The sequence below is a fragment of the Camellia sinensis genome, chromosome 3 (genome assembly GCF_055761805.1).
Source record: "Camellia sinensis isolate YWXY chromosome 3, ASM5576180v1, whole genome shotgun sequence".
NCBI lineage: Eukaryota > Viridiplantae > Streptophyta > Magnoliopsida > Ericales > Theaceae > Camellia > Camellia sinensis.
The window spans coordinates 18,746,163-18,818,251 of NC_138963.1; the positions used below are offsets into that span (position 1 = coordinate 18,746,163).

Below are 72,089 nucleotides of genomic sequence, written 5' to 3' on the forward strand. Positions count from 1 at the left end.
ATCCCTCAACCAAACACAGCGTTAGTGTAACACTCCAATTGTGACAACCCTCACCTCTGATTAGCGTTAACTCATGATTAAGTATGATAAGTAATTGATTAAGATGAAATCCTAAAGTGATTACATGAGTATGTTATTTTAATTGCATTCTTATCTGTTCGATATAGGAAAATCTGTTTGTGTTTTGAATTTAAATTGCGAATTGAACACCTTATCGGCAACCGATTCAGAAATTGACTTGTGTTATATGCTAGTTAGGATTTATAGAATTTTATGGTAAGTTTAATTGAAATTCGATTTGGAACAATTAAATTAGAATAAATAATGTTAAATTACTTGAGCCTAAGTTAATTACGCTCTTGCCATTGAGTGGGCTCCCTTAAGACCATGTCTTTTATACCTATTGCATGTTTGACACCATTTATCTTCCACCTCCTTGTGCTAAAACGTAAGAGAGGGAGAGACTTGAGGGAAATTGAATTCAACAAGAGTCTTTGCTTGAAATTTAGAAGAATTGAAGGAAATTTTGAAGACTTGTTTACATTGCTCAAGGATTTGGCTTAGGTGAAGTTTGATTGAGAAGCCTAAGTAAAAGCTCAACTTTTTAATATTGTTATTGAGCCATCTAGGACTTGTATATGAATTAAATAGGTGAATTAATGGGAGAATTTAGCTAGAATTTAAGGAAAATAAGTTAATTCATGCATGCATGCCCATACCATGGAGTTTGAAGTTTATTTTTATGAAATTCTCACATGCATGTTCTTATCATAGTTAAAATCCAAGAATTCACCATGTTTTGAGTTGAATGTTGCATATGATCATGGTTTGAGAAGCTCAAGATCAAGAAACTTCATGCATGTTATGTTCTTGCATTGTTTATAAAAGTTACATTGAAATTGTGTTCAATTGGCATACTTTTGGGCTTTGATTTTATAAAATGATCTTCAAAACATGTTGTATTATGAGTTTCTAAGTGTTTTCCAGAAATTTAGCCCAAAAGGATGAGTTTCGGCATGTTTGATTCTTGGTTTGAGATTTGGGAGCGAATCTAGAAAACCCAGAATTTGGCTTCCTCGCTCGAGCAAAGGATTCCACGCTCAAGCGACCACCTTTGTTTTCAGACTCTCGCTCGAGCGACAGAATGCTGGCTCGAGCGTAAATCGCAAGCTCTCAAGTTTTTGCGCGTATAGACGCACGCTCGAGCGACTAGACCTACGCTCGAGCGAGGAACTATGTCTCATGCTCGAGCGAGCATCGAGCGACGAATTTCAGCAACCAGTACTTTTTACATTTTTACAGATCGCTCGAGCGGGGGAATCTACGCTCGAGCGACCTCTCTCATTCGGTAAGCTCGCTCAAGCGAAGGAGTCTACGCTCGAGCGAGACCCCTATTTTCAGCAAGTTTTGAAAAAGATTTTTAAGTACCCTTTTTGCATCCTCATTTCATCCTAGGCATTCCTAGGCCATATTTAAGGCATCATAATGAGGATAATGTTCTAGAACCACACAAAATCAAGTTAGGGGCTAAGTTATTAATTCCGAGTGTATAATTCAGTGTGTGTTCATTCTGCAACTGTGTAAGTTTGGCACCCAAGGACGCTAAATAGCCTGCCTATAGCCCAGTAATCTGTGAGTAACAATGTTATAAAGATATGTTCAATCGTATTTATTTTCAGATTGATAAATTGTATTGCTTTCTTAAATGATACTTTTATCGATCGAATGATGATCTTATTTTGAACTGTATTCGTGGCATTCATAGCGTATTGTGATTGTTATTGTTATTGACATCGTTATTATTACAAAGATCTCTGTCAGTTCCAAATCTTGGAACTATTGTTATTGTATGATGGTCATCAATTGATTGTTCGGTCTTTTAAGACCTAGTGTATTGTTGCTATCAGATATACTACGTATGATTTAATGAATATGATGGATCGAATTGATCAAATTGAATGATTGATTGACAAACGATATTGATTGAAAATGTTCTAATGCTAATCGATTGTTTCAAGACTGTAAGGACATCATTCTTAACCTCTTTACTCATTTGTTATTCACTGGGCTTTAGCTCACAGTTTATATATATATATATATATATATGTAGGTGGCCAAGCACTGGACCAGAGCTAGAAGCGTCGAGTTAAGCTCATGTTTTGTCAAGCCAATCATTGTGCCTCACCTCAAGGTCCCGAACCTGCACGAGTTAAGGTTGTTTTGGGGTGTTTCAGATTCACCCTTTTTGTCTCTGTTATTGTATTGAATGTTTAAGACTTGGTTGTACAGTTATGGTGAAGGGATTAGTCCCTAACCTGTATGCTATGTATATATGTTTATGGTTATGAATGTGGTTATGTCCATAAAAGTCTTTTTCTATTCAAGTTTTCACAGCTCATTGGACATCTTTTTTTTTATTATTGATTGGCTTCCGCCAGCCCCTTTATATTGTATTATTGTCTTTACTGTTAAGCAGGCCTTTGGTAATCACGAATTACTGGCCGGTTACGATACTAAACCCTTAGGGGCGGGTTTGGGTCGTGACACCAATGTAACACAAAAAAAAAAAAAAAAAAAAAAAAAACTCATTTGTGTAACACTCCAATGTAAACCAAACCAAGCCTCAAGTCCCATCAAATAGGGTCTGTTACATGGTTCCTTCTACGCCATTCAACCCTATCCAATGCCATTTCATTAGACAAATTAAGGAGGTTCATATCTCTATTTACTATATTAGCTCACGTAAATATACGCCTTTTCCCCTAATACTTCTATCGAGTGTCACTGTATCTCATCTCTTCACTACTGTCTCTATTGGTCTCCGTTGTATATGACTAAACTATGTCAATCTATTCTCTCTCAACTTATCTTTTATCAATACTTCTCTTACCCATTCTCGAATATACTCATTCCTAACTCTATTTTTTCTAGTCTTGCCACACATCTACCTTAACATCCTCATCCCAGTAACACTTATCTTATCTATATGTTTCTTAGTTGTCCAATATTACAACTCATACAATATCGCTGGTCTAATAGTCATTCTATAAAACTTCATTTTTGGTCTAATGGGTACCCTTAAGCTTTGAGCAAATATATAATTTCAAATTGTGAAGTTTTGATTTGGAATGTTTGAAATGTGGGATTATTCAAACATTCTAAAGGAGTACAAAAACCCCCTTAGTAAACTTTGGACAAATGTGTAACTTTAAATCGTGAATATTTCAGTCATTTATGAGTATTAACTAGCATCCACAAGTGTAAACTATAGGGTTATATTGTTATTTCCACACAAATGGAATTGTTAGGTTCATTAAATTATTTGAAAGACTTATTGATAACTAAAATATGAAAATATGATTTATTGGTGCTTCTTCGCTATAAATTCAACTCTTTAAGTTATTCAACTCTTTAAGTTAGTATGAATGTCACAATTTTTAAATTCTTCTAAAACACGTCGAAGACATAAATAACTGTTTAAATCCAAAATGCTTCACAATAAATACTAAACCTTTTGTATCCTCTAGTATATATAAAATGAATTATGTTAGAGATTTCAAATATTCTATAAATATTTTACCAAACCTCTCACATGGGTGTAGGACCCACACACATGTGGATTTGTGTGAGTCTCGCCCATGCCTAGCATTTCTCATATAAAATTATAGGTGCATTTGAGATTGGATTAATGGTTTTAAAATGGCTTCTTATTTTTCTTTTGACACTAATCTGAACTTTCTAAAGTTAGACAAAATGTTACAATTGAGTAAAAAAATTAGCATAATTTGATATATGTTATGTTAATTCTTCCATCTTTATCAAATATATATATATATATAAATAGTTCTTCCATAAGCTATGAAAAATTAAATGGCACAAATGATCTTATAAAATTCTTACGTTTTGTTAACCATTCGTTTCAAAATAATAAAATTACAATGATTTTGTTGGCTTATTTTTTTTACGAAGGAAAATATCATAAATGCGAGCGTGCTAATAAGAATTGAAAAATCCTCACAGATTAAATTCAAGCCAATTATCAAGCGATTGTGTTGGCAGTTCTTTTGTCTCAATGAAGAGGACTTCAAAATTGCCAAGTGTGAAAGAAAATAAAAATTAAAAAAAGAGTGAGGAAAATGAAGAAAGATGATTGAATGAACAATCAAAGTAACAATTACGTACCTCTACTCTTATACTTTGAAAAGGAAGTGCATAAAATGCTTCGAAAATGAAATGCTGAAAATAAATGCTTTGAAAAGAAAGTGTGCAAGATAAAATGTAGGAAACATAAATGACAAGAAAAGTATAAATCAATTGTCTTTGATTTGAGTTCTCTCTCTTTACAATCTAGCCATGAATGGCTATTTATAGGCAAACATTTGTAGGAAAAAACTACCCACTCTTCCACCTCTTCCATTTCATATTACATGATCTTCCATAACTTCCTTCAACCTCCACTTCATGTTCTATGTTCTCCACTTTATTCTCCATCATCTTTTCACATTTCATAACTTCTCATAACCTCCAAACGAGTAGAAGGATGTCACATGTCCTGCAATTATATAAATAATAAATAATAATAAAATTACAAATTTATGGTGCCAACATTACCCCTCGCGGCCCTTAAAAAATGATGTTTACTTGAATTTTTGAAGGGCCGAACCAAGCACATGACTAATCTAAGCAATAAAGTACTTCGAATAATATCAACAAAGTGTTTCGAATGAGTATGAAATTATGACTAGATGTCTCAAATTATATATATATATATGTGTGTGTGTGTGTGTGTGTGTGTGTGTGTGTGTCTCTGTGTGTGCGCGCCTTGAAGGGATATTATATATGTACTTCGAATTGGCATCAATCCGTTAAAGGAAATTGAACAATTTTATTTTACTCGTACTTCAAACACTTAAAAAACTTGGAACCTTTTGAAGTAGGTTGATGTTGCTTGCATTTAGGCCTCGTTTGGGGACTTATCTTTTTAGCTAAAAAGTCAAAAAGTTACCTTTTTAGTCAAAAATCCAACAACTCATACAAAAAAGTTAAAGATTCTCTTTTCTCTCTACTTTTTGCACATCTTTTCGTAATTAGCCAAAAAGTCATCTCAAATATATAAGTTTATTTTATCTACTTTTTAAGCCAAATAGCCAAAAAGTTACTAAATTAGTTTGTTCCCAAACGAGGCCTTAGAATCATTCAGAATCTCATATTTTCAAGGCAAAGCCAATATTCAAACATGATTCACCTTAACAAGCTATTACACATGCTAGCTATTATGGACTAGTCACAAGCTTCGAAGGTGGTATAGAGGACCAAAATCATCCTTTGAAGGTCGAAAGTGCCGACAAATGACAAATTACATCCTTGGAATTACTCGGCAAAGCTTCGAAGGTTCACAACCACTATTATTGTTTCTTCGAAGCTGTTAATGCAAGATGGAGTGCTTCGAAGCTTACAAAATTATGGCAAAAGGACTTTCGAAGCAACTTTTGGCCAACATTGTGATTATTCAGATTTTGTATGTTCTGGATCACACATAATTAATGAAAATATTAATTTTGTGCTTCGAACCAATTATTAATTCTCCGAAGACACCAAAACCGTTGTTCTTCGAATAAAATTTTGTAGAATACTAGTTACATTTCCATGTAACAAATGGCTATAAAAATGGTTATCAGTAAGGCCACTAATTATCATGCCAAAAATAGGCATTATTCGACAATTAATTAATTGTCATTTTACATATATTTGAAGGGAGGTACACATTTCGAAAGTTTTCTCATCCCATGTTACATTTTGAAAGTGTTTATTAATAACAAAACCACCATTCGAAAGTCACATATGTTACTAAAACATCAAAGTCGTCCTTCGAAAATGCTCACGACATCTCTTCAAACCAAATCCAAAGAGTTGGATTACTATGAAATTAGCTTGGCATTTTAACTAGCCATTAATGCCTATAAAATGATATTTCAATCAATAACATGTTTCGAAGTGTCTTGGGACAGGTTTCGAAGGTAACCACAAAATCAAATGGTGATAGTTTAATGGATTAACTAATAACCATATTTTGGCCCAATATATTGCAATAACGAAATATTATTTGTTAGTCATTCCATCAAAGTCAACGTTTGATGTGATCTACAAATCCAAAATGGATTTCGAACAACAAAAGTCATAGTATAGTGTGACTATGAAAATTCATACTTTTTGACACTTTGAAAAATGTCAAAAATTTTGAATTCATGAAGAGTGGCTTGTTCATTATTTTTGACCATATTTTTTTTAAAAGAATGACTTTTGCTGAATTGATTTTCATAATTATTTGACAAAGTGAGTTTTTTTTTCCATGTTAGCCATTAATGGCTGATGAAAATCATTATTTTCATGACTTGACTCTTTAAAAATTGATTTTTTGACCCCTCAAGCCATGTACAGAACATCATTCTTAGCCAAATTTGCACTACAACAAATTTGGGATTTAAAGACGAAACAAATTTGTCCCAAAATGAATATATTTCGTCACCCAAACTAATTACGACGAACATTTTTCGTCACCCATTTTGTCTCCAAAGGGTCGTCGCTAAAGGGTCTTAGAGACAAAAAAAAAAAATTCGTCATTGAAAATGATAAATTTGTGACGAATTTTTTTTGTCTCCAATACACTTTGTTGGGAGCATACTTGTAAGTAATTAGTGACAAAATATTTTGTCATTAAAGGAGAAATTAGAGACAAAAGTATTTCGTCATAAATATAAGAAATAGAGACGAAATAATTTTGTCACGTTTAATATAAATAAAGACGAAAATTTTTTGTCAAAGAAGCTACCAATAGAGACAAAAACAAATTCATCATTAAAAACGATAAATTTGTGACGAATTTTTTTGTCTCCAATACACTCTGTTGGGAACATACTTGTAAGTAATTAGCAACAAAATATTTTGTCATTAAAGGAAAAATTAGAGACAAAAGTATTTTGTCATAAATATAAGAAATAGAGACGAAATAATTTTGTCACGTTTAATATAAACGAAGACAAAAAAAATTTGTCAAAGAAGCTACCAATAGAGACAAAAACAAATTCATCATTAAAAATGATAAATTTGTGACGAATTTTTTTGTCTCCAATACACTCTGTTAGGAACATACTTGGAAGTAATTAGCGACAAAATACTTTGTCATTAAAGGAGAAATTAGAGACAAAAGTATTTTGTCATAAATGTAAGAAATGGAGACAAAATAATTTTGTCACGTTTAATATAAACGAAGACGAAAATTTTTTGTCAAAGAAGCTACCAATAGAGACAAAAACAAATTCATCATTAAAAATAATGAAATAATGTCAAAAAAAATTCGTCACACATTGAGGGTAATAGTGACAAAATGTGACAATATTTTTTGTCATGACAAATTCATTTAGCTACGAAATAAAGAATTCATGACAAAATTAATCATCCACCTAAGCTAAATAAGAGACAAAAAAAACCTTCTTTAGGGATGAAAAATTTTGTCAATAATTCCATAATATTTTTTTCCACATTATATACCTATTTTATCAAAATCTAAATTTTAATTCAACAAATATGACCCTGTTCATGTTGAAACCTGTTGAATATAACAATTCCATCACAACTTAACCTAACTTGTTATCAACACATTTACGAATTAACAAAATGAAGATATCCATTCATCATTACAAATAATTTCATCCTAATATAATAAAATAGTGAAATATCCACAAAATATCCAAAAGTTATAACTTGTTCAATTCCACCAAAAATCCAACAATAATTAGTCCATCAAGTCTAACCATTCACAAGACAGATAAGCAGCATAGAAAAAATAGGTAAGGGATAGAACATCAATTTCGACATCTATATTTTCAACCATTGTCTCACCCCCAAGCCTTAAATTTAATGTTTGTTTTTCAATGCCCTTAACTATAAGCAATTGTCCAAAATAGTAGCCTAAAGTAAATTAGTCAATTGCAATAATAATGTGAAGATCACATAAATCTTCATAAAATATGCACCATGAAATTTTCTGAAGATTAGTCCCATATTAGTAGAATGTAATATGTATCCATCAAGAAATTAATATCAACGTGATCTCAGAGTAGGATTTTATCGAAGCATCAAAGTGCATCCACCATTAAAAAAAGAAAGCCGAAGAATGTTTGTGAGTGCATGTCGTACTTGCAATCCATTATTCTGACAACTGGTGGATCTGCATCTGGCGATAATATTACCTGCATTAGTAACAACAGAAATATAATCAAACAAACTCAAGCACAATGCCACATGAGAAGCTCAAAAGGCAAACACTTTCCACAACTGCACAAAATAAATATAAAAAAAAATACAGAATAGTTAAACGTTTGACAAAACCATTGATTGGGGAAAATGAGCTCCAAGACAACGGCTACTGATAGCGAAATTACTAGAGTCAAAGAAGAGTATCACCTTGGGTGGAGCACTAAGAAAATCAAAAAACGGTGAAGGAGATCCTCAGCCTGACCGGATGGAAGTAAAAAATGCTCAGCATCTTAACAGAGATGAAGTTAAGGAAGAACTAACGACCGCAGATGTCAGAAAAGGGGAAAACCTAACAAAAGAGGAACACCTAAAATTGAGAGGTAAGATAATGGTTAAAAATAAGGCAAAGACCAAAAACCAAACTTCCAAAGCAATACCTGTACAAGACCATGAAGGGTCAATTTTGCCTCGTTATCAACATAAATTTCCATTGGCTGAAAGGAAGAAATGTCACAGTAAAGCATATTAGGAGCCTTCCTGAAGGTAATGGAATCCAGCATGAAATGAATGATGTATGAACATCCCTTCAATTGAGATTCCGGTCCATTTGATGTCTCCTTGCAGATATTCTAACTCACAAGAAGCAAGTCCACTGTTGCTCAACATATATACTATTATGTAACCAAAAGGAGCCACAGGTAAGACATCCAGCATCAACCCCATTAAAAACCCACACTCAAGGCCTAAAGTAAACAAGAAAATAACTAGGGATGTGAACAAAATAAAAAATAAGGTACCGAAGAACGAAGAAACTATCCCCACACATTAGACCTAAAGACCGATCTTTCTTCTGCCACTACCCATCCCCTATCACATTACATACTTAGGTAGAATATTGAATAATGGGCATAAACAAAATGCTTTTGTAGATGTACTTACAATATGTATATATTTATTGCTTTACATTTGTCACTTTGTTCAAATTATGCTAAAGACTAAACTATTTTTCTATTTTTGATATGGATCAATTGATAGTTTTATGAAGAACTTAAGTTTAGGTCAAGTAGTTGAGATCCTTGGGTTTCATTTTTTTTTTTTTTCAAACATTCAGGTGATTATACTCCTTGATTTCTAAGAAATAAATTGGGGGAGATTCTGAGTTTGAATTTATGGTGAAGCATCGAATGTTTATAAGTAGTAATTTAACTTACTACTAACTAATTAACTAACCCACTAATTTTGACACCCGGAAAAAAAAAATGTAATTTGATATTTTTAATTTTTTATTTTTAATATTAGTTTGGTGGTGTGTGTGATTTTGCAGCGGTTCCATTGCCATCTTCATCGTCATCTCCTGGAATGGTAGCTGTAGGGCAGGTGGGAAGCTATGGTGGGTATGGATCTGTGACTATGGAGAAAAGTTTTAGGGTAAGTTACACTATACTATACTACTCTCTAATCTAATACTAGTTACTGACTCACTCACTGAATACAGGTTGCCGTCGTTATGTAGTTGGGCAGCCAGTGAGCACAAAATCATGGTCTACTTATTGTCTTCCTCTCTCAACCTTTACAATTTCCTGGTTTGGCAAAAAGCCAACATGAAATTTGTACATCTAGTGTAGTTTATATGCATCATTAAAATAAAACTTTGTCTCTCCAAACAATTATAAAAGGAGAGACAACCTAAACATTTTCTTCACTTCAATCCTTCAAAATAGCTATTAAAAAAAGCCCTTTAGTTTTGTTGTTTGTTGTTGCAGTAACACTAGAGGGTAAGGTTTAATCAACTTCATAAAGGGTAACTCTTTTCTCTTTGAGCCAAACAACAAGGGTTACAGTCTATGCAAAGAAAATTTGAAAATAGAAGAACATTGATAATTAGAACATTGATAATCATTAAGGTATATTTGTTTTCTCACGTGGCTTCACTTTTATGCTTGGATGCAACCACCCTATGTACAAGGACTAGAAACAGAATGCTTATGTTTGGGATTAGCTTTTTGGGTAGCTTTTTAAAATTCTGGTTTTTTTGTGAGGTGGAAAAAGATTAATGTGCTTTGGAATGGATTTTTATTTCAGTTGTATGGGAAAACATGGAAGGCTGATGTGATATTTTGGCTTTTTGCCTAAATTTTTCATTTTACCCTTGTTTTAGATCTATGGAAAAAATGCAAAGGTACATTTGTTTTTTTGATGCACCCCAAACGTTTTGGCTTTTGGGATTTTTTAGCCATTTTCATCCCCCAAACCACCCCAAAACACTTTAGCGTAAATAATGATAATGAAGAACAAAATACTCAAAGAATGATCATTCGCAATGAAAATTAAAAGAGAAAACAATTATTATTTGGTGGCAATTTCAATGCTGACTAATTGAAAATACATAAACTACCTATGTTTAGAACACATGCCTTGAGTTTTGACATTTTTTGTAAATATGACACAAAAATCATATGGTGATTGGTGAAGCCCAAAGCCTAGCGCATAAAAAGTCCTCATATGTAAAATTCTATAATTCATCCTGTTTTTCTACATTCTTTTAGTAACCAAATGAAGTATAACAGAAATGACCCAACCAAAGAATTACACACAGCAAGGCAAAACCATTTCATGCAAAATATATCGAGCTATCAGCAATCATAAGATAATAAAGCAACTGACTTGACAGTCAGCAATATGTCTCTCGCCATTTGGCCTTGTCCAATGACTTTTCTGACCGACAAATCACCATCATACACATTTTCCCTCTGGGATAATGAGTGATGTGGTTTGTATTGTGGTTGAGAGTTAGTTGCTGGTAGTTCTAATGTTGTATGAGCTGCCCTATGTCTATGAATAGGTAGGTGGGCTTCTAGTGAATAGTTTTTTATCATTACGGTTTTTAGTTTCAGAGCTCTAACTCTTATATTCCCTAGATTTAGGATTCCTCTCTCTCTAATACATCTTGGGGCCTGGGCACATTCAACTGTCCTAAAAATGTGAATTTTACCACTTCACAAGTTAGATAATTAAATGGGTTCCTAAATTCGATGATTTAAAATTTGTTCCACAACCAATTCAAATTAACTCATTCGTAAATTCCGAGATTTTGAATTAATCCATTCAAAATGAAATAGTTCAATTCGTGCAACCAAATAAAATAAAATAAAAAAACAACAATTAACTGTAATAGCTTGATTAAAAATGCAATCATAACAACAACCACCCAACAAAAAAATAAATAAAACCAATACTGACAATCTGAACATCCTGCTCATCAAGTGAAATTGGGGAAGAATCCGGAAGCCTGACTTCTCTGGACTGGACTTGAGCACGGTCTGACTATTTCGGAGGCTGCCAAAAAGAAAACAAATTGAGTATTTCAACTTCACAAAGATCATTCACAATAATCAAATAACAAAATTCAGGTGGGATTAAACATCATAATTTCACCAAAGCTTAGTGATACTTAGAGAGAGAGAGAGAGGTGTACAGGGTAAGAGATGAGGGATTGGAGAGAGGGGAGAGAGTGGCGAATAGCGTGCATGAGCTCGATCCTTTGAGAGGGAGAAGGAGAGGTTGGGCCGAGGAGGGAAGACTCGATGGTGGAAAGGAGTAGTTTAGGGGACACCATTGTTGAATTGAATGATGAAACCCTAGAACCAGAATCAGAGAATGCTCTCTCTCTCTCTCTCTCTCTTTCAGTAGAGACTGAAAAGGCGGGAAAAGCCCTAATTCGGGAGGAGAGGAGGGCTTTAGGGAGAGAGAGGGGAAAGGGTTTTAGGCTGTGGTCGTGATGGACAAGGATGGGTCGCTGTGTGCGTTGACGAGTCGAAGCTGGTTAAAAAAACTTGGGGAAATTTTTATACAGTGTATAATTTGAAAAATAATTATCAATGATAAATTTTATTATGATCATTTTTTTTTATAAATTTTATTTTATAGTGTTTTATTTCACCTAACCTTTTTTTTTAATAGTTCATTTAGTTTATAGTGTTTTATTTCACCTAATCTTTTTTTTTTTTTAATATTTCATTAAGTCAAGTTTAATATAATATGGTTAAATCACCTTTCTAATTTCTTGGATATTAGCATATCACCCGTGCTATGCACGGATTGTGTTTACAATTATCTATATATGTGAATTGTGATTTTTAAATATTTTTTTATTCTAAATGTCTTCTTTTTTTTCTTTTTTATATTATATTAAAGTTTAATATTTTGATAATAATCATATATGTTGGACTTTTCAAGGAATTAAATGCCTTTTTTATTTTATTTTATATTATATTATATTAAAGTTTAATATTTTGATAAAAATCATATGTGTTGGACTTTTCAAGAATTTTTTTTTATGCTTGTTCTTAATGTATTAAAGTATTATTATGAGGGATATTCATCATATGTGTTGGGACTTTTCAAGGAATTCATATGTGTTGGATTTAGCATATCACCCGTGCTATGCACGGATTGTATTTACAATTATCTATATATGTGAATTGTGATTTTTAAATTTTTTTTTTGTAAATGTCTTATTTTTTTCCTTTTTTATATTATATTAAAGTTTAATATTTTGATAATCATCATATGTGTTGGACTTTTTAAGAAATTTTTTTATACTTGTTCTTAATGCATTAAAGTGTTATTATGAAGGAAAATAATCGTACCTGTTAGGACTTTTCAAATAATTCATATGTGTTAGATTTCAAAGAATTCTTTTTAGGAATTTTTATTGATAAATCCCATTTAGAAGTGTTTTAACTCAAAAAGTCCATGAAAGAATTTTTTAACCCATTTAGTCTCATGTATGTATAGTTTTATTCCATAAAATCCTTTTTATTGATTTACACTATTTTCTTGGACACTTATGCCCTTATATTTAATTTTGATACCCTTACAAATATTTTTTGAACGATTAGCAATTTTATGATGTGAACATTCATATTTTAAAATTCACATTGGTAGGAATGTAAAATTGGCACGTGGGTGGCCCGAAACCCACGCCGCGAGCCGGGCGAGCCCGGGCGGGCCTAGTCCGGCCCGTTAACAATGTGAATATTCACATTGACATGTTAACATTCACATTAATAAGAGTACAAAATTGGCCCGCGGCCAGGGGCGGGCCCGGCCTGTTAACAATGTGAATATTCACATTGACATGTTAACATTCACATTGATATGAGTGTAAAATTAGCCCATGTCTCGTGGCTGCCCGAAACCCACCCACGGCCCATGGGTGGCGCGGGCGCAGGCCCGGGCCCGGCCCGGCCTGTTAACAATGTGAATATTCACATTGACATGTTAATATTCACATTGATAAGAGTATAAAATTGGTCGGCGACCCAGGACGGGCCCGACCCGGCCCGTTGACAATGTGAATATTCACATTGACATATTAATATTCACATTAATAAGAGTGTAAAATTGGCCCGCGTCCCGTGGCGGCGCAAAAACCCGCCTGTGGCCCATGGGCAGCCAGGGACAGGCCTGGTCCGGCCCATTGACAATGTGAATATTCACATTGACATGTTAGCATTCACATTGATAAGAGTATAAAATTGGCCTGCGGCCCATGGGCGGCCAAAAGCCCCCCACGGCCGGGAGCGGGTCCGGCCTGTTGACAATGTGAATATTCACATTGACATATTAACATTCACATTGATAGGAGTGTAAAATTAGCCCCTGTCTCGTGGCTGCCCGAAACTCGCCCACGGCCCATGGGCAGCACGGGCGCGGGCCCGGCCCAGCCTGTTGACAATATGAATATATTACATTGACATGTTAACATTCACATTGATAAGAGTATAAAATTGGTCGGCGACCCAGGATAGATAGATAGATAGATAGATATAGATCGATAGATAGATAGATAGATATAGATCGATAGATAGATAGATAGATATAGATATGGCACATACCATTTATATGACACAAAGACCAAAGTACCAGGACAACTGCTGCAATTTGCTCTCATCTAAATTAAAGGGATTTAAAAAGTTAAAAAAAAAAGAACAAAATATTATAATATTAAAAATGTTTACTAAAAAAATATAGATTAAAAATTAAAAATTAATTATTGAAAACTCCATACTAAACAAGGTAATGTTTTCTATTAATTTGAAAATTAAAAAATTATTATTAATTTTTCCTCTATTTTTTTTTGGGCAAATTACATATACACCCCTCCAGGTTTGACAAAATTACAGATACCCCCCTGAGATTTGAGAAATTACGAATTCCCCCCTGAATGCTATATTTGCATAAGAAATTAGGGGGTAATTTGTTATGAAATATAAACCTCAGGGGGTAAATAGTTATGAAAATACAAACCTCAGGGGGCGGGATGTAATTTCCGAAACCTCAGGGGGGTATCTGTAATTTAACCAAACCTGGAGGGGTGTATATGTAATTTGCCCTTTTTTTTTTCTCACAAAAAAAAAAATAGCTACATTAATTATCTTCTTCTTCTTCTTTTTCTTACAATTATCTATATATGTGAATTGTGATTTTTAAGTGTCTTTTTTTTAAATGTCTTCTTTTTTTTTTCTTTTTTATATTATATTAAAGTTTAATATTTTGATAATAATCATATGGGTTAGACTTTTTAAGGAATTAAATGTCTTTTTTTATTATTATATTATATTAAAGTTTAATATTTTGATAATAATCATATGTGTTGGACTTTTCAAGAAATCTTTTTTATACTTGTTTTTAATGCATTAAAGTGTTATTATGAGGGATAATAATCATATGTGTTGAGACTTTTCAAGGAATTCATGTGTTGGATTTCAAATAATTTTTTTTATGCTTATTCTTAATGCATTAAAGTGTTATTATGAGAGTAAGACTTGGGGGTTGGGAGAAATTAATAAATGTTAAGTTTTTTTTTTTTAAATCAAAAAATCAAGAAATTTAGATTGGGAGATTGGAGCTCTCACAAGACTTGGGGTTAAAAACCCCTTTTTGCTTAATATATAGTATAGATATAGATTTAATAAGAATTTATATTTGTTTTAGATATATTTTTTAATATACAAATTATTTTTTATAAAAATAATTTAACAATCACATCACTAGCTGAAAAGGGTGTAAGAGTAGGTATGAGAGAAGTCAAAAAGTGACTTGGGAGAAGTCAATAAATGCTGAATTCTTTTTTTTTAAATCAAAATTTTAAAAAATTAAGATTGGGATATTGGAGCTCCCACAATGCTTGTAAGTTAAAAACTCCATTTTCCTTATATAATACTAGCCCATCACCCGTGCTATGCACGGGATAATTATAGATATTTATATTTGTTTTAGATTTTTTTAATATATAAATTATGTTTTTTAATATTTTTTATAAAAATAATTTAACAATTTGATCACTAACCATAATATACATGAGAAGTTGAAAAGGGTACTGCAGTAACTATACACGAACTGTATCTATAATTATTTGTATGAGAGGATTTTAAATGCTGATCAGGAGATTTTGAGCAAATCAATAAATGCAGGCATGTGAAAAGACATGTGGATTGAAAAAAGTTAATAAATGCTGATCAGGGGATTTTGATCAAATCAATAAATGCTGAGTTTTTTTTTTAAAATAAAAAATAAAAAATTTAGAAAATTCAGATTGAAATATTGAAGCTCCCACAGACCTTGGGGGTTAAAAACCCTCTTTTGCTTAACACGAAATAATTATAAATATTTATATTTGTATTAGATTTTTTTTTAATATATAAATTATGTTTTTTAAGATTTTTTATAAAAATAATTTAACAATCTTATCACTAAGCATAGTGTATGAGAGAAGTTAAAAAGGGTACTGCAGTAACTATACACGGATTGTATCTATAATTATTTGTATGAGGGGATTTCAAATGCTGATCAGGGGATTGTATCAATAAATGCAGGCATGTGGAAAAACATGTGGATTGAAAAAAGTTAATAAATGTTGATCAGGGGATTTTGACCAAATCAATAAATGTTGAGTTTTTCTTTTTTTAATAAAAAATATAAAAAAATTCAGATATGGATATTGAAACTCCCACAGGCCTTGGGGGTTAAAAACCCCTTTTTCCTTAATATATAGTATAGATATAGATAGATAGATAGATAGATATAGATATAGATAATATAATATAGATAGATAGATGTGTTGAAATTTTCAAGAAATTTTGTTTATGCTAGTTTTTAATGCATTAAAGTTTAATTATGAGGGGGTTTTGAACAAATCTCCCAAAAGGTATGGGGATTGGAAGAAATTAATAAATGCTGAGGTTTTTTTTTTTAAAATCAAAAAATTAGAAAATTAGGATTGGGATATTGGAGCTCCCACAAGCCTTGGGGGTTAAAACCCCCCTTTTGCTTAATATATAGTATAGACTAGCATATCACCCGTGCTATGCACAGATTGTGTTTACAATTATCTATATATGTGAATTGCGATTTCTAAATGTCTTCTTTTTTTTTCTTTTTTTTAAATGTCTTCTTTGTTTCCTTTTTTATATTATATTAAAGTTTAATATTTTGATAATAATCATATGTGTTAGACTTTTCAACGAATTAAATGTCTTTTTTTTATTATTATATTATATTAAAGTTTAATATTTTGATAATAATCATATGTGTTGGACTTTTCAAGAAATTTTTTTTATGCTTGTTCTTATTGCATGAAAGTGCTATTATGATGGATAATAATCATATGTGTTGAGACTTTTCAAGGAATTCATGTGTTGGATTTCAATGAATTTTTTATGTTTGTTCTTAATGCATTAAAGAGTTATTATAAGAGTAAGACTTGGGGGTTGAGAGAAGTTAATAAATGCTAAGGTTTTTTTTTTAAATAAAAAAAATCAGGAAATTTAGATTGGGAGATTGGAGTTCCCACATGGCTTGGGGTTAAAAACCTCATTTTACTTAATAGATAGATAGATAGATAGATAGATAGATAGATATAGACATATAGATAGATAGATAGATAAATAGATAGATAGATAGATATGGCACATACCATTTATATGACACAAGGACCAAAGTACCGGGACAATTGCTGCAATTTGCCCTCATCTAAATTAAAGGGATTTAAAAAGTAAAAAAAAAAAAAATTATAATATTAAAAAATGTTCACTAAAAAAATATAGATTAAAAATTAAAAATTAATTATTGAAAACTCCATACTAAACAAGGTAATGTTTTCTATTAATTTTGAAAATTAAAAAATTATTATTAATTTTTCCTTTGTTTTTTTTCTCACAATTTTTTTTTTTTTTTTTTTTTTTTTTTTTTTTTTTTTTTTGTGGAGAGGGGTTTTGACCTGCGATTTTTCTAAAATGAGTCTTCTAGACGGAAAGGGTAGAATTGGTTCAGACAATGAGAAAAGTGCTTATGCAAGGGGCGCCTTCACTATGAGAAAGAATAGTCGGTTTTCATAGGGTGCCTTCTTGGATAATAGCTTCAATACTGGCATGCATGAAGGGCTTAAGTGTGAGACATATGAGAGGGGCTTTAGTGCAAAAATAAAAGAAATGGCTTACAGAGTGTCTTCTTGCTTCACGACTTCAATACTTGTGAGAGAGGAGTAGGCTCAAGTGTGAGAGAGAAATGAGGGTTTCTAGGAAGTGTCTTCTTGGGTCGCGACTTGAGTGTCCGTGCACATGAAAATGAGTGATAAAGGTCAGAGTGTGTCTCTTGGGGTGACGGTTTCAGTGCTCTGAAACACAAAACCATAGCATTTTAATAAAGAGAAATAATTAGTGATAAAATATTTTTGTCTCCTTAAATACAAGAACAAAGAATTTATTATTGGTGACGAAATATTTTTGTCTTCCACAATATAACCTTATGAGACGAAAAATATATTCATCGTGCAATCAATCAGAATTTATTAGTGACGAAATATTTTCATATCCCACAACTTATTCTTCCAAGACAAAAATATATTTGTCGCCCATTTAATAGAAAGATGAAACGGCATCGTTTGCATGATGGAGTGTTTATTGGTGATGAAATATTTTTGTCTTCCATAACTTATCATTCCTAGACAAAAATATATTTGTCGCCTAATAAATGGAAATATGCAACGACATTGTTTAATAGGTAGGGAATTTATTGGTGACGAATTACGTTCGTCGCAAAAAATATATATATTTTGTGACAAAAATGTTCGTCCCCAATGAGCTAAAATAATTTGCGCCAATGCAAATGAAATTGACGCCTGAATTTTGCAGACGAATTTTTTTTTTCATCTCCTATACGTTTGAGAAAAATTAAAACAAACGACAAAATTAATTTTTTGTCATCTTTGGGTTAAATTTTAAGTCACCAAATTTTGTCACAATAGCCTAGATTTCTTGTATTTTGTTTCCTTGTTTAATTATTATTATTATTTTTTTTCTTTTTGTGGAGAGGGGTTTAGTGTGAGAAAGAATAGTAGCTTTGCACAAAATGTCTTCTTGGATAATAATGTTTGCATGCACAAATGGCTTAAATGTGAGAGAGAATAGAGAACTTCAATGCGAAATAGAAGAGATGGTTTATAGAGATTGTTTTCTCGAGTCACAGTTTCAATACTTGTGAGAGAGGAGACTCAAGTGCGAAAGAGAAATGAGGATATTTGTAGAGGGTGTCTTTTCGGGTCACGACTTTAGTATTTGTGTGTGTGTGAAAGTAAGTGATTAAGGTAAGAGCGTCTCTTAGTTTCTGACGACATTTTAATAAAGAGAAATAATTAGTGAGAAAATATTTTCATCTCAAACTCATATGTTCGTTGCCTAATCAACAAAAATACAAAAACAATGTTGTGTGGAGATGGAGAATTTATTGGTGATGAAATATTTTCGTCTCCTTCAACTTAACCTTATGAGACGAAAATATATTTGTCGCACAATCAATCAAAATGCAACACGACACATGGAGAATTTATTAGTAACGAAATATTTTCGTCTCCCAAAACATATCCTTCTGAGACAAAAATATATTTGTCGCCTAATTAACAGAAAGATAAAACAAGCATGAAGGGTTTATTGGTGATAAAATATTTTCGTCTTCCATAACTTATCCTTCCCAGACAAAAAATATATTTGTCACCAAATAAATAAAAAAATGAAACGACATCGTCTAATAAGTTTGGAATTTATTGGTGACGAATTCCTTTTGTCGCAAAAAACTTTAAATTTTGTAACAAAAATGTTCGTATCCAATGAGCTAAAATAATTGACGCCAACAAGAAAAAAAATTGGTGCCTCTTTTTTTTTCTGACAAATTTATTTTTTCGTCTCCTATAGTTTTGAAAACAATTAAAAGAAACAACAAAAGTAATATTTGGTCATGTTTGGGTTACATTCTAAAACGAAAATAAATTTTATCACCAAATTTTAAAAATTAATTATTGAAAACTCCATACTAAACAAGGTAATGTTTTCTATTAATTTTGAAAATTACAAATTTTTTATTATTTGTTTCTCTGTATTTTTTCTCACAAAAAAAAATAGCTACATTAATTATCTTTTTTTTTTTTTGTTGGAGAGAGGTTTTAACCTTCGATTTTTCTGAAATGGGTGTTCTAGACGGAAAGGGTAGAGTTGGTTCAGACAATGAGAAAAAGTGCTTGCGTGCAGAAGGGGCCTTCATTGTGAGAAAGAATAGTGGGTTTGCATAGGGTGCCTTCTTGGATAATAGCTTCAATGTTGGCATACACGAAGGGCTTAAGTGTGAGACAGAAGAGATGGGCTTTAGCGCGAAATAGAAGAAATGGTTTACAGAGTGTCTTCTTGAGTCACGACTTTAGTAGACTCAAGTGCGAGAGAGAAATGAGGGTTTGTAGAAAGTGTTTTCTTGGGTCACGACTTCAAGGTCCTTGTACATGAAAATGAGTGATAAGTATCAGAGTGTATCTCTTGGGGTCACAGTTCCAATGCTTTGAAACACAAAACCACGACATTTTAATAAAGAAAAATGATTAGTGATAAAATATTTTTGTATCCTTCAATACCAGAACAAAGAATTTATTATTGGTGATCAAATATTTTTGTCTTCCACAACTTAACCTTATAAGACGAAAAATATATTCGTCACGCAATCAATTAGAATTTATTAGTGACGAAATATTTTCGTCTCCCACAACTTATTCATCTGAAACAAAAATATATTTGTCACCTATTTAATAGAAAGATGGAATGACATTGTCTGCATGATGGAGTGTTTATTGGTGACGAAATATTTTCGTCTTCCATAACTTATCCGTCGCAGACAAAAATATATTTGTCACCTAATAAATGGAAATATGCAACGACATCGTTTAATAGGTATGGAATTTATTGGCGACAAATTACGTTCGTCACAAAAAAAATTATATTTTGTGACAAAAATGTTTGTCTTCAATGAGCTAAAATAATTCGCGCCAATGCAAATGAAATTGGCGCCTCATTTTTGCACACGAAATTTTGTTTTCGTCTCCTATACTTTTGAGAAAAATTAAAACAAACGACAAAATTACTATATCGTCATCTTTGGGTTAAATTTTAAGACAAAAAAAAATTCGTCACCAAATTTTGTCACAATAGCCTAGATTTCTTGTATTTTTTATTGATTTTAAGCATTTGGTGACGAAATTTGGTTTTCCTCTCTAAAAATAATACATTTGGAGACGAAATTATTTCCTCTCTAAAATTTTTTACAATGGTGACGACAAATTTCGTCTCCAAAATGGCGCCAAATCTTCCACCAAATTTTCCAAGGGCGGGAAATTGTTTTGTGACGAAAAATAAAATTTAGAGACGAATAAAATTTTCGTCACCTATTGTGTGACAACCCTCACCTTGCTCTTGCCATATTTGCGTACATTCTTGCATGGTCTTGCCGCTTATGTTAATTTAAAGGTTTTATCTTGGCTTGATTTGCTAAAGTTGTTCGCATGATTTTGTTCCTTGCTTAGTGTGTGTGTGTAGCCGAGATCATCCTGAGCTTAGTCCGCCTTTGACCCTTTGTACTTAGAACCATCTTGAGATCTTGTTCAACCCCATCTTCACCTCGGGCATTCATTGCCGAGATGTTTTGCACTTGAACCTTGTCCGCAGGCAGGTATGGCCTAGGCCGAGATGTGGCGCACCCCGGCCAAGGTGTGGCACAGCTTAGTCAAGCGTCGTCCTCCCTAACCGATGTTTTTCCATCCCGTTGTTGGATCCTTGTTTTGAGCCGATGTCATCTTGTTGCCGATGTGTCTTACCCGAGCTTGCTGCATAAGCTTTGTCAGAGGCTTGTCTTGTCCATCAATCACCTTTTTGGAGCTGAACCAACCCGGTAATGCCACGTGTCCGAGCTGTTTGTTAAGGCAGCCGACAGACCTTGAAACAAATCATTTCTTGTCTCAAATCTTTGTTTTAGAGAGAGAAGCTCTAGAGAGGAGGAAGAAGAGTTCTTGAGTGAGAGTAGTCTTCCAAGCTTGATCTTTGTGGCTTGAACCGTTAGATCCGAGTTTTGAGGTTAGAATCTTGATCTCCTTTGGTTGTTCTTGCTGATTATCTAGCTGCATTGCATGATCGGATCTGTTTTGCATGTCATGCATCGTTTTGAAGTTGGTTTTAGAAAGAGAAAATGGTTTTTCATGTGTTCTTGAACAAAGTCCCATTTTGATCGAAGAGTTTGGAACGAAAACCATGTTTTTGTGGTTATTCTTGCATGACTTTCTTGAACGGGTACCCAGGTCCCTATTTTGAACTCTTGGCATGAAACTCAGATTTTTGTAACAAGTTGTGAGCTTGCATCCATCTTTCAATGATTGTGTTCTTCATATTCTTCAAAGGAAAACCCAGATTTTTCCTGACTTTGTTTAACGGGACCTCGGCTTAATCCTGGTCAATACCCGGTGTGTTTTATGAGCGGGAGCAGTGATTAAACTCCCAGCTTGTTTTGCTTTGTCTTTGACTTGGATCTGGCAAGAATGCCGAGATCATTTGCATGTATTTGGAGCTTGCTTTGAGAATGAGACTTGCCATGTGATTGTAGGTCCTTGATATTTGCTTCGAGTCTACACCTGAAGAACTAGGTGAGTGGTATTATTGATAAAGCTATGTTATACTCGTTTTGATAAATCTTGCTTGCTTGTTTGACGAAAGTATTTGATAGCATGAATAAATAGCTCTTGTTTGATGAGTCAAGTATACTCCTTGTTTTGATGCCATCTTTGGAAAGGATACGGTCCTTGTTAAATCGGGCTACGGGCCTAAGTAACACAAGTCCCTTGTGCTGGAGGACTCTAAACTTTCGCAGTACTATGTGTAAAGGATACGGTCCTTGTTAAATCGGGCTACGGGCCTAAGTAACACAAGTCCCTTGTACTGGAGGACTCTAAACTTTCGCGGTACCAAGTGCACAAGTCCCTTGTATTGGAGGACTCTAAACTTTCGCAATACTTTTGACCAAGCGATTACGGATCGTACAGCTTCTGATATTTGATGATGAATACGGTTCATCCCTTGTCTCGCCGATGTTACGATATTTGATGATGAATACGGTTCATCCCTTGTCTCGCCGATGTTACGATATTTGATGATGAATACGGTTCATCCCTTGTCTCGCCGATGTTACGATATTTGACGATGAATACGGTTCATCCCTTGTTTCGCCGATGTTACGATATTTGACGATGAATACGGTTCATCACTTGCCTTGCTAAAGTTTTGGTGTGTTTCGTTTTGAAGGACCTCGGCTTTATTCATGTAAAACCTTTATTTTTAGTACCATTCACTGAGTTTTGTACTCACCCCTCTATATATATGTAGGTGATGAGCAGGACGGCGGCGACGCCTAGTTCGTTGGGATACTTGTTTTGGATTCGTGTATTTGTCGGCCTTACTTTGTATTTACGTCGGCGATGCCCTGTTTTGCATGTCGGCGAATTCTTGAAAATCATGCTTCTTGACTTGTATTAGCTGTATTTTGTATATGTCGGCTCGAGAAGCCTTTTGATCAAGATGTGACATGTATTTTTGTACCTTGTTGTATTTAAATTGTGAAGTTAATTGGAAATGTTTGGCACTGCTTTAATCTACGCACAGCTCTTATGGACCGCTTGAAATTGATTTATCGCTTCCGCATTTGTGAGCCCCCTATATTCGTACTCTGTTTGTGTTAAGTTTGAAAGGTTGGCCTTCGGTAATTACGGATTACTGGCCATCACGGCACCAAACTACTAGGGGCGGTTTGGGGTCGTGACAGAGTGGTATCAGAGCACAAGTTCCTCGGTATACGTTATTCACGCACTTTGAGTCCTGAAGAGCATAGGATTTCCCTTAGAAAGATGTTAGAGTTGCATCATGGTATTTGTTATTTGAACGGAATGTGCATTGTCTTGATGTGTTATTTGTTGCTTGCCTATGTGGTTATTTGCTTAATTGTTTTAAAGTCATACCTTGCATACTCATAGTATCATGAGGAGAGGTAGACCACCACTTGGCCGAGATCAGCCCGAAGATAGAATGGACAGATTGGAAAGATTAGTTGAAGGTTTGGCCCGCGAGTTGAGGCAAACCAGACAGCAGTTCACTAGTGCTACGTCGACTCAAGCCGAGCAGACCAACGGCCGAAATGTAGCTCCACCTCCTCCAGTGCCGCAAATTCCCCCGCAACCAGCCTTATATGGGGATGGCACGATAGCTTTGATTAGGGAGTTCAAGAAGATGAGACCACCAAGATTCTCTGGGGGTATAGAGCCGATGAAGGCTGAGGCATGGGTTTTGGAGATAGAAAAGTTGTTCGAGATCTTCCCTAGCACCGACGCTCAGAAAGTGACGTTGGCAGCATTCACATTAGATGATGACGCCCGCAGGTGGTGGATGATGGTTAAAGGGAGCAATCCAGATTTGACCTGGATCCGATTCTTAGAATTGTTTTACAAGAAACATTTTCCCCTAAGTGTTCGAAACCGCAAGGCTACCGAATTTCATACTCTGACGCAAGGCAACAGAACAGTGGCGGAATATGACCGCGCTTTTACTGAACTGGTAAGGTTTGTACCTCACATGACCAACGACGAATATATGAAGGCCAGGAAGTTCGAGTGTGGGCTTCGTGGACCGATTCAAGACAGGGTGAGTTTACTCGATATGCCGACTTATGCCGAAGTATTGGACAAGGCCATTCACGCCGAAGCTAATTTGAACCGATACCAGAGCTCGGGAGAAAACCAGCGAAAGAGACAGAACTATGACAATCGCCGAGGACAGCTGAACACCAAGAAGAGAACGAACATGGACAGTACTGGTAACCTAAGGCAGGAAGGGAGTGTTAAACCGACGTGTTCGGATTGTGGGAAACAGCATTTCGGGATCTGCCGACGAACGTCTGGAGCCTGTTATGAATGTGGCGAGATGGGCCATTATGTGAGGGATTGCCCCAAAATAAAGACTGATAACAACAAGAAAGGAGAAAATACCTCGGGTTCCGTTCAGAAAGGAAATGCTGGGAGAGTACAGATGAGACAGGGCAGAGTGTTTGCATTAGTACCAGGAGACACTCAGAATGCTGAGGCAGTGGTGTCAGGTATTTTACTAATTTGCTCCCAAGATGCTTATGTGCTAATTGATTCGGGTTCTACTCATTCGTTTATATCTACTAAGTTTGCTGAGAAAATTAATAGAGAACTAGAGCCCCTTGATTATGTGTTGTCTGTATCTACTCCATCTGGGAGATCTATGTTTGTTGCATCCATTTACAGAGCATGTGTTGTTGTGATTGAGAATGTTGAATTGCTAGTAGATCTGATACCTCTAGACCTAGCTCATTTTGATATTATACTGGGAATGGACTGGTTAGTTGCAAACAATGCATCTATTAATTGTGTTTCGAAAGGTGTCACCTTGAGACCCCCAAACCTAACCGAGGTTACTTTCCAGGGTAAAGGGGTAGTGCCCCCACCATACTTGATTTCGTCCATTAAGGCCTGTAAGTTGATTCAGAAAGGGTGTCGAGGTTACTTGTGTAGTATACTGAGTGATCAGAATGGAAATGTTAACTTAGCCGACATCCCGATTGTTAGTGATTTCCCCGACGTCTTTCCGGATGAATTGCCTGGCCACTTGACCGATAGAGAAATAGAGTTTACGGTCGATATTATATCGGGAACGCAGCCGATCTCCAAACCACCTTATAGAATGGCCCCCGCTGAACTTAGAGAATTGAAACTGCAATTGCAAGAGTTGTTAGATAAGGGATTTATTAGGCCGAGCACTTCACCATGGGGAGCACCTGTTCTATTTGTTAAAAAGAAGGATGGCACACTCCGTTTGTGTATCGACTATAGAGAACTTAATAAGGTCACCATTAAGAACAAGTACCCGTTACCTAGAATTGATGATCTGCTTGACCAATTGCAAGGAGCGCGAGTCTTTTCTAAGATCGACCTTAGGTCTGGTTACCATCAGCTTAAGGTTAAAGCCGAAGATGTCGAGAAGACTGCCTTTCGAACAAGATATGGCCACTACGAGTTTTTAGTAATGCCTTTTGGAGTGACTAATGCCCCTGCTGCATTTATGGATTTGATGAACAGAGTTTTCAAGCCGTATTTAGATGAGTTTGTAGTTGTCTTCATTGACGATATCTTGATCTATTCCAAGAGTAAGACTGAACACGAAAATCACTTGAGACTTGCCTTGCAGATTTTGAGAGAACGGAGATTGTATGCTAAGTTTAACAAGTGTGAGTTTTGGCTTCCTACTATCTCATTCTTAGGTCATGTGATTAGTGAAGAGGGTATCTCAGTGGATCCTAGCAAAATCGAAGCCGTAGTGAATTGGCCGAGACCGACTAATGTGTCCGAGATTCGTAGTTTTCTGGGTTTGGCAGGTTATTACAGAAAGTTTGTGAAAGATTTCTCCAGGATTGCAATTCCATTGACGCAACTGACTCAGAAGGGAACACTGTATGAATGGACTAAAGATCGGGAGTCAGCCTTCCAGGAACTGAAGACGAGGTTAGTTACAGCGCCAGTGCTCGTACTCCCAACAGGTAACGAAGAGTTTCATGTCTATAGTGATGCATCACATAAGGGTTTGGGTTGTGTATTAATGCAGAAGGGTAAAGTTATAGCTTATGCATCTCGTCAGTTGAAACCTCATGAGAAAAACTATCCTACCCATGACTTAGAATTGGCGGCCGTGGTATTTGCTTTAAAGATTTGGCGTCACTATTTGTATGGAGCTACTTGTCAGGTTTTCACAGATCATAAGAGCTTAAAATATCTATTCACTCAGAAGGAACTGAATTTGAGGCAGAGAAGGTGGCTTGAATTGTTAAAAGACTACGATATGCAAATTCAATATCACCCCGGTAAAGCTAACAGTGTAGCCGACGCTTTGAGCAGGAAGTCAGATGGAAATTTGGCGTGTCTAACCGTGATGTCAGCAGAACCGACTATCGTTAATGAAGTAAAGACAAGACAGATGGAGGATAACTTCCTCAAGAAAATTTCCGAGGAGATTGACACGAAGCCGAGACCAGGGTATACCATCGAAAACCAAGTACTCAAGTTTGAAGGAAGGTTATGTGTGGCCGACATTCCAGAGCTGAAGAAAAAGATTTTGCAGGAAGCTCATGGTTCCAAGTTTGCTGTCCACCCAGGGAACACCAAGATGTATCAAGATATGAAACAGACCTTCTGGTGGCCAAATATGAAGAGAGAAATAGCCGAATTTGTGTCCCAGTGTTTACATTGTCAGCAAGTGAAAGCGGAACATCAAAGACCAGCAGGACTTCTTCAACCTTTGCCGATTCCTGAGTGGAAATGGGAGCACATCTCCATGGATTTTGTGATTGGGTTGCCGAAGACACCAAAGGGTATGGATTCAATTTGGGTTGTGGTGGATAGGTTAACTAAGTCAGCACACTTTTTACCCGTTAAGGCTACCCTCAACGCCAATCAACTTGCCTTGCTATATGTGAACGAGATTATCAGACTTCATGGAGTGCCGATATCAATTGTTTCAGACCGAGATCCTAAATTTGTTTCTAGATTTTGGCAGAGTCTTCAGAGAGCTTTCGGAGCCGAGCTGAGGTTTAGTACAGCCTTTCATCCCCAGACAGATGGGCAGACAGAGAGGACAATTCAGACACTCGAAGATATGTTGAGACTTTGTGTATTGGATTTCCAAGAAAGTTGGGGAACACATTTGCCTTTAGTGGAATTCGCTTACAATAATAGTTACCAAGCTAGCATTGGCATGGCGCCGTATGAAGCCTTGTATGGAAGAAAATGTAGGTCGCCGATATGTTGGACCGAAGTCGGGGACAGAACTTTGCTTGGTCCCGAATTGATTCAAGTGACAACAGAAAAGATTAAACTTATCCAACAGAGGATTAAAACTGCCCAGAGCCGACAAAAGAGCTACGCCGATCAGAGAAGGAATGAGGAAGAGTTCGAAGTTGGGAATCATGTATTCCTGAAAGTCTCACCAATGAAAGGAGTTTCCAGATTTGGAAAGAAAGGTAAGTTAGCACCCCGCTATATTGGGCCATTTGAAATTCTTGAGAGAATTAATTCCGTTGCCTACAGACTTGCTTTGCCGCCAGATTTGAGCCAAGTCCACAATGTGTTTCATGTTTCGATGTTGAGAAAGTACATCCGAGATCCACTGCATGTAATTGATCATTCTGAAATCGCAGTTAATGAGAATTTGGGCTACGAGGAGAAGCCAATGAGGATTGTTGATCGACAAGTGAGACAATTGAGGAACAGATTGATACCGATGGTAAAGGTCGAATGGAAGGAGCATTATGGCACAGAAGCCACGTGGGAAAAGGAAGAGGACATGAGAGTCCGTTATCCGGAGTTGTTCTGGGAACAAGGTAATCTAAGTTTGGGGACCAAACTTCTTTAAGGGGGGTAGGATGTGACAACCCTCACCTTGCTCTTGCCATATTTGCGTACATTCTTGCATGGTCTTGCCGCTTATGTTAATTTAAAGGTTTTATCTTGGCTTGATTTGCTAAAGTTGTTCGCATGATTTTGTTCCTTGCTTAGTGTGTGTGTGTAGCCGAGATCATCCTGAGCTTAGTCCGCCTTTGACCCTTTGTACTTAGAACCATCTTGAGATCTTGTTCAACCCCATCTTCACCTCGGGCATTCATTGCCGAGATGTTTTGCACTTGAACCTTGTCCGCAGGCAGGTATGGCCTAGGCCGAGATGTGGCGCACCCCGGCCAAGGTGTGGCACAGCTTAGTCAAGCGTCGTCCTCCCTAACCGATGTTTTTCCATCCCGTTGTTGGATCCTTGTTTTGAGCCGATGTCATCTTGTTGCCGATGTGTCTTACCCGAGCTTGCTGCATAAGCTTTGTCAGAGGCTTGTCTTGTCCATCAATCACCTTTTTGGAGCTGAACCAACCCGGTAATGCCACGTGTCCGAGCTGTTTGTTAAGGCAGCCGACAGACCTTGAAACAAATCATTTCTTGTCTCAAATCTTTGTTTTAGAGAGAGAAGCTCTAGAGAGGAGGAAGAAGAGTTCTTGAGTGAGAGTAGTCTTCCAAGCTTGATCTTTGTGGCTTGAACCGTTAGATCCGAGTTTTGAGGTTAGAATCTTGATCTCCTTTGGTTGTTCTTGCTGATTATCTAGCTGCATTGCATGATCGGATCTGTTTTGCATGTCATGCATCGTTTTGAAGTTGGTTTTAGAAAGAGAAAATGGTTTTTCATGTGTTCTTGAACAAAGTCCCATTTTGATCGAAGAGTTTGGAACGAAAACCATGTTTTTGTGGTTATTCTTGCATGACTTTCTTGAACGGGTACCCAGGTCCCTATTTTGAACTCTTGGCATGAAACTCAGATTTTTGTAACAAGTTGTGAGCTTGCATCCATCTTTCAATGATTGTGTTCTTCATATTCTTCAAAGGAAAACCCAGATTTTTCCTGACTTTGTTTAACGGGACCTCGGCTTAATCCTGGTCAATACCCGGTGTGTTTTATGAGCGGGAGCAGTGATTAAACTCCCAGCTTGTTTTGCTTTGTCTTTGACTTGGATCTGGCAAGAATGCCGAGATCATTTGCATGTATTTGGAGCTTGCTTTGAGAATGAGACTTGCCATGTGATTGTAGGTCCTTGATATTTGCTTCGAGTCTACACCTGAAGAACTAGGTGAGTGGTATTATTGATAAAGCTATGTTATACTCGTTTTGATAAATCTTGCTTGCTTGTTTGACGAAAGTATTTGATAGCATGAATAAATAGCTCTTGTTTGATGAGTCAAGTATACTCCTTGTTTTGATGCCATCTTTGGAAAGGATACGGTCCTTGTTAAATCGGGCTACGGGCCTAAGTAACACAAGTCCCTTGTGCTGGAGGACTCTAAACTTTCGCAGTACTATGTGTAAAGGATACGGTCCTTGTTAAATCGGGCTACGGGCCTAAGTAACACAAGTCCCTTGTACTGGAGGACTCTAAACTTTCGCGGTACCAAGTGCACAAGTCCCTTGTATTGGAGGACTCTAAACTTTCGCAATACTTTTGACCAAGCGATTACGGATCGTACAGCTTCTGATATTTGATGATGAATACGGTTCATCCCTTGTCTCGCCGATGTTACGATATTTGATGATGAATACGGTTCATCCCTTGTCTCGCCGATGTTACGATATTTGATGATGAATACGGTTCATCCCTTGTCTCGCCGATGTTACGATATTTGACGATGAATACGGTTCATCCCTTGTTTCGCCGATGTTACGATATTTGACGATGAATACGGTTCATCACTTGCCTTGCTAAAGTTTTGGTGTGTTTCGTTTTGAAGGACCTCGGCTTTATTCATGTAAAACCTTTATTTTTAGTACCATTCACTGAGTTTTGTACTCACCCCTCTATATATATGTAGGTGATGAGCAGGACGGCGGCGACGCCTAGTTCGTTGGGATACTTGTTTTGGATTCGTGTATTTGTCGGCCTTACTTTGTATTTACGTCGGCGATGCCCTGTTTTGCATGTCGGCGAATTCTTGAAAATCATGCTTCTTGACTTGTATTAGCTGTATTTTGTATATGTCGGCTCGAGAAGCCTTTTGATCAAGATGTGACATGTATTTTTGTACCTTGTTGTATTTAAATTGTGAAGTTAATTGGAAATGTTTGGCACTGCTTTAATCTACGCACAGCTCTTATGGACCGCTTGAAATTGATTTATCGCTTCCGCATTTGTGAGCCCCCTATATTCGTACTCTGTTTGTGTTAAGTTTGAAAGGTTGGCCTTCGGTAATTACGGATTATTGGCCATCACGGCACCAAACTACTAGGGGCGGTTTGGGGTCGTGACATATTGTTTTATTTGATTTTAAGCATTTGGTGATGAAATTTGGTTTTTGTCTCTGAAAATAATATAATTGGAGGCGAAATCTTATTTTCATCACTAAAACATGCATATTTGGAGACTAAATATTTTTTCGTCACGCGTTTTCGTCACCATAGACCTTTTTTGTTGTAGTGTTGGCTCAAGATCATGCTCTTTCGTTATGTTAGTTTCATAATTTGGCTCTTTAAAAATGGGCTCTTGAACCTCCCGAGCCATTGATGAAATCCACTCTTTGCTTTTGCTATTTTTAACTATGGAAAAATTCTGAAAAGATTCACTAATTCTGGCCATTAAAGCCTCAGTTAAAGACTTGGTAATGAGAGTTGATAACTCATCATTCCATTAGCGAATTTCTTTGTCAAGTTGATGAATTTCTCTAATTAAATAGTGTCTTTTTTCTTCTACCAAATAATATTGCAAGGAATGAAAGTTTATTTCATCAAGAAAATGGATCTCTTCTTGAAGATCCAAAATTTTTTATTTACACTAATAGATTTCGTCTAGGCTATTTGAAATGGACAAATTCAATTCATTTTTCATTTCTTACATTTGACGTCCCACTGGGCATGCCAAAAATTGTTGGCTTATTTTTCTTACGAAGGAAAATATCATAAATGCAAGCGTGCTAGTAAGGATTGAAAAATCTTTACAGATTAAATTCAAGCTAATTATTAAGCGATTGCGTTGACAGTTCTTTTGCCTCAATGAAGAAGACTTCAAAATTGCCAAGTATTAAATAAAAGAAAAATTAAAAGAAGAATGAGAGAGACAGAGAAAGATGATTGAATGAACAATTAAAGTAATAATTACTTACTTCTACTCCTATATTTTGAAAAGGAAGTGCATAAAATGCTTCGAAAATGAAATGCTGAAAATAAATGCTTTGAAAGGAAAGTGCGTAAAATAAAATGTAAGAAATATAAATGACAAGAAAAGTATAAATCAATTGTCTTTGATTTGAGTTCTCCCCCTTTACAATCTAACCATGAATGACTATTTATAAGCAAACATTTGTAGAGAAAAACTGCATAAAACTACCCACTCTTCCACCTCCTCCATTTCATACTACATGATCTTCCATAACTTCCTTCAACCTCCACTTCATGTTCTATGTTTTCTACTTTATTCTCCATCATCTTTTCACATTTCATAACTTCTCATAACCTCCAAATGAATAGGAGTATGTCACATGTCTTGCAATTATATAAATAATAAATAATAATAAAAATTACAGATTTATGATGCCAACAGATTTGATAAATAAAGCCTCTCAACTTATAATAATAATGTGTAAAACAATTCAAACATATTTGGAATACTTGAAGTTCAAGTTTATTTCATTAACAACAATGATTCATCTCCCCTTTTCCTCCCACCCCCTTTGACCCCCCCTCTCTCTCTCTCATTGGTTACATTTTCTTTTTCTTTTTCTTTTTCTTTTTTTTCTTGCTCCTCCAATCACCACCCGCCACGTGGCAAAGGGGGGTGAGGGGGTGACCCCCAAAAGGGGGTCCCAAGCATTATTCTTTCATTAAATAGATATAAAAATAATAGGTTGCAGCACTCCGTTTGGGAAGTGGGTTGGCTTTTTGGCTATTTTAGCTTGGGCTAAAAAGTTTAGTTTGGAAAAGACTTTTTGGCTTTTTTGACTTTTTTTGTAAGAGAATAGTGTAATGATTATAGGTTGGATGTGATGTTTTGTTTTTTGTGGCTAAAATAACATATTTTGTCTTTTGTGACTAAAATAGCCAAAAAAGCCTGGAATAGCTCTTCCCAAACGGATACCGTTTAATACTCACCCACACTGCACAATTTACCATTTAATTTCATTATAAAAAATATAATTTGACTTTTCCTTAGAATTGGAACAAATATTCATTACAACAGATTAAAATTTTAAAAACAAAAATTTGAGAACGAAATCACTTTTTTAATGATAAAATATTTTAGTTTTTAAAAATGTCATTATTGTATTTTTAACGACGAAATTAGATATTTAATAAATGAATTAATTATTATCCTTTTAGAATCAAAATTATCGTCTCAAAAAGTAAACATTTTGACATTAAATGATTTTGTCATTAAAATTACATTTATTAGTAATATTTTTAAAATTTTGTTGGCTAACGTTGTGTTTTAATTATTATTTTGAATAGAGATTTTGAAAAGAAATAAATAAGGATAATATGAATGAAATATAAACTATTTTTTTTTTCCTTTTCATATTCTTACCGAAATTTATTATTCAAACCCATCTTAAAAGTCCTATTTTTAACTTTTCAGATTGAACTTTATGCAATAAAAAATTTACTTTTGAAAAGAAGAAGTTTGGTCTATAGAAGTTATTGAAAATAAAATAAAATAACCCGATCAATATAAATTACAATGTTCATAGTTTTTAATTTCATAGGTCCTGTTTGGTAGACCTGTGAAAAAGTACTTATAGTTTACGCCTAAACAGCTTATAGCTTATAACTATGAACATAAGTTGATTTCTGACTTATAAATTAAGCATCTCCTGCCCCACTCAAAGAATAAACTGATTTCTGACTTTCAAAAAGTTATAAGCTATAAGTTATAAGCTAAACTAAACATATCAAAATAGCTTAAATTAAACTGAAAGCTAAAATAAGTTACTTTTAAATTCTGCCAAACAAACACATAGTCGGCCAAAGATTGATAATTAAAAATGTGGGTTGATTATTTTTTCTACCCGAGAAAACAATTATTATTTAGATATGATAGTCAAATAATCAGGGCAAAATCTCAGAAATAATTTGAACAGGGGCAAATTACATATACACCCCTCCAGGTTTGACAAAATTACAGATACCCCCCTGAGGTTTGAGAAATTACGAATTCCCCCCTGAATGCTATATTTGCATAAGAAATTAGGGGGTAATTTGTTATGAAATATAAACCTCAGGGGGTAAATTGTTATGAAAATACAAACCTCAGGGGGCGGGATGTAATTTCTGAAACCTCAGGGGGGGATCTGTAATTTAACCAAACCTGGAGGGGTGTATATGTAATTTGCCCTTTTTAAAATGACATGAGCAAATTATAGATTAAATTATTAATTGGTCCTAATAATTAGAATTAATTCTTATTAAATTTTATTAAAAGTCAGTCGTAATAAAATCGTCATTAAAAATATTTTTTTATGATAATTTTTTACATGTCTTTAAAAATTGACAATTAGTAATTTTTTGTCAAGATTTTTATAAATTGTAATTAAAACTTATAATTAGTGATATTTTTCTGTGACGAATTTTTTAAATTATCATTGAAAGTTGAAAATTAGTAATTTTTTTATGACCGTTTTTTTAAACCGTTGCTAAAACTTATAATTAGTGACTTTTTTGGTGATAAATTTTTTAAACTATTGTTGGAAATTAACAATTAGTAGTGTTTTTAAATAATATTTGATGAAAAATGTCATTAATTATCACAGGATCTATTAGATAATAAATTTACCTATTAAGACTTATATATAAACCCCCAAATTATACAAGATAGATTGAGCATGGTTTACGCAAGTGTGTGAGATTTTGGTGAGCTGTTGTCTTTTTTTTTTTTTTCAAAGACTAAAAGAGTAGGGGTATAAATCTGGCCCGGCCCAGCCCATGTCGGGCCTCATAGGCTCTTGTCAAAATTCGAGCCTGGTCAGGCCGGCTCATGGGCCAAAAAATTAGGCCTGGGTCTGAGCCCAGGCTCAGGGGTATTCAGGCCTTGGGCGGGCCGATGGAATGGGCATCGGACTTGAGCGGGCCTGACCATTTTTTTTTGTTTTTTTAATTTTTTTATCAAAATTTTAATATTTTTCACTAAAAAAGGCACTGAGCCTCGGGCGGGCTAGATTTCAGGCTGGGCCTTAAGCGGGCCATTGGTCGGGCCGGGCTTCAACACGATGGCCCAAAGCTCAGGCCCAAGGGCTCGGGCTTGGGTCCAAAGGGCCTAAATGGGCCATGCCCACCCCGGGTCACAGGAGGGTTTCAAGCCGCCCACGGGCCACGGGCCATTTTCACATCCCTATAAAAGAGGTTGCTTCATAAGCTTAACTTAGGACCTTTCGCAAAACTATATATGATATATCCACCTAATTTCTTAAGATAGGCCCATGAGAAATATATTTTTAAATAATAATTAAAATATAACAATTTCAAATTAATATTATCCAAACACACAAATCATTGAGTTTTAAAGGAATTGTTGATAACTTTTAAAAATTTAGGCCCGTATCATCTAATTTTTCGATACGTATCACTTGACGCTTACATATAATATAATATGAGCTAATAGATATTCTTTTCCAAGAAAATGGATTGGAGTGGTGTGACACTACACCAAATGTTGAAGTCAAATGTAAGACACATCAATGTAGACTTTTGGGACACTACACATTAATTAGTAACACATGATCTCCCAAGATGTCGTGAAACATGTTGATCCATTTAGGCTTCATCTCTGCAATTTTACATTTCACACGCACATAGTCAACAATATTGAAGCTCATATTCTTTCTTGCTATGTTTTAAGCTGCATTAAACATTTCTCATCAACTACTCTTCTACAATGATAGTTTTGTCATGTTTGAACTCAACTTTATTCCACACTTTGTCGTGTATTGATTGTCAACATTGCATTGGATCTAAAAGAATTTTTTTTTTCCCACAGCCTTGTCATGTTTTAAGCTAATAAACATTTCTCACGAACCAGTACACATAGTCTATTTCATTTTCTGTCTATATATATAGATAGATTTTTTTTTTTTTTTTTTGGGTATTGTCACCTCATCAATTAAAAATTTACGAAATAAAAGATGATACAAAGAGTGGGACAAATGATTCTTGTGTTTTGGGGCCTCAAGCATTTTGGTGTTCTATAATTAAGATCTACTTGGCTTTTTTTTTGGTTTTATTTTTATTTTTAATTAAAAAACTCGTGAGGCAGATGGATTAATTGTGAGGATATGAGTGTTAATAGTAGAAGAGTTTGCACACTTTGAATTTCTATACGTGCATTTTCATACTTTTAATGACATTTTTACTTTTAAAATAAAAACTAACATTTTAGAATGAAGTGTTTTGTTAAGTAGTCGAAATAGTCATTGTAAATGAGCTCAGCCAGAAGAAAAAAAAAATTAAAAAAAAAGTATGCGAGTTTGTAAACATGCTTATGTCTTTTTTTCTCTTCCATATGAATGGAGAAATTTAGAGAACATGGTGAGGGCCCAAGCAGAGGTTGGGCATGTTTCTTATGCTTCAAGACTCCCAATAATGGAGAAATTTGACTAAATAATTTCGATTGATTCAAGATTAAAATGGAGAAATTGAACTAAATAATTGCAAAATAATCTTTGATATTTAAAGAGCAAAACCATATGAAAAGCTCAAATAATTTTCAAATCGTCTGGTGAAATTTGTATTAGGTCTTGTGAATTCTAACAACTACTGAATCCTAGTTCTAATAATTATAAAAAGACAAAATAAGATAAAAAAAAATCAATAAGATAAAATATCACATTCAAATAATAATTATTTTATTTTTCTTCCCTTTCAAAAATCAAAAAACACAATTTAAATGAAATTTTTTAGCCTAAATTAAAATAATTAAAAAATTAAAAAGTAAATTCGCTTCTCAAACGAAACCATATATAAAAACTTCACATCATATATTAAAGTTACGTTTCTAAAATGAATTTAATTTACAAAATTTAAATTTTGAATAAATTTTAAATTTTTTTTCCCGATTTGTATTGTTGGTCTTTTCCAATAGACAAAACGATTAAACAATTTGTTTGTGTGGTGGTGCTAGTACATCATCGTAAGGGTAATGATACATTCCATTAAAAGTGGTGTTCTAAAGTATCACTAATGAGTTAGTAAGTATTAAAAAAAAAAAAACAAGACACAAACAATGAGTCCTGTCTATTGCCACATCACTAATGGTGCTTTTAGAACACCACTTTTAATGGTCTCACGCATTATTGATCATCATAATAATGTTTGACTAGCCCCAGCGCACGAGTCAATATTCAATACTTTCAAAATATGCGTATATGGTGGTGTTTGGCAAGTGATTTGGGATTAAAATAGTTATAAAAAATAAAATAAATTATTTTATTTATAAAAAATAAAATATCACATTCAATCTATAATCATTACATTTTTCTCTCACAAAAAAAGTCAAAAAGTTAAAAAATCATTCTCAAACCAAACTTTTTAGTTCAGGTTAAAATAGTAAAAAAAAATCAAAAAGTCAAAAAGCCAACCCACTTTCTAAACGGAGGTATAATATTTTATAATATTATAATTGATAGAGAAAATGAATAGATAAAATATTATGTTGAGTAATTAAAAAATATAATAAAATACATTAAATAACAATTGATTAAAAATACAAACACAAACTATTCCGAAAATATTCTATAATTTCCCCCGTGTACCCCGGCTAGGACCCAGTCTACTCAATTAATGAAGAAGTAACGCTCTATAGAACATAATTGTGGGGCCCCATATGAGTTAAGATTGACAAATGGTACAAATCAATAGGTCCACGACTTTTTGTTTGGTCTGCGACTATTTTCAGACAACGTGTTAAAAAATAAATAAATAACTAAAAATAAAAAAGACATCTGGTCTGTGTACTGTTTGAACTCGTGAGATTCAGAGTTTCGTTTTCATAATTGAATTATTAACTCTGTAATGTTACGACACTGTTTCAACTCTTGAGACTTATCAGAATCTTGTTTTGTTAATTGAATTATTAATTTTGTAAGGTATTTTATGTATTTTATTTATATAAAAAATTATATAGATTTGATAATTATAATTTATTTAATTTATCACGTTTATCATTAAAAAATAAATAAATTATTTTTATAAACACAATTATTGATAAATTGAATAAATTTGATTATCAGATCAATTTAATTTTTTTTTTTTTGTGAATAAAATACACGAAGTACCTAAAGTAACTTGTGACAGGAAGGTATTTTTGGGAATTATATAATATAAATAAAAGTACAACAGTGATGCATACCCCCAGTGGGGGTCGCACCCCAGTGAGGGGTCGCGCTCCCACTGGCCGAAACCCAAAAAAAAAAAAAAAAAAAACAGTTTTTTTTTTATTCAATTATTGAGTGCCACCTCACTGGGGGTCGACCCCCAGTGGGTGTATGAGGCATTTTCCATAAAAGTCTTATCAGTTGAATAAATTTAAAAATCTCGATTTAATTTTCATAAATTGATAAAATATAAAATTTCATGTGTCATAAAGTTATGGTTGCTTTCACTTTAATTTAATTATTGACCTTTCAAGTGTTGTGGTAAGATTTCAAATTTCAAAATTATTACCTTTTAAATTTCTAGATGTATGATTATTTTATATTTCTAAATATATGGTTCTTTTATGACTTTGTTGTGGAAATAAATTAGTATTTTAAATAGGGTTTTTTTTTTTTTTGGTTAAGATCCTTAGTATTAAGATTTTATAGCATAAAAGATATCTAATATTTTCATGATGTCCAAGGTCCCTCAATTTGATCTAGAGAAATTTCATCCAGAGAATTTCTCTGGACTTGCCAGAGAAATTCTATCTAGAGAAATTTTGGACCAGAGAAATTCTATCCAGAGAAATTTTGGACCAAAGAAATTCTATCCAACCCAGATAAATTTCTCTGACCTTCCCTTCTTTCCAAAGAAATTTTCCTTCTCTATCCTTCCCTCTAGAGAAATTTCCCTTCTCCAATCCCAGAGAAATTCCCCCTCTCCAAACCTAGAGAAATTCTCCCTCACAATCTTTTCTGGTTGAACAATCAATAATGATCTATCAAATAAGGAAAAGATTACAAAATCCTTACTTTGGCTAAGAATAAACTTAAACGGTGCTCCCCTATCACGACTCGAATCGAACTGAGTACCATCAAGTAAAGTCCCAGTGTAATTTTTTCTAGTATATTTAATTTTATCTATCATGTGTAATTTTCTCTGGCTAGTTGTGTGATTCTCTTTGCCATGTGTAATTTTCTCTGCCAAGTTGCTTCTCTGATTTTCTCTGTCATGTTGCTTCTTTAATTTTCTTTGTCATATTACTTCTTTGATTTTCTCTACCATGTTGCTTCATTAATTTCTCTACTAGGTTGCTTCCTTGATTTTCTCTGTCATGTTGCTTCTTTAATTTTCTCTGCCAGGTTGCTTCTCTGATTTTCTCTGCCATGTTGCTTCTTTAATTTTCTCTGCCATCTTGCTTCTTTGATTTTCTCTGTCATGTTGCTTCTTTAATTTTCTTTGTCATATTACTTCTTTGATTTTCTCTACCATGTTGCTTCTTTAATTTCTCTACTAGGTTGCTTCCTTGATTTTCTCTGTCATGTTGCTTCTTTAATTTTCTCTGCCAGGTTGCTTCTCTGATTTTCTCTGCCATGTTGCTTCTTTGATTTTCTCTGCCATCTTGCTTCTTTGATTTTCTCTGTCATGTTGCTTCTTTAATTTTCTTTGTCATATTACTTCTTTGATTTTCTCTACCATGTTGCTTCTTTAATTTCTCTACTAGGTTGCTTCTTTGATTTTCTCTGTCATGTTGCTTCTTTAATTTTCTCTGCCAGGTTGCTTCTCTGATTTTCTTTGCCATGTTGCTTCTTTAATTTTCTTTGCCATCTTGCTTCTTTGATTTTCTCTGCCATGTTGATTCTTTAATTTTCTCTACCAAGTTGTTTCTTTAATTTTCCTTACCATACTGCTTCTTTAATTTTCTCTATCAGGTTGCTTATTTGATTTTCTTTACCATGTTACTTTTTTAATTTTCTCTACCAGGTTACTTCTTTGATTTTCTCTGCTATGTTGCTTTTTTTATTTTCTCCGCCATATTGCTTCTTTGATTTTTTTTCTGCCATGTTACTTCTTTAATTTTCTCTGCCAGGTTGCTTCTTTGATTTTCTCTGCCGTGGTGTTTCTTTAATTTTCTCTGTCAAGTTGCTTCTTTAATTTTCTCTGTCATGTTGCTTCTTTAATTTTATCTGCCATGTTTCTTCTTTAATTTTCTCTACCATGTTTCTTCTTTAATTTTCTCTGCCATGTTTCTTCTTTGCTGCTTCTTTAATTTTCTCTGCCAGGTTGCTTCTTTAATCTTCTCTGCCATGTTGCTTCTTTAATTTTCTCTGCTATGTTGCTTCTTTGATTTTCTCTGTCGTGCTGCTTCTTTAATTTTTTTACCATGCTGCCTCTTTGATTTTCTTTAGAGGTGCATTTGATCCAAAACAGACATACACAAACACAAATCATAATTACACATGGCAGAGAAACATAATCACAAAGATACACAAGGATGTTTTCAAATTCAATATCTACACCACTCATTAAGCTCATCACTTGTTTCCCTGAACCATGATACACAAGTGGTTGACTCATTTATTTGGCCAAACACAACAAAACAAACAATTGAGTCACCAAGATAAATTTAGAATTGATGGAGAAAAAATATTTATTATTTTCAAATAAGCATAGTAGCTTAAGTTCAAATTAGAAAAATTCAACTTATGTGTATCATTTCTAATTATGTGTTTGTGAATATGCCTTAATTGCGTCCTTCAAAATAACATCCTTCACAAACCCACCAAAAAGCTACCTTTCTAATCAATTCTCTGAAGCTCCACTATGATAACCAACACCTTGTCTCCCTCTCTCTATATCTATATATATATGTATATATCTTCGTAAATTTCTAGGGCTTGTTTGATTACTGGTGTTGCCAATGGAAATTGATACTCAAAGCCTTTTGAACTACGATCTCAACTCCAAACTACCATTCACAAATGGCTCTATTTCTGAGAAATGGTATCGTCGTTCACTTCCACCATTGCGTTGTCTTCTCGTCACTGTACGCTTCGATTTCGATATCAGTGAAATCGTACATGGATAAGGATGCTTTGAGCTTCGCTTGACGGATGAGAGAGAGTTGGAGAAGACGATAACAATGATGAACTCCGACAGATCTAGAGCGGCCATTGAAGAGAGTGAATTGTGGTTTGGAATTAGAGAGAGAGAAAGAGAGAGTTGAAATAGGGAAGACAGAAAGAGAGAAAGACGTTTGATTTGAGAGTGCCAAATTAAGGGACCTTAGACATCATAAAATAATATTGTGGATTTTATACATTACTAAAAGTGAGAGAGGGACCTTAAACTAAGGCTCCGTTTGGTAAGAGTTTCGAATTATAGTTTCATCCATTGATTTGAGTATGTTGTTTGTTTGGAGCTTCCAAATCATAATTCTACACCCATTTCTCAAAACTCAATTCAAAACATAATCATTACTTTTCAAAACTCATAACCAAACACATAATTCAAAACTATTTTCAAAACTTAATTTAAATCAATATTTTTAATTTTTTTAATAATTTAAATATTTAAATATTTTAAAAATATTTTAATTTTGTTAAGATTTTAAATATTGTGTGTTTGGTAACGTTTACGTTTTCAGTTTATATTTACAAAAATTTTATAAACTGGTTTTTGTTTATTTTTTGTTTATTTTTAGAAAAACATAAACTACAAACGCGTTTGGTAATTGACAAAATGTTTTAAAAAATTTAAAATATAAAAAAGAGTGAGAAATGGCAAGTGGTGGCAAGTAGCGGCGGAAGACGGTGGTGGAAAGTGGTGACGGCGGGTGGTGGGTAGCTGGTGGCAGTGGGTGGTGGCAGGTGGGTGGTGGGTGAGTGGATGATGGTGGCGGGTGGTAGCGAGTGGGTGGTGGTGGTGGTAGCGGCGGCGGGAGGTTGGTGGTGGTGGCAGGTGGTTGGCGGATGAAGGGTGGTGGGGGGTGGTAACGGGTGGGTAGCGGTGGAGAGTGGGTGGGTGACGGTGAAGGGTGGTGGATGGTAGCGAGTGGGTGGTGGTGGTAGTGGTGGTGGTAGGTGGGTGGGTGACAGTGGTGGATGGCGGGTGGTGGGTGGTAGCGAGTGGGTAGTGATGGTGGTTGTGGTGGTGGCAGATGGCGGGTGGGTGGTGGTGGTGGGTGGATGGATGACGGTGGCGGGTGGTAGCGAGTGGGTGGTGGGTAGTGGTGGCAGGTGGGTGGCGGATGGCGGGTGGTGGCAGGTGGGTGGTGGGTGGGTGAGTAACGGTGGCAGGTGGTAGCAAGTGGGTGGTTGTGGCGGTGGTGGTGGCAGGTGGTGGTGGCAAGTGGGTGGCGGATGGCGGGTGGCGGGTGGTGGTGGTGGTGGTGGTGGGTAGGTGAGTGACGGTGGCGGGTGGTAGGTAGTAGCCAGTAGGTGGTGGGTGATGGTGGTGGTGGTGGCGACAGCAGCAAGGGGTGGATGGTGGTGGCGAGTGGGTGGCAGGTGGGTGGTGGCTGGTGGTGGCTAGTGGTGGCAGGTGGGTGGTGGCTGGTGGTGGCTAGTGGTGGCAGGTGGGTGGTGAGTGGTGGTGGCAGGTGGTGGTGGTGGTGGTGGTGGGGGTGGGTGGTGGGTGGTGGTGCCGGAAGACGGTGGTGGAAAATGGTGGCGGGTGGTGACTAGTTTTGGGTGATAAAAAAAAAAAAAAACTCAAAACGGAAATACATTTTTTGTGTTTTCATTTTTTGGCAAAATTTATAAACTGAGACCACTGATTTATAAATCAAAAATTTTACCAAACAAGTTTTTATCTGAGTTTTTAAAATTTTTGTAAATATAAACAGAAAACTGAAAACGTAAGTGTTATCAAACGGCACCTAAATATTTAAATATGTTACGATTATTTTAACTTCTTAATTTTTTGAATATTTTAAAATAATTTAATTTCAAAATATTACTATTTTAATTTTTAAAAATTTAAAATATTTTATAAAAATAAATTCAAACTCTATTTTATAAAAATATTTTTAAATATTTTAATTTTGTTGTTATGTATTTGGTTACGATTTGAGTGTAGAGTTGCGAAAGTAGTATGGAGTTTCGAGTTATGTGTTTGGTTATGAGTTTTAAAAATAATTTTTTAAATGAGTTTTGTTTTATGTGTTTGGTTACGATTTGAGTATAGAGTTGTTTTTAAATTTAAAATATTAACATTTTAAATTATTTAAATTTTTACGATTTAAATTTTTTGAATATTTATTTTAATTTTTTACTTATTAAAATTTTTAGATTATTTAAATTATTTAAATATTTATGATTTAAATTTTTTGAATATTTATTTTGAAAAAAAAATTATTTCCTTTGTAGTATTTTCAATTAAAAAATTGATTAATGTTATTTTCTGTTAATAATATATTTTTTTAATTGAATTTTAAAAAGAATTTGGTTATGAGTGTTGATCAGAATTTTTAATAGTATGAAAGTAATGTGTTTTGTTATGAGTTATAACAATTTGAATTAAGTTTTGAAAACTCTTTCCAAAACTCATAACCAAACAAATTTTCTTACTTCACATGTCAAATCAAACTTTCAAAACTCAATTTCACACTTCAAAACTCAATTCAAAAACCATAACCAAACTAATTTTCTAAACTTAAATCATAATTTCACAACTCACAAACTCAAAATACAACTCATATTCTCAAATCATATTTACAAAACTCTACCAAACGCAACCTAACTTTTCCTTTTAAATATGGTAATAATGAAACACTATTTCACTAAATTTAGTTTGTTTACTATAATGGTAAACATGGACTCATATAATATGAGTGTTGATCAGAATTTTTAATAGTGTGAAAGTAATGTGTTTTGTTATGAGTTATAATAATTTGAATTAAGTTTTGAAAACTCTTTCCAAAACTCATAACCAAACAAATTTTCTTGCTTCACATGTCAAATCAAACTTTCAAAACTCAATTTCACACTTCAAAACTCAATTCAAAAACCATAACCAAACTAATTTTCTACACTCAAATCATAATTCCACAACTCACAAACTTAAAATACAACTTATATTCTCAAATCATATTTACAAAACTCTACCAAACGCAACTTAATTTTTCCTTTTAAATATAGTAATAATGAAACACTATTTCACTTGTTTACTATAATGGTAAACATGGACTCAATAATACATATTAAGCATGATCTATTTATGTTACTTTTCAAAATTTATCGTGCAATTTTTATTTTTATTTTTTGGGTTCAAATTTTACAGTTTTTTTTTTTTCAAATTGCTTTTTGTTTTTTTAAAGTTAAGAAATATATTTGTCATAAAACTATTAACACTCCTAACAATACACCTAATTTGAAAATTTGAAAATCTTTTAAATGGAAAGTCTAGAATAGAATCTTATTCATATTTATGCCACATCTCATTTGAAATTTAAATAAAAATTTTAAAATAAAATTTTAGTTGGTTAATATTTTGAAACTTGGAATATTTAAAGAAATCAAAAATAGAATTTTATTAGTGTTATGGTGACCATCTCATGTGGTTAGTGTCATGTTAAGTGTCGCATTACATGGTACCAAAACTTGATGTCAAAATGTCATCGCATGACATTACTCCTTTTAAAAATTTATTAAAAATATTATTTGAAGTGTCAATTATATATAATTTATTAAAATTGAAAATATAAATAAAATTTAGGTAGATTACAAAACTATCTCTAAGGTAAATCGTAAATACACTTCCTTCTCTAATGCTCACTGTAAGTTGAACAACCAGTCCAAACAGTTTGATCTAACAACAACAACAACAACAACAACAACAACAACAACAAAAAAAAAAAAAAAAAAAAAAAAAAAAAAAAAAAAAAAGGAATTTTAGAATGAAGTGGGACCTAAACTTGAGTTTTTCATAAATTACACTGTAATCACTAAAATGGTTCAAGTTTAAAAGTGAGCAAAATAAGAAAGTTTGTGAGTCAACTCAATTAAATTATTTTACATGTAAATATATTTTATTTATATAGTAGATTGATTTTTATTTTTAAATTATAGAACATTTAAATAAAATTATTACAATTAAAAAATAAAAATAGAGGTCTTGTGACTTTTAGTGCCCTGGACCAAAAAACGTTGGCCAAACATCAAGTGAATTTGGTCTGATCCTGACAGTTTGTATTATATCAATGTCATATGTGACGTTTAATTGTATGTTCACTATAGCGTAACACATAAAATTTATTTATAAATTTTTTAAGATCTAAATAAGATGCATCGCATGATCAAAATAGCTATGACCTTCAATTATTTAACATATAAATTTAAATAATTTATATGACCCTTATAGTAAAATACTAGTTAAATATACGTACAATTTTCAAATAAATTATATATTACTTCAGATAATCAACAATTTTATTTTTAAATTTATGAGTAACTTTGAAAAATTTATAAAACTACTATTTAAAGTGTGAATTCTATATAATTTTTTTAATGAATAAAGAAAAAAAAAGTATATTTTTATATAAATTATACAAACTATAATTTAAATAAAAATCATACATACACTTTTATCAATAAATGCTTAAACGCAACAAACATCTCAGCCTTAACTAATAAAATAGTAAGTGATAGTTCTTGCAGGTATGGTAAAAATAAAACACTTAATTTATATTTAATTATGTTATATATTAGTTTCAGAATTTTTTAATGTGGAGTAATTATATATATATATATATATATATATTAATTTGGAAATTAAGAAGAAAAAAAAAAGTTGAATCAAAAGAATGACTTTAAGGTGGGCTGAATACTGGATTAGCCAAGTGGAAGTGGAAGTTCAAGTTTTAATTTTTATTTTCAATGGTTAACTTGATTGTAATTAATCTATTGGAGAAGAGATTTTATGGCTATGCTTGGTGTTTGGCAAGATTTGGTTTTGTTTTTTTTTTGATTTTTTTCACTAAAAGACAGTTTTTGGAAAACAAAAAAAAAAAAAAAATCCAAACAAAATATCACATCCAACTCCATAATCATTTCACTTTTTCTCTTACAAACATCACATCTAATCACAAAAAAATCCAACTATCTTTCCAAACACCAAAATTTTTTTATCCAATAATATCCTACAACTAAAAAAACCTACATAAAAACTCACTTCCCAAACACCCACACTACTTTGAAGGGTGACCTGAGAAAATGATCACTTTCTTTGTTCTCTTTTATATTTCATTCTATAATTTGTATTTTATGTTAACAATTTTTTGTGAATTTCACAAAAAGAAGAAAGGAGTAAAAGTTAATTGAAACACGTGATTATTTATATTATCGGTTGAATTTTAATATAAGACAAGTTATAATTGCATAGCATAATGTATTTATGTTTTATAGTAAGTGCGGCTTTTGTAATTTATTCTACTTTCTTTTTCTTTATTTTTGACTAATTATATTATAACACATGTTTTTGTTGTTTAATTCTTAGAACACACCATTAATGACTAGACCCAAAAAAAAAAAAAACATTTAATTGTAATTATAGTGAAAAGAATTAAAATTTATTTCATTTTAATTCATTTTTCTTCTACATTTAAAAAATTAATTACATAATATTAATATATTTTTTTAATTATTTGTGTTAAATTGTGTATAACACGGGTATAACGCTAGTTATATAATATAAGTAAACACATTGTGGCATCTTTGAGGCTGAGTATCTCAATATAATTTTCTCATATTTTTTGAATTTTTTAATATTTAAAATACACATGTCATTTTTTAATATTTTTTAATATTTAAATTTTGTGATTTCAAAACATGAAATGATATAATTATTAGTTTTAGTTTAATGGGTTATGGTATGAATTCTATATCTATATGTATACTTCTATCTATATTATTAAATAAAAATATTATTGATTAATTTTTAAATCCTCTTAATCAATGTTAATAATATATTAGTATTATTTTCTTAAATTTTGTGATTTCAAAACATGACATGTGTATTTTATTCATGAAAAAAATTAATTCGAGTCGATAATCATAATATTTTTATTACATTTATATCCAAAAAAAATGTACGACAAATATAATTTTAAAATAAATCATCCATTTTTTTTAAAGACAAATGCGATAAAATAAAAATGTTATAATTATCGGATCGCCCTAAATTTTTACATAGATATTATACATTGCGGGTCTTACCAAATGAACGGTTCAGATTATCTAAACGAAGTTTGTGTTGAGCCTTACAAACTCCACAAATTCTGTCAAGTTAAGATCCTAATATGAAAAAAAAAAACGACCCAAAAAAAAAAAAAGGCAAAAAAACTGTTTATTTCTTTGTTCCCAAAACACCAATAAGTTAATAGACTTCTAAATTAAAAGATAAGGGGTGAAAATTTTAAATTCAATTAACAACTCTAACACTTTATTTTTTTATTGGAATAAGGTAGAATGAAATGAAATGGTAATTCGTTAGACTTTTCTTATTAAATGATTATTCTCTTAAAATAGTAAAAAATGATTCCATTTGTAATTCATTTGTCATTATTTTTTTAGTCGAACCACACATAAAAACAAATATTTTAATAGAATAATCATTCAATTCTAATTGGACCAAGTATTGACAGTAACGCTTCATTTGTTTGGTCGGAAAATATTTTCAAATGAAAAACATTTTACATGAAAAACATTTTACGTGGAAAACTTTTTCTAAGAAAACATTTTTTTATGTTTGGTAGTGGTGATGATGAAACAGAGGTAGAGATAGAGGTGGAGGTGGTGACATGATGGTTGGGGGTGGTGGTGATAGCAATGGTGATAATGATAGTGGCCGTGATGATGGTGGTGTGGTGGTAGAGGTGAGAGTGACAATAGTAATGTAGAGATGTTGGTAAGATTTTAGTCAGAAAAATGTATTTTGCTTTTTAAAAGTAGAAAACATTTTTTGTTCATATAGACTTTTTTTTTCTGTTGATCATGAAAAATATTTTTCATTGACTTTCATTTTATATTGTACCAAATATCAAAAAATGTAAAAAAAAAAAATTCAAAAAATATTTTTAACCCAAAGAGAGTGCAAGTTTTAAATTTTAGGAAATTTTTAATAAATTCTCACTAAATTCTAAATTTTAATGAGAGATCTCACACATTGAAAGCATATAAATGCAGACACTGATAGGTAGGTGGGATCATGGGATGGTGCGAGACTAACAGTCATGTTTCTCAACTTTGCAACACCGGTGTGCCTCCTTCTGCTACTACCCTTAGCAGCCAGTGAAGATCTTGGTTTCACCTTCAATGGCTTCCGATCATCGAACCTAACCCTCGATGGCGTAGCCGAGTTCACACCCAATGGCCTCTTAGCTCTCACCAATGGCACCAAACAACAAAAAGGCCATGCCTTCTTCCCCAACCCAATCACCTTCAAAACCTCACCAAACTCTCCTTCTCTCTCCTTCTCCACCACCTTTGTCTTCTCCATCATCCCCCAATATCCAAATCTCAGCGGCCACGGCATCGTCTTCATTGTCTCCCCAACCAGAGCCCTCCCGGAAGCTCTTCCGAGCCAATACCTCGGCCTTTTCAATGAAACCAACAATGACAATGCCAGCAACCATTTCGTAGCTGTCGAGCTTGACACGATTTATAACAGTGAATTCAATGATATCAATGACAACCATGTTGGAATTGATATTAACAGTTTGATCTCTAAAATACCAGAGCCAGCGGGCTATTATGATGATCAAAATGGGCAGTTTCATAACTTGACTCTCATTAGTGGCAAAGAAATGCAAGTTTGGGTGGATTATGATGGGGTGAAGAAGCAAATGAATGTCACAATGGCTCCAATCAACACTGCTAAGCCAAGAAAACCACTTTGCTCTATGTTTTATGATCTCTCATCGATCGTAAATGAAACCATGTATGTTGGGTTCTCGTCGTCCACCGGTTCTGTTGAGACATCTCATTATGTCTTGGGATGGAGCTTTCAGCTGAATGGCGAGGCTCGACCTCTTGACCTGTCTCGACTCCCCAAGCTTCCTCGAATTGGGCCTAAGAAGATATCGAAATTTTTGACAATTGGGTTGCCGATTATTTGTCTAATGTCGGTGTTTGGAGTGATGGCCGGTGTAGTTTTTTATGTGAGAAGGAAGAGGAAGTTTGCAGAAGTGCTTGAAGATTGGGAGCTTGCCTATGGTCCTCATAGATTCAAGTTCAAAGATTTATACATCGCGACAAAAGGATTTAGAGAGAAAGAACTTTTGGGTATTGGCGGATTTGGCAAGGTCTATCGAGGCATACTACCCGTATCAAAAATTGAGATTGCAGTCAAGAGGGTTTCTCATGAATCAAGACAAGGAATGAGGGAATTTGTAGCCGAAATCGTTAGTATTGGGCGGTTGCGCCACCGCAATTTAGTGCAACTCTTGGGTTATTGCAGACGAAAAGGGGAGCTCCTGTTGGTCTATGACTACATGCCCAATGGAAGCCTAGACAAATTCCTCTTTGGCCAACCCAAATCCACTCTCAATTGGCAACAAAGGTTTCGGGTCATTAAAGGCGTGGCGTCGGGGCTTTTTTATTTACACAAAGAATGGGAACAAGTGGTGGTGCATAGAGATGTCAAGGCTAGCAATGTTTTATTAGACAGCGATCTTAATGGAAGATTGGGTGATTTTGGGCTTGCCAGATTGTATGATCATGGAACCGATCCTCAGACTACCCACGTTGTTGGAACTCTTGGGTACCTCGCCCCCGAGCACACTAGAACAGGCAAGGCCACAGCGAGCGCCGATGTGTACGCTTTTGGGGCATTTCTTCTCGAGATGGGGTGTGGAAGGAGGCCAATAGAGCCTAGTGCGCCAATCGAGCATCTAATTTTAGTCGATTGGGTTTTTTCTTTGTGGAGCGGAGGTGAAATTTTTCGGGCTATTGATCCAAAATTGGGTAGTGAATATGTGGCTGAGGAAGTGGAGTTGGTGTTGAAGCTCGGCTTGTTGTGCTCGCATTCATCACCTGCAGTTAGGCCAAGTATGAGACAAATTGTACAGTTTCTGGGGGGAGATGTTCAGCTTCCTGAGCTGACATCTCTCGAGATTTCGGCTACTGGATTAACGTTTGCCAAACAAGAAAGGTTTGATGATTTTGCAATGTCTTATCCATCTTCTATGGAGAAGGCATTTTCACAATCGTCTTCTGTTGCAGAATCGCTTCTCTCTGGAGGTAGATGATATATAACAGAAAAGTTACGGTCCCATATTTAAGGCCCAAAATCTGACCAGAAAATTAATGGAGGGTGAAAATTTAACTTTTAAACAGTAAAATCTACATTTACAATAAATGTGATCCATACATTAAATAAATTGCGGATAAATTTTTGTGGGTTTGTAACAGATCTCTTACATGCTTTGGTTTACTAGCTTTGTTAGTGTATTTGGTAAACCATAGAGGCTGTAATATTCGTTTCTTTATATACAATATGCACACATTAATTTGATGCAGTGTATTTGGCTATGCAATTTAGGGAATAAATGAATAGATATGGGAAATTGCTTTAGAGCTCTAAAAGAGTAGTTCTAAATTAGCATTAAATTGTCTTTTTCTGTCTTTTGTTTTGTCTTTTTTTGCTTTTTTTGTTTTTTAAAAAAAAAATGGTTGCTAGCTCAATAGAGCTGCTATTAGAGCAGTTCTACTAGAGCTCGCAATCAGTGCTGATAGATATGTGATAAGAGAAGGCAAACTATACTAATTGGTAAATGCTTATAACGCGTGAAATTTGGGGAGAAATAAGAAATGTAGTAGGGATCAGGATCCATCGCTTCAACATTGCCATGGAACCCGTGGATTTTAGGCCCATTCATTTTTAGAACGCCAATTTCGAGATTTTATGGTTTTGAAAAGTATTTGGATAGTCAATTACTCTTGCTCTAGAATTCCATCTCTTTTGTCTTTCTCCCAAGGTTCCATTAGATGAATGGTTAGTGTGAGAATTATTAGTAAAAAGATTAAAAAAAATTATATTTGTTTAAAAATTAGTGGGTTAGCTATAATTCATATTTGTTTTGAAAGATATGAATATGATTAATCATGTAAAATTTTACAAATATCTTTGTTGCATTACTATCAAATTTGGGGTTATACCAACTAATAAATGCATTATATATTTTAATATTAAAAATTAAATTTCATAAATATATATTTTTTTGGAACTATTTTTTTTTTAGTATAAATATTATTATACTATTATATTTTTATATTAAATCATTTTATATAAAGAATGGGGGAATAATTAAAAAAATAATAATAATAAAGAAAAGATCCTACAAATCGAGTAAAATAAGTAAATTAGGTAGGATAATAGAGGGTAAAATAGTAAATCCAACTCTAATCACAAGGGAAAATTCTATTTACACACCATTTATTTTCTCAATACCCACCATTTATTACTTTTTTATTATAATTTTATCCCTTAATTAAATTACCTTTTCAGACATACACACCACATTCAGTCATCACCACTATCCATCTCCGACAGCTCTGGTTCCAATTCCAGCTCCAACTTCGGTGCCTTCAATCCTCAACCTCCATCTTCTTCAACTTCTTCTCTCAGCCTCCGTTGCCGACACCCCTCTCTCTTCCTCTTCTTCTTCCTTTTGCAATTCGCACCGCGCCCCCCACCGCTACTACAACTTGTGATGTTCCTCCCGCAATCGCTAACTGCAACTCGTATCTCTTCCCCCGTCATCCATCTTCAGCCCATCGTCTATCTTCATAATCTAGATTTGGAAAACCCTAGAGTTCTCTCTCTGATGACATTTCTCATCACTTTTTCATTCCTCTCTCTCTCTAAAATTTTACAAAAACTTAGATCTTGAGTTTCTCTCTCTAAAACTCATCTTCTCTCTACTATTTCACCTAGCTCCATTGGGATCTTCACCCTAGTGCCTTTGAGAAAAAGGTAGAGTGTCTCAAGATCTTTATTTTGATCCAAACAAAGTTGGGTTTGAGCATCTTTAGAGTTTCATCCTTGCCTTGCTCGTTTTCTCTCTTTGAGATAAGGATTCTCTACACTTTTATATAGTCTTTAGCTTAGTTATTTGTCGTTATGTAACAATGGTAGGATTTAGGAGTAGCTTGAACAAACCTAGGATTTGGGTGTGAAATAAAAAGAGGAGTTTTTGGTGAATAGAAAGTAAATGGTTATGGAGTTTGAAAATGAGGTTGTATTGTGTCAAAATTGTTGATTTTGGTACTTGGGTTGACATTTGAAAAAATGGGAGTTTTGCCCTAATTGGGTCAAATAGTTATTTTGTGTGAATAATTGAAATTGAAATTGGTAATGTGAAATTAGATAAGTATTGATATAAGTGGTGGAGTTGGTCACGTGTTGTCTCTCACCCATGAAAATTTGAATAATTTATCTATTGAAAATATTGTATATCTATTTAGAAATATCTGCATTGAGCTATCGGTGGAGGATAGTTATATTTGTTGTAGAATTTGCATGAGGATTAGATAAATTGAAACTAATCTAATGTTGGTTTTCATTGAATGTGACTATGCTATAAGTACATTGTATATGTATGGAGAAGAAAGGAGATGTACTCCATTGTTTAGGAGAAGAAAGGGGATGTACTCCATTGTTTGGGAGGAGATAGGGGATGGACTCCATTGAAATTAAGCTGGCTAGAGTGTCCAGGGTGAAAGTCTCGAAATCTTGTGTATACATGGATGCTGATTCCTGTGGATGAAAATTTCGTAAAATGGCAAATTGAAGTGTTTATGCAATAGTTGTGTTGATTAGAGGATCACTGTGTGTTAGACTCAGTTGGGTTATCTGGAACATAATGAAACTGGCTCATGAGTTGAGATAAAATGAATTGACTTGAAATGAACAAAAGGACAATAGACTGAGATATAAATTATGGTACTTTGTGATCTTGTGGATTGTGAATGTTTTGTCACAATTATTGTATATGCACATTGTACATATATCTTTGATAAACCTCTTATATTGTGCTAAATTATTCCTACTAGGTTTTGGCTAATCTTATCTGGGAAAAATAATTTTCAAGTGCTAGTGACATGCCTCCGCCAAGGCAATAGCTTGGAGGGACTTTGGGAAGTAAGAGCTTTTTTATTTATTTTTTATTATTTTGTATAGCCATGGACTTATATTGTATTGAGCTAGGCTCACTTTTGTGTAACCAAGCAATGACCTGGAAAGATGTAAGCCTATAGGTGTAGACACCCCATTTTTGACCGACCTTAAGACTCAGACGTCACCGATTGAGCGCTTGGTGATGTAGCATATTGTGCTCGTTCTGAGGTTTCAGAGTCTCGGCTGCGAGCCTTGCCTCCGGACTTCCGGACTCTTTCATGCTTTGCCTCGATTTGCGAACCAGGCTCTGTTTTCTCTGTTTTCTCTTCCCGAAGGGAGGGAGAGGTCCTGTAGATCATCTCTCAGTGGCCGTAGGCTACATTTCATGGTCATAGGCCATTTTGCCTATTTGGAGTCCGGTTTTCAATTTTTCGGAGCCGACGGTCGTGTGCCTCGGTTCGGGACCGCTTAACCACCTCCGTTTGCTCCGGTTTTTGGCATACATCTTATTTTCTCCCTTTTGAGGGACACTGTGGCTCGAGAAACCAACTTCGTGGCCGAACACCACTTCTGGTGCCTAACAGTCAGTTTTTGGGGCCTCGGGCTGCGCGTTTCGGCCCCCGAACCTTCATTTTGCATCGGTTTGGGTTCATTTTTGGCAGGGACCTCTGTTTCATTGTTAAGAAGGTCGTAGAAGGGTGGGAGGCCAGTAATTGTTCTGACAACCAGTTTTATTCCTCCATTGCCCTCCGTCGTCTGTTTTTCTCACTTGAGAGCCAATGTTGACCACCCTAAAGCCACTTTTTCTTGCCCCAAACCACATATTTGTGTTGTACACACCTGGGAGGCCACCAATATCACATGGCCGGCCAGTAATTGTGTGTGACCCTTTTGAGTCCCTCCTAAAAGTGGGCTTTTCTCTCTCCTAGTTTACTTTTTCCAGTTTTTGACCACATGGTTGTGTTGTGCATACATGAGAGGCCCTCTTTCTGGGGTGGCCGGCCACTAATACTGCTTGACCCTTTTGACCCTTGGCCGACCGGCCATGGGGAGGGCCGGCCGGCCACCTGCAACTTAAATAACCGGCCGACCATGATCCCCACCTCTGGTACATTACAAATATGTATTTTGCTTCCCCCCCAGATTGTGTATCCGGGGGAGTGCATTTTTGGGGGGAAACTCGAATTCATTTCCCCTCCTTTTTTCCCCCCTCTTTTTCCCACACTCTTGCCTATATAACAGGCCCTCCAGCTCCCATTTTAGGGGTTACAAAAAATTGTTTTAGGCTCTTGCATTACATCTCTCTCCCTCTCTACTCCAAGCACCAAAATCCTTCAAATCCTACACCATTTTACACTACACCTCATAGCACAAGGCCTCCATACTCCACACCAGCAGCTTGAGGCTGTTTTTCAGAGCTTAGGAGCACTCAAACTTGGTCCAAAGGCTGTCAAAGATTGGTTCTTCAAGGGTAAGTCTCCTTCTCCTCTTTTTGGCCCTATTTTTGCATACAATCTAAGCTATAATTTCTTGCATATTTGGGCTCCGACCCTAACTGAAAATAGCATTATTTTGAGCTCCTTTTCATGTTTTTTTAAGGGCCTCTCCCTGTTTGAGGCTTCCTTTTAACACTTGCTTCTTTACCTCTCTTGTATGCCTCTTTCTTGCATAGTATTTTAGGCTCATTTGTAAATTTTTTTGAGCTTGGTTATAAACTGCAAAGTAGCTTATTTTGAGCCCTTATTCAACATTGTTGAAAGGCTCTTCACTGTTTGAGGCTTCCTTTTGTCACTTGCCTCTTTATCCCTCTTTTGGCCTTATTTTTGCATGATTTGTTAGCCCCTTTTGCTCGTATTTTTGGGCTCTGGTCAGAACTGTAAATAGCCTTATTTTGACCCCCCTCTTCATGTTTTATCAAGGAACTTTTGCTTTTTGAAGCTCCCTTTTTTGTCTTTGTGTTTAAACCTCTTTTTAGGCCTTATTTTGCATAGTATTTTAAGCTTGCATGTGCACTGTTTTGGGTTTGGTCACTAACTGTAAAATACCATTTTTTGGGCCCCTCTTCAACTTTGTTGAAGGGCCCTCCTTTGTTTGAGGCCAGAAACCATCACTTGCTTCTTTGTCTCCCTTTTGGCCCATTTCTTGCACATTATTTTAGGCCTGTTTGTGTTTAGATCCGTGGCTTATTCTGCCACTATTTCGTAGGGCTGAGCAAGGAATCCGTGAAATCCGTAATCCGATCCAGTCCAGTCCAATCCGATAGGTTTGGATTGGTTTTTTGAATCCGCGGTTCGGTTCCGGATTGAAGAATTAAAAATCCGTAGTCCACGGATTGGTTCCGGATTGAACCCCACGGTTCCGGATTGGAACCGATCCGGACCGTATACAAATAGTCTATATTTTTATTATACATCCTCCCCCATAGTATCTTCTCTTATTTTATATAAAATCTAAACTCAAACCTAAAACCTTATAATATCTTATTTTATTATTTTTGTTTGTATTTTCTTATGGTTGTTTAAATTCAAGAACAGTATGTCACTATTATAAAAAAACATGTTGCTATTATGGAACTGATATAGTGCTATGTTTATATTTTTATGAAATTAAAGTGTTATATATATATATATATTTGTTATTTAATTATGTGAACCCGTGGTCCTAAACCGATCCAATCCGTATTTAAATGGATTGGTTCGGATTGGTTCCATGATTTAAACGGATTGGATTGGTTCCAATTTTTCAGGAACCGTAGATAACGGATTGGTCTTGGTTTTACCCCAATCCGGTCCAATCCGGACCATGCTCACCCCTACTATTTCGGCATGGTGGAGTGCCGATCTGCGAGTGCGCTGAATGACTGGTCTGGCGGATGGGTGGACATTGAGTTGGTGATAGATGAAGTTTGGATCAATGCCTAGCATGTCGTAGGGTGTCCAGGCGAACACTTCGATGTTAGAGGTCAAGAATTCCAAGACCTCTAATCTCTCAGTGCTGGACAACGACGAACCGAGCAAAAAGAACTTATCCGGGTTTTTTTCATCTATTTTTACCTCTACCAAGTCCTCCACTGCTTTCTGATCCGCCGCTTTGCCGACATCTGCGAATAGCTCATTACTTTCTGGTTCTTCCACCGAATGAACGTATCCTTTGGCAGCACGGCTTCCATTCACTGTGGCGAAGCATTGTTTTGACATGATCTGATCTCCATAGACTTCTTCGATTATACCGGTGTCATTGGGGAACCGCATTACTTGGTGGTAGGATGATACTACCGATCGCATGGCATGTAGCCACGTTCTGCCCAAGATGATGTTGTAAGTGGAGGGGACCTTCAATACCCAGAACTCCACTTGTTTTGTCACGCTTCCTGCTCTGACTAGAAGAATTATCTTGCCGACGGGCCATTCTGGCATGGAGTTGAATCCAATTAGGGGAGATACGGCAGGTGCCAAGTCTTTGTCTTGTAGTTTCAATTGTTTAAATGTTTCGTAGTACATGATTTCACATGAACTACCCTGGTCAATCAAAATCCGCTTGACGTCAAAATCCTTGACTCGGAGAGTGACGACTAGGGCATCATTGTGAGGACAGTATATTCGATCAAAGTCTTTATCCGAAAAGGACATGACATTTGTTGCTTCTGTCTTCCCTTTCTTGATGGCAGGTTGGGCACTTAGCACTTCTCTAAAGTGCTCAGCCTTTTTGATTGATCCCCTGAGCTCGCATACACGCTCAGGTTCAAAGACTCCATGTATCACATTGATAATGCCTTGAGGGGGGGTGTCGATTGGCATCCCATTGGGGTTATTATGGTCCTGGGGGGTTGGCTGCGTTCCTCCCTCAATGTACTTATCCAAGTGACCTGCCGCCACCAACTCCTCCAGGTGCTGTCTCAATGGCGTGCAATTCTCAGTTCGGTGCCCCTTTTCTTTGTGGAAGGTGCACCGTGATCTGTCGTCATAGTCTTTCTGAGCCTCTCCTAGCTTGGCTGGCCACTTGACGAAAGGCTCATCTCTTATTTCGCTCAGAATCCGATATATCGGTTTCTTGAACACCGTTGTTATGGCAGTGCGGATTCTCAACCATCTTTTATCTGGGTCTTCTCCGTTATCTCGTCTGCCACGACCGTTTCTATTCTGACGATCTACTGCATTAACCTTTGCTGAGGTTTTCTTTTCTGGTACTGCGGTTGCACTAGATTTTGCTTTGGCACGTGCGCCATCCTCTTCTACCCTGATGTGCTGATGCACTCTTTCCATCAGGGCTTCCATGGTGAGGGGTGGCGTCATGGTGATCGAGTCCCTTAGTCTGTTCCCAATTGGAAGGCCTCTTTTATACTGTGCAATGGCAAGATTGGTGGGGCAGTCCCCAATCTGATTGAATGTCTCCCAGTATCGACTATTGTAAGATCTAAGGGTCTCTTTATCCCCCATGTCGATGGAGAGTAGTTGGTCGATCTCCACAGGTGTTTTAGTGTTTGTTCGGAATCTTGTTACGAACGCTTCTGCCAATTGAGCCCAGGAGGCTATGCTGCCCTCTGGAAGTTTTTCGAACCAAGTCAAGCCTAGGTCGCCAAGGCTTGATGGGAAGAGTATACACATTAAGGCCTCGTTTCGCCTGTACACAGCCATGACCTGGCGAAAGTGGCTTAAATATGAGTAGGGATCCGTCTTCCCTTCATATATAGTGAATTTCGGCTGAAGGAAGCTTGATGGTAAGGGCGCGTTTTCAATCGCTGGTACAAACGGCGAAGTCTGCAGCCTTGCTAATGCTTTGTCCGTTGGTTCATAGGCAGGGCGCGGTATTGGCATTCCAACCTCGACGCTTCCATGCGTCCGAGGAGCCAACCGCTGTAAGGCAGAAACTCTGTGTGGATCTCTTGCCCTGGCATCCTCCTTGCATCGTGCCTTTTCTTCGAGCACAGTTCGTAAGTCGGATGATCTGGGTAGTTCCGTCTGTCTAGATCTGGTTTGGTGCGAGCGCGAGGGCCAATACGTGCTTCCTTCAGTGTATGATCTCTTAGATCTCGTCCTCTCAGACCTGGAATGACGAGTTCTGGAAGACCAGGATTGAGTGTCGCCTGTCCTGAGGCTTCCGCTTTCTCCTTGCGAGGGTGTGGTATTCCTACCACGATTTTCTGAATGGCGAGGGGGCGTCTTGTTTTTGCGCCCCTCTCCTGTCGCCACTTCTTTTTTCTTCATCTGGCGCTTCAAAGCTTCCATGTCCGCCGCCATCTTTTTTATTAATTCATCTTGCTCCTTCACGCGGTCTTCCAGGGCTTGAGGATCAATCCTCCTCCTTTGCTTGTCAGGACTTTGCGAACGAGAGTGACGGGGGCTGTTAGTCCGCCTCCCCCTAGCATCCCTCCTGGAGTTATGTCGTTGGGGCTCTAAGTCTGCCATGGGAGGGACAGAGGGTAATCCTTCACGCCTTGCGCCCCCATCCGGAGTTAGCGCGTCAACGACGGACTGCGGCAATTCTTCAATGTGTGCCATTGATCGGGAAAAGGAGAAGTTTAGTCAAGAGGTTCTGTTCTGTCTGTTTTTCCCACAGACAGCGCCAATTGTACGGGAAAGAAATACACCTTCTCGTATAATCCTGTTGACCAAGTCCACGCTCCTCCGTACGACGTCGCTTTATCACCTGAAAACACAAACGTGAGCTAGCCGGCGGGTGTGTGCCGGAAACCTCTCGATGCCTAAGTCAGTAAACTTGACAAATAGACAAAGCTCTATGTACTCAGAAAGTAAAGTTGTGTGTTACCTCCTCCAAGGTGATGTTTGTGAGCTTTTATAGGTTATGTGGCACAATCCTAGTAGGACTTTTACTCCTCCATGCAGAGTCCTCCTAGGATTCATACTCCTGAAAGATAATGCTTATCCTTCAACACCCCCCTCACTGCTTAAACCAAGTGAGATGATTTTTACCATGGCCGAACTACCACCTGACCGAAATAACACTGGCTATGCTGAGCCACAGAGTAGGCCGAACTATCCTTAGTTCGGTTCTTCCTTTTACTCCTTATCTCGGTTCTTTTCTGTTCAACCTATGGTGTGATTAGACCGACCTATCCAGAACACGTCATGACCGGACTAACTTATAAATCGGTCTAACTCCAAGTTGTCCGGACCGAAGTAACTTTACAATTCTTGAGCCGGAGTAACTTTATCTCTCTTGGGTTGGAGTAACTTTATCTCTCTTGGGCCGGAGTAACTTTTCGGCCTTTTTACCCAGTCCTTCGTACTTTGGGCCATAAAGTCCATCTCATAACTCTACCCAATTTTTACAAAAATTACCCTCTCAGACAGGTTTCGAAGATAACCCCAAAATCAAATGGTGATAGTTTTATGGATCAACTAATAACCATATTTTTTGCCCAATATATTGCAATAATGAAATATTATTTGTTAGTCATTCCATCAAAGTCAACGTTTGATGTGATCTACAAATCCAAAATGGATTTCGAACAACAAAAGTCATGGTATAGTGTGACCATGAAAATTCATACTTTTTGACACTTTGAAAAATGTCAAAAATTTTGAATTCATGAAGAGTGGCGTGTTCATTATTTTTGACCATATTTGTTTTAAAAGAATGACTTTTGTTGAATTGATTTTCATAATTATTTGACAAAGTGAGTTTTTTTTCCATGTTAGCCATTAATGGCTTATGAAAATCATTAACTAGTGTCTTTTTTCTTCTACCAAATAATATTGTAAGGAATGAAAGTTTATTTCATCAAGAAAATGGATTTCTTCTTGAAGATCCAAAATTTTTTGTTTACACTAATAGATTTCGTCTAGGCTATTTGAAATGGACAAATCCAATTCATTTTTCATTTCTTACATTTGACATCCCACTGGGCATGCCAAAAATTGTTGGCTTATTTTTCTTACGAAGGAAAATATCATAAATGCGAGCGTGCTAGTAAGGATTGAAAAATCCTTACAGATTAAATTCAAGCTAATTATTAAGCGATTGCGTTAACGGTTCTTTTGCCTCAATGAAGAAGACTTCAAAATTGCCAAGTATTAAAGAAAAGAAAAATTAAAAGAAGAATGAGGGAGACAGAGAAAGATGATTGAATGAACAATTAAAGTAACAATTACTTACCTCTACTCCTATATTTTGAAAAAGAAGTGCATAAAATGCTTCGAAAATGAAATGCTGAAAATAAATGCTTTGAAAAGAAAGTGTGTAAAATAAAATGTAGGAAATATAAATGACAATAAAAGTATAAATCAATTGTTTTTGATTTGAGTTCTCTCCCTTTACAATCTAGCCACGAATGGCTATTTATAAGCAAACATTTGTAGAAAAAAAACTACCTAAAACTACCCACTCTTTCACCTCCTCCATTTCATACTACATGATCTTCCATAACTTCCTTCAACCTCCACTTCATGTTCTATGTTTTCTACTTTATTCTCCATCATCTTTTCACATTTCATAAATTCTCATAACCTCAAAATGAATAGGAGTATGTCACATGTCTTGCAATTATATAAATAATAAATAACAATAAAAATTACAGATTTATGATGCCAACAGATTTGATAAATAAAGCCTCTCAACTTATAATGGCCCCGTTTGGTAGAGCTGTGGGAAAGTGATTATAATTTATAGTCTAGCAGTTTATAGCTTAAAACTGTGAATATAAGCTGATTTTTGACTTATAAATTAAGTTTCTCCTTCCCCACTCAAAAAATAAGTTGATTTTTGACTTACAAAAAACTATAAGCTGTATTATTAAGCTGAACCAAACACATCAAAATATTTTAAATTAAGCTAAAAGCTGAAATAAGATAGAAATAAGTTCTACCAAACAGGGCCAATAATGTGTAAAACAATTCAAACATATTTGGAATACTTGAAGTTCAAGTTTATTTCATTAAATAGATATAAAAATAATAGGTTGCAGCACTCCGTTTGGGAAGTGGGTTGACTTTTTGGCTATTTTAGCCTGGGCTAAAAAACTTAGTTTGGGAAGGACTTTTTGGCTTTTTGATTTTTTTGGCTTTTTTTGTGAGAGAATAGTGTAATGATTATAGGTTGGATGTGATGTTTTGTTTTTTGTGGTTAAAATAACATATTTTGTCTTTTATGACTAAAATAGCTAAAAAAGTCTGGAATAGCTCTTCCCAAACGGATACCGTTTAATACTCACCCACACTCCACAATTTACCATTTAATTTCATTATAAAAAATATAATTTGACTTTTCCTTAGAATTGGAACAAATATTCATTACAACAGATTAAAATTTTAAAAACAAAAGTTTGAGAACGAAGTCACTTTTTTAATGATAAAATATTTTAGTTTTTAAAAATGTCATTATTATATTTTTAACGACGAAATTAGACATTTAATAAATGAATTAATTATTATCCTTTTAGAATCAAAATTATCGTCTCAAAAAGTAAACATTTTGACATTAAATGATTTTGTCATTAAAATTACATTTATTAGTAATATTTTTAAAATTTTGTTGGCTAACGTTGTGTTTTAATCATTACTTTAAATAGACATTTTGAAAAGAAATAAATAAGGACAATATGAATGAAATATAAACTAATTTTTTTTCCTTTTCATATTCTTATCGAAATCTAGGATTCAAACCCATCTTAAAAGTCCTATTTTTAACTTTTCAGATTGAACTATTTGCAATAAAAAATTTACTTTTGAAAAGAAGAAGTTTGGTCTATAGAAGTTATTGAAAATAAAATAAAAAAACCCGATCAATATAAATTACAATGTTCATAGTTTTTAATTACATAGTCAGCCAAAGATTGAACATTAAAAATGTGGGTTGATTATTTTTTCTACCCGTGAAAACAATTATTATTTAGATATGATAGTCAAATAATCTAAGGCAAAATCTCAGAAATAATTTGAACAGGCCATCTGATGATTTTGGATGAGGTCAGCTTACAGTTCCAACTGGAAATTTTGGACTTTCTTTTTTAAAATGACATGAGCAAATTATAGATTAAATTATTAATTGGTCCTAATAATTAGAATTAATTCTTATTAAGTTTTATTAAAAGTTAGTCATAATAAAATCGTCATTAAAAATATTTTTTATGATGATTTTTTACATATCGTTAAAAATTGACAATTAGCGATTTTTTGTCAAGATTTTTATAAATTGTAATTAAAACTTATAATTAGTGATATTTTTCTGTGACGAATTTTTTAAATTGTCATTGAAAGTTGAAAATTAGTAATTTTTTTATGACCGTTTTTTTAAACCGTTGCTAAAACTTATAATTAGTAACTTTTTTGGTGATAAATTTTTTAAACTATTGTTGGAAATTAACAATTAGTAGTGTTTTTTAATAATATTTGATGAAAAATGCCATTAATTATCACAGGACCTATTAGATAATAAGTTTACCTATTAAGACCTATATATAAACCCCAAAATTATACAGGATAGATTGAGCATGGTTTACTCAAGTGTGTGAGATTTTGGTGAGCTGTTGTCCTTTTTTTTTTTTTCAAAGACTAAAAGAGTAGGGGTATAAATCTGGCCCGGCCCAGCCCATGTCGGGCCTCATAGGCTCCTGTCAAAATTCGAGCCTGGTTAAGCCGGCCCATGGGCCAAAAAATTAGGCCTAGGTCTAAGCCCGGGCTCAGAGGTATTCAGGCCTTGGGCGGGTCGATGGAATGGGCATCGGGCTTGAGCGGGCCTGACCATTTTTTTTTTGTTTTTTTAATTTTTTTATCAAAATTTTAATATTTTCCACTAAAAAAGGCACTGAGCCTCGGGCGGGCCAGATTTCAGGCCGGGCCTTAAGCGGGCCATGGGTCGGACCGGGCTTCAACACGATGGCCCAAAGCTCAGGCCCAAGGGCTCAGGCTTGGGTGCAAAGGGCCTAAATGGGCCGTGTCCACCCCGGGTCACAGGAGGGTTTTAGGCCGCCCACGGGCCACGGGCCACGGGCCATTTTCACATGCCTACAAAAGAGGTTGCTTCATAAGCTTAACTTAGGACCTTTCGCAAGACTACATATGATATATCCACCTAATTTCTTAAGATAGACCCATGAGAAATATATTTTTAAATAATAATTAAAATATAACAATTTCAAATTAATATTATCCAAACACACAAATCATTGAGTCTTAAAGGAATTGTTGATAACTTTTAAAAATTTAGGCCCGTATCATCTAATTTTCGATATGTATCACTTGAACATTGACGCTTACATATAATATAATATGAACTAATAGATATTCTTTTCCAAGAAAATGGATTGGAGTCGTGTGACCCTACACCAAATGTTGAAGTCAAATGTAAGACACATCAATGTAGACTTTTGGGACACTACACATTAATAACACATGATCTCCCAAGATGTCGTGAAACATGTTGATCCATTTAGGCTTCATCTCTGCAATTTTATATTTCAAACGCACATAGTCAACAATATTGAAGCTCATATTCTTTCTTGCTATGTTTTAAGCTGCATTAAACATTTCTCATGAACTACTCTTCTACAATAATAGTTTTGTCATGTTTGAACTCAACTATATTCCACACTTTGTCGTGATTGTCAACATTGCATTGGATCTAAAAGAATTTTTGTTTTTTCCCACAGCCTTGTCATGTTTTAAGCTAATAAACATTTCTCACCAACCAGTACACATAGTCTATTTCATTTTCTGTCTATATATATAGATAGATTTTTTTTTTTTTTTTTTGGGTATTGTCACCTCATCAATTAAAAATTTACGAAATAAAGGATGATACAAAGAGTGGGACAAATGATTCTTGTATTTTGGGGCCTCAAGCATTTTGGTGTTCTATAATTAAGATCTACTTGGCTTTTTTTTTGGTTTTATTTTTATTTTTAATTAAAAAACTCGTGAGGCTGATGGATTAATTGTGAGGATATGAGTTTTAATAGTAGAAGAGTTTGCACACTTTGAATTTCTATACGTGCATTTTCATACTTTTAATGACATTTTTACTTAACCCATGAAATATTTAAAATAAAAACTAAGGCTCCGTTTGGTGGAGTTTTTAAAATCTAGTTCCACACTCACTTTTGAGTATGGTGTTTGTTTAGGGTTTTTAAATCATAATTCTACACTCATTTCTCAAAACTCAATTCAAAACATAATCATTACTTTTCAAAACTCATAACCAAACACATAATTCAAAACTCTTTTCAAAACTCCATTCAAATCAATATTTTAAAAATATTTTAATTTTGTTAAGATTTTAAATATTTTAATATTTAAATATGTTATGATTTTTTTAATTTTTTAATTTTTTTAATTTTTTGAATATTTTTAAATATTACGATTTTAATTTTTTAAATTTTAAAATATTTTATAAAAATAAATTCAAACTCTATTTTATAAAAATATTTTTAAATATTTTAATTTTTTTGTTATGTATTTGGTTACGATTTGAGTGTAGAGTTGTGAAAGTAGTATGGAGTTTCGAGTTATGTGTTTGGTTATGAGTTTTAAAAATAATTTTTTAATTGAGTTTTGTTTTATGTGTTTGGTTACGATTTAAGTGTAGAGTTGTTTTTAAATTTAAAATATTAAAATATTAAATTATTTAAATTTTTACGATTTAAAATTTTTGAATATTTATTTTAATTTTTTACTTATTAAATTTTTTAGATTATTTAAATTATTTAAATATTTATGATTTAAATTTTTTGAATATTTATTTTGAAAAAAAATTATTTCCTTTGTAGTATTTTCAATTAAAAAATTGATTAATGTTATTTTTTGTTAATAATAAATTTTTTAATTGAATTTTAAAAAGAGTTTGGTTATGAGTGTTGATCAAAATTTTCAATAATGTGAAAATAATGTGTTTTGTTATGAGTTATAACAATTTGAATTAAGTTTTGAAAACTCTTTTCAAAACTCATAACCAAATAAATTTTCTTACTTCACATGTCAAATCAAACTTTCAAAACTCAATTCTACACTCAATTCAACACTTTATTCAAAAACCATAACCAAACAAATTTTCTACACTCAAATCATAATTCTAAAACACACAAACTCAAAATACAACTCATATTCTCAAATCATAGTTACAAAGCTCTACCAAACGGAGCCTAACATTTTAGAATGAAGTGTTTTGTTAAGTAGTCAAAATAGTCATTGTAAATGAGCTCAGCCAGAAGAAAACAAAAAAATTAAAAAAAAAAAGTATGCGAGTTTGTAAACATGCTTATGTCTTTTTTTCTCTTCCATATGAATGGAGAAATTCAGAGAATATGGTGAGGGCCCAAGCAGAGGTTGAGCATGTTTCTTATGCTTCAAGACTCCCAATAATGGAGAAATTTGACTAAATAATTTCGATTGATTCAAGATTAAAATGGAGAAATTGAACTAAATAATTTCGAAATAATCTTTGATATTTACAGAGCAAAACTATATGAAAAGCTCACATAATTTTCAAATCGTCTGGTGAAATTTGTATTAGGTCTTGTGAATTCTGACAAATACTGAATCCTAGTTCTAATAGTTATAAAAAGACAAAATAAGGTAAAAAAAAATCAATAAGATAAAATATTACGTTCAAATAATAATTATTTTATTTTTTTTTCCCTTCCAAAAGTTAAAAAACGCAATTTAAACAAAAATTTTTAGCCTAAATTAAAATAATTTAAAAATTAAAAAGTTAATTCGCTTCTCAAATGAAACTATATATAAAAACTTCACATCATATATTAAAGTTACGTTTCTAAAATGAATTTAATTTACAAAATTTAAATTTTGAATAAATTTTGAATTTTTTTTCCCGATTTGTATTGTTGGTCTTTTCCAATAGACAGGACGATTAAACAATTTGTTTGTGTGGTGGTGCAAGTAAATCATCATAATAATGTTTGACTAGCCCCAGCGCACGAGTCAATATTCAATACTTTTAAAATATGGGTATATAGGGGTGTTTGACAAGTGATTTTGGGATTAAAATAATTATAAAAAATAAAATAAATTATTTTAGTCATAATAAATAAAATATCACATTTAATTCATAATTATTATATTTTTTTTTCACAAAAAAAGTAAAAAAGTCAAAAAATCTTTCTCAAACTAAACTTTTTAGTTCAGGTTAAAATAATCAAAAAAAATTAAAAAATCAACACACTTTCTAAACGGAGGCATAATATTATTGATAGAGAAGGTGAATAGATAAAATATTATGTTGAGCAATTAAAAAATATAATAAAATACATTAAATAACAGTTGATTAAAAATACAAACACAATTCCGAAAATATTCTATAATTTCCCCCGCGTACCCCGGCTAGGACCCAGTCTACTCAATTAATGAAGAAGTAACGCTCTATAGAACATAATTGTGGGGCCCCATATGAGTTAAGATTGACAAATGGTAAAAATCAATAGGTCCACGACTTTTTGATTGGTCTGCGACTATTTTCAGACAACGTGTTAAAAAAAAATATATATAAATAAAAATAAAAAAAGACATCTGGTCTGTGTACTGTTTGAACTCGTGAGATTCAGAGTCGTTTTCATAATTGAATTATTAACTGTGTAATGTTACGACACTGTTTCAACTCTTGAGACTTATCAGAATCTTGTTTTGTTAATTGAATTATTAATTTTGCAAGGTATTTTATGTATTTTATTTATATAAAAAATTATATAGATTTGATAATTATAATTTATTTAATTTATCGCGTTTATTATTAAAAAATAAATAAATTATTTTTATAAACACAATTATTGATAAATTGAATAAATTTGATTATCAGATCAATTTATTTATTTATTTATTTTTTAAATAAAATACACGAAGTACCTAAAGTAACTTGTGACAGGAAGGTATTTTTGGGAATTATATAATATAAATAAAAGTATTATCGGGTGAATAAATTTGAAACTCTCGATTTAATTTTCATAAATTGATAAAATATAAAATTTCATGTGTCATAAAGTTATGGTTGCTTTCACTTTAATTTAATTATTGACCTTTCAAGTGTTGTGGTAAGATTTCAAATTTCAAAATTATTACCTTTTAAATTTCTAGATGTATGATTATTTTATATTTCTAAATATATGGTTCTTTTATGACTTTGTTGTGGAAATAAATTAGTATTTTAAATAGGGTTTTTTTTTTTGTTAAGATCCTTAGTATTAAGATTTTATAGCATAAAAGATATCTAATATTTTCATGATGTCCAAGGTCCCTCAATCTGATCTAGAAAAATTTCATCCAGAGAATTTCTCTGGGCTTGCCAGAGAAATTCTATCTAGAGAAATTTTATCCAGAGAAATTCTGGACCAGAGAAATTCTATCCAGAGAAATTTTGGACCAAAGAAATTCTATCCAACCCAAATAAATTTCTCTGACCTTCCCTTCTTTCCAAAGAAATTTTCCTTCTCTGGCCTTTCTGGCCTTCCCTCTAGAGAAATTTCCCTTTCTCCAAACCCAGAGAAATTCCCCCTCTCCAAACCTAGAGAAATTCCCCCTCACAATCTTTTCTGGTTGAACAATCAATAACGATCTATCAAATAAGGAAAAGATTACAAAATCCTTACTTTGGCTAAGAATGAACTTAAACGGTGCTCCCCTATCACGACTCGAATCGAACTGAGTACCATCAAGTAAAGTCCCAGTGTAATTTTTTCTAGTATGTTTAATTTTATCTATCATGTGTAATTTTCTCTGGCATGTATAATTTTCTCTGGCTAGTTGTGTGATTTTCTTTGCCATGTGTAATTTTCTCTGCCAAGTTGCTTCTTTGATTTTCTCTGTCATGTTGCTTCTTTAATTTTCTTTGTCATATTGCTTCTTTGATTTTCTCTACCATGTTGCTTCTTTAATTTCTCTACTAGGTTTCTTCCTTGATTTTCTCTGTCATGTTGCTTCTTTAATTTTCTCTGCCAGGTTGCTTCTCTGATTTTCTCTGCCATGTTGCTTCTTTAATTTTCTCTACCATCTTGCTTTTTTGATTTTCTTTGTCATATTACTTCTTTGATTTTCTCTATCATGTTGCTTCTTTAATTTCTCCACTAGGTTGCTTCCTTGATTTTCTCTGTCATGTTGCTTCTTTAATTTTCTTTGCCAGGTTGCTTCTCTGATTTTCTCTGCCATGTTGCTTCTTTAATTTTCTTTGCCATCTTGCTTCTTTGATTTTCTCTGCCATGTTGATTCTTTAATTTTCTCTACCAAGTTGCTTCTTTAATTTTCCTTACCATACTGCTTCTTTAATTTTCTCTACCAGGTTGCTTATTTGATTTTCTTTGCCATGTTACTTTTTTAATTTTCTCTACCAGGTTACTTCTTTGATTTTCTCTGCTATGTTGCTTTTTTTATATTCTCTGCCATATTGCTTCTTTGATTTTTTTTTCTGCCATGTTACTTCTTTAATTTTCTCTGCCAGGTTGCTTCTTTGATTTTCTCTGCCGTGGTGTTTCTTTAATTTTCTCTGTCAAGTTGCTTCTTTAATTTTCTCTGTCATGTTGCTTCTTTAATTTTCTCTGCCATGTTTCTTCTTTAATTTTCTCTACCATGTTTCTTCTTTAATTTTCTCTGCCAGGTTGCTTCTTTAATCTTCTCTGCCATGTTGCTTCTTTAATTTTCTCTGCTATGTTGCTTCTTTGATTTTCTCTGTCGTGCTGCTTCTTCAATTTTCTCTGCCATGCTGTTTCTTTGATTTTCTTTAGAGGTGCATTTGATCCAAAACAGACATACACAAACACACATCATAATTACACATGGCAGAGAAACATAATCACGAAGATACACAAGGATGTTTTCAAATTCAATACCTACACCACTCATTAAGCTCATCACTTGTTTCCTTGAACCATGATACACAGGTGGTTGACTCATTTATTTGGCCAAACAAAACAAAACAAACAATTGAGTGACCAAGATAAATTTAGAATTGATGGAGAAAAAATATTTATTATTTTCAAATAAGCATAGTAGCTTAAGTTCAAATTAGAAAAATTCAACTTATGTGTATCATTTCTAATTATGTGTTTGTGAATATGCCTTAATTGCGTCCTTTAAAATAACATCCTTCACAAACCCACCAAAAAGCTACCTTTCTAATCAATTCTCTGAAGCTCCACTATGATAACCAACACCTTGTCTCCCTCTCTCTATATCTATATATACATGTATATATCTTCGTAAATTTCTAGGGCTTGTTTGACTACTGGTGTTGCCAATGGAAATTGATACTCAAAGCCTTTTGAACTACAATCTCAACTCCAAACTACCATTCACAAATGGCTCTATTTCTAAGAAATGGTATCGTCGTTCACTTTCACCATTGGGTTGTCTTCTCGTCACTGTACGCTTCAATTTCGATATCAGTGAAATCATACATGGATAAGGATGCTTTGAGTTTCGCTTGACGGATGAGAGAGAGTTGGAGAAGACGACAACAATGACGAACTCCGACAGATCTTGAGCGGCCATTGAAGAGAGTGAAGTTTGGTTTGGATTTAGAGAGAGAGAAAGAGAGAGAGTTGAAATAGGGAAGACAGAAAGAGAGAAAGACGTTTGATTTGAGAGTGCCAAATTGAGGGACCTTAGACATCATAAAATAATATTGTGGATTTTATACATTACTAAAAGTGAGAGAGGGACCTTAAACTAAGGCTCCGTTTGGTAAGAGTTTCGAATTATAGTTTCACCCATTGATTTGAGTATGTTGTTTGTTTGGAGCTTCCAAATCATAATTCTACACCCATTTCTCAAAACTCAATTCAAAACATAATCATTACTTTTCAAAACTCATAACCAAACACATAATTCAAAACTATTTTCAAAACTTAATTTAAATCAATATTTTTAATTTTTTTAATATTTTAAATATTTAAATATGTTACGATTATTTTAACTTTTTAATTTTTTGAATATTTTTAAATATTTTAATTTCAAAATATTACTATTTTAATTTTTAAAAATTTAAAATATTTTATAAAAATAAATTCAAACTCTATTTTATAAAAATATTTTTAAATATTTTAATTTTGTTGTTATGTATTTGGTTACGATTTGAGTGTAGAGTTGTGAAAGTAGTATGGAGTTTCGAGTTATGTGTTTGGTTATGAGTTTTAAAAATAATTTCTTAATTGAGTTTTGTTTTATGTGTTTGGTTACGATTTGAGTATAGAGTTGTTTTTAAATTTAAAATATTAACATTTTAAATTATTTAAATTTTTTGAATATTTAAATTATTTAAATTTTTACGATTTAAATTTTTTGAATATTTATTTTAATTTTTTACTTATTAAAATTTTTAGATTATTTAAATTATTTAAATATTTATGATTTAAATTTTTTGAATATTTATTTTGAAAAAAAATTATTTCCTTTGTAGTATTTTCAATTAAAAAATTGATTAATGTTATTTTCTGTTAATAATATATTTTTTTAATTGAATTTTAAAAAGAATTTGGTTATGAGTGTTGATCAGAATTTTTAATAGTGTGAAAGTAATGTGTTTTGTTATGAGTTATAATAATTTGAATTAAGTTTTGAAAACTCTTTCCAAAACTCATAACCAAACAAATTTTCTTGCTTCACATGTCAAATCAAACTTTCAAAACTCAATTTCACACTTCAAAACTCAATTCAAAAACCATAACCAAACTAATTTTCTACACTCAAATCATAATTCCACAACTCACAAACTTAAAATACAACTTATATTCTCAAATCATATTTACAAAACTCTACCAAACGCAACTTAATTTTTCCTTTTAAATATAGTAATAATGAAACACTATTTCACTTGTTTACTATAATGGTAAACATGGACTCAATAATACATATTAAGCATGATCTATTTATGTTACTTTTCAAAATTTATCGTGCAATTTTTATTTTTATTTTTTGGGTTCAAATTTTACAGTTTTTTTTTTTTCAAATTGCTTTTTGTTTTTTTAAAGTTAAGAAATATATTTGTCATAAAACTATTAACACTCCTAACAATACACCTAATTTGAAAATTTGAAAATCTTTTAAATGGAAAGTCTAGAATAGAATCTTATTCATATTTATGCCACATCTCATTTGAAATTTAAATAAAAATTTTAAAATAAAATTTTAGTTGGTTAATATTTTGAAACTTGGAATATTTAAAGAAATCAAAAATAGAATTTTATTAGTGTTATGGTGACCATCTCATGTGGTTAGTGTCATGTTAAGTGTCGCATTACATGGTACCAAAACTTGATGTCAAAATGTCATCGCATGACATTACTCCTTTTAAAAATTTATTAAAAATATTATTTGAAGTGTCAATTATATATAATTTATTAAAATTGAAAATATAAATAAAATTTAGGTAGATTACAAAACTATCTCTAAGGTAAATCGTAAATACACTTCCTTCTCTAATGCTCACTGTAAGTTGAACAACCAGTCCAAACAGTTTGATCTAACAACAACAACAACAACAACAACAACAACAACAAAAAAAAAAAAAAAAAAAAAAAAAAAAAAAAAAAAAAAAAGGAATTTTAGAATGAAGTGGGACCTAAACTTGAGTTTTTCATAAATTACACTGTAATCACTAAAATGGTTCAAGTTTAAAAGTGAGCAAAATAAGAAAGTTTGTGAGTCAACTCAATTAAATTATTTTACATGTAAATATATTTTATTTATATAGTAGATTGATTTTTATTTTTAAATTATAGAACATTTAAATAAAATTATTACAATTAAAAAATAAAAATAGAGGTCTTGTGACTTTTAGTGCCCTGGACCAAAAAACGTTGGCCAAACATCAAGTGAATTTGGTCTGATCCTGACAGTTTGTATTATATCAATGTCATATGTGACGTTTAATTGTATGTTCACTATAGCGTAACACATAAAATTTATTTATAAATTTTTTAAGATCTAAATAAGATGCATCACATGATCAAAATAGCTATGACCTTCAATTATTTAACATATAAATTTAAATAATTTATATGACCCTTATAGTAAAATACTAGTTAAATATACGTACAATTTTCAAATAAATTATATATTACTTCAGATAATCAACAATTTTATTTTTAAATTTATGAGTAACTTTGAAAAATTTATAAAACTACTATTTAAAGTGTGAATTCTATATAATTTTTTTAATGAATAAAGAAAAAAAAAGTATATTTTTATATAAATTATACAAACTATAATTTAAATAAAAATCATACATACACTTTTATTAATAAATGCTTAAACGCAACAAACATCTCAGCCTTAACTAATAAAATAGTAAGTGATAGTTCTTGCAGGTATGGTAAAAATAAAACACTTAATTTATATTTAATTATGTTATATATTAGTTTCAGAATTTTTTAATGTGGAGTAATTATATATATATATATATATATATTAATTTGGAAATTAAGAAGAAAAAAAAAAGTTGAATCAAAAGAATGACTTTAAGGTGGGCTGAATACTGGATTAGCCAAGTGGAAGTGGAAGTTCAAGTTTTAATTTTTATTTTCAATGGTTAACTTGATTGTAATTAATCTATTGGAGGAGAGATTTTATGGCTATGCTTGGTGTTTGGCAAGATTTGGTTTTGGTTTTTTTTTTATTTTTTTCACTAAAAGA

The 72,089-nt window shown here is 33.8% G+C and overlaps 1 long non-coding RNA gene and 1 pseudogene across 2 annotated transcripts; one reads left to right on the top strand and one right to left on the bottom strand.

Moving 5' to 3' along the window:
• Nucleotides 1-7,855: 7,855 nt before the first annotated feature.
• LOC114305212 (uncharacterized) lies at nucleotides 7,856-12,076 on the bottom strand. The gene is made up of 5 exons (XR_014362971.1): nucleotides 11,732-12,076; nucleotides 11,497-11,592; nucleotides 8,694-8,750; nucleotides 8,464-8,605; nucleotides 7,856-8,249 (listed from the first exon to the last, which is right to left on the bottom strand). It is a non-coding gene; the product is annotated as an uncharacterized LOC114305212 (long non-coding RNA).
• Nucleotides 12,077-47,565: 35,489 nt separating this feature from the next.
• Nucleotides 47,566-49,899, top strand: LOC145820928 (L-type lectin-domain containing receptor kinase IV.1 pseudogene; annotated as a pseudogene). Its single transcript, XR_014362972.1, has one exon. The product of XR_014362972.1 is annotated as an L-type lectin-domain containing receptor kinase IV.1 pseudogene (transcript).
• The last annotated feature ends 22,190 nt before the right edge of the window (nucleotides 49,900-72,089 follow it).